The 68,157-nt window shown below is 54.3% G+C and overlaps 4 protein-coding genes across 5 annotated transcripts; 3 read left to right on the forward strand and 1 right to left on the reverse strand.

Moving 5' to 3' along the window:
* Window positions 1-5,993: 5,993 nt before the first annotated feature.
* CLDN2 (claudin 2) lies at window positions 5,994-7,267 on the reverse strand. Its single transcript, XM_030498393.1, has one exon. The coding sequence runs from the start codon at window positions 7,131-7,133 to the stop codon at window positions 6,438-6,440; it is 696 nt and encodes a 231-aa protein (XP_030354253.1). The 5' UTR covers window positions 7,134-7,267; the 3' UTR covers window positions 5,994-6,437.
* A 4,285-nt stretch (window positions 7,268-11,552) lies between these two features.
* On the forward strand, window positions 11,553-21,077 carry PRRG3 (proline rich and Gla domain 3). Of its 2 annotated transcripts, none has more exons than XM_030497765.1 (4): window positions 11,553-11,618; window positions 14,272-14,313; window positions 18,130-18,290; window positions 18,791-21,077. In XM_030497765.1, the coding sequence occupies exons 2-4, from the start codon at window positions 14,307-14,309 to the stop codon at window positions 19,325-19,327; spliced, it is 705 nt and encodes a 234-aa protein (XP_030353625.1). In that variant the 5' UTR covers window positions 11,553-11,618; window positions 14,272-14,306; the 3' UTR covers window positions 19,328-21,077. The 2 variants fall into 2 exon arrangements, with proteins under 2 accessions (XP_030353625.1, XP_030353626.1); XM_030497766.1 differs by lacking the exon at window positions 11,553-11,618 and adding an exon at window positions 12,466-13,934.
* A 4,036-nt stretch (window positions 21,078-25,113) lies between these two features.
* Window positions 25,114-30,277, forward strand: LOC115612900. The gene is made up of 5 exons (XM_030497767.1): window positions 25,114-25,465; window positions 26,012-26,166; window positions 26,918-27,006; window positions 27,938-28,099; window positions 30,209-30,277. The coding sequence occupies exons 1-5, from the start codon at window positions 25,270-25,272 to the stop codon at window positions 30,225-30,227; spliced, it is 621 nt and encodes a 206-aa protein (XP_030353627.1). The 5' UTR covers window positions 25,114-25,269; the 3' UTR covers window positions 30,228-30,277.
* Window positions 30,257-43,279, forward strand: CNGA2 (cyclic nucleotide gated channel subunit alpha 2). Its single transcript, XM_030497769.1, has 9 exons — window positions 30,257-30,349; window positions 30,659-30,737; window positions 31,190-31,538; window positions 35,841-35,984; window positions 36,166-36,273; window positions 37,530-37,700; window positions 39,997-40,104; window positions 40,549-40,655; window positions 41,352-43,279. Exons 4-9 carry the CDS (start codon window positions 35,884-35,886, stop codon window positions 42,773-42,775), a joined length of 2,019 nt encoding a protein of 672 aa, XP_030353629.1. The 5' UTR covers window positions 30,257-30,349; window positions 30,659-30,737; window positions 31,190-31,538; window positions 35,841-35,883; the 3' UTR covers window positions 42,776-43,279.
* The last annotated feature ends 24,878 nt before the right edge of the window (window positions 43,280-68,157 follow it).

The raw sequence follows: 68,157 nt of genomic DNA on the forward strand, positions 1-68,157 counted from the left end.
GACATCCCCGATGTTTGCCATGTCACATGCAGAGCCCTTGGGCCAGACCTGGTCTCCATGAGGAAGCTGTGGCACCACTCACACAACTCAGAGCTCCTCCTGGTTAATTCCTGCCACCTGAGCAAAGGAGAACGTGTTCGCATGATGTACAAGAAGCAGGCGTTAGCGATAGGAATGGGCTTTGGTGAATGAGGAGGTGGTGAGCAAAGGGCAGCTTTGATGCAAGCATCAATCAGCAGAGATCTGTGAGCCTGTGGAAGCTTGTGAACAGTTCATACTCTCACCTCTCTGTGTCTCGCATTACCAGCAAGGCAAAATATATGCTCTTTAGAGCAGTACGTGGGTCTTTTGACATTTCTTGAGCTGATTTGTTTTCCTTGGTGTAAAGAAATAACACACAAAGCAGTTCTGTGGTGGAACGTTTCCTAAATGGATGTAACTTGGCAAACAGTGCAGGTATTAATTTTCCTTCAATAAGCTGGTATCAAAGTACCTGGGTTTGAAACTTGGCACTTCCCTCCTGCATCTTTCAAAGCTTGCTTAACAGTGCCCATGCCAGAAGGTTGATGCCATAGTAGTTTGGGAGGGATTAAGCCGTGTAGTGAACATAAATACTTATTGCAGGTGGGCAGGTCAGAAAAGCATCTCAAAGATAAGGCTGTTTAGCAAAGTTTTCCCCTCCTCTCGTGTCCTCCCTGTCAGTGCCGTGCTGTGCACCATGAGGTGCTGGGGCTGCAGCTGTAGAAACCCAGCCCGCCCTGCCCTTGCTTCCCAGCACTGCGAGAGGCGTGAGGGAGCAGGCAGGCGGTGTGAGGAGTCAGGGAAGAGCAGTGCCGCGTTTCCCCCTGTACTCACACTGCCGTGGGTAGTGCAGCTCTCTTCATCCCACCGGTGAGCTGGGAGCTTTAGTGCTCCATTTTGTGGGCAGACTCCCTCTGCTTTGCAAAGATCTCCCATCAGACAGGGTAGCTGTGCTGAGGATAAACTTGTCTCTTTGTGCAAGTCCTGGCTGCCTTTACAGCGTGTTTTGCCCTGGTTATTAATTCTTTCCCCCCTAAGGCTTTTACTCAACCACTAGTACTGAAGATGGGTGGTTTAACTGCATCTGCTTGTGACGTGTGGTAAAAGCTACCTACTTTCAATTGCAGATTTACTAGCTAGAAATCAGCCCATGGGGCTTATGTGGGATGCTTGTCACCCTAGCACACCTGGAGAGGGGATGTTTTGGGAAGGAGGCCGTAACTCACAGCAAGACCCTTGTTTGTGAGCAAGCCCTGGGATGTCAGCTACAGGGACAGGTCTCCTGTGGGCTGGGAAGAGCAGAAGGCATGCTTCCAATGAGGAAGCGTTCAGTCATGGGGGATATCAGAGGTTAATTGCCCCCTCGCCTTCTCATGCTCTACAAGATGTGGTGCCTGTGGCCTCCATGCAGCCAGAGGCAAAGAGCAGCACCCTTGTTGCTGAAAGAGTACTGGAGTAGCTCAAAGGGCACAGCAGCAGCATCACGGTCAAGGAGCCAGCAATAGCTGTGGGCTGCCCTTAGCTCTGTGCTGCCTGCAGATTCCCTGGGTTTCACTATGCCTTGGAAAACACTGGAGGCTGGAATTGCTCTCACCTTCCACAAAAAGAAAGGGCTAAAAATTCGGGTAATAAAAATGCATCTATTGGAGCAATCCTGAGAGCAGCTGCCCAGTATAGCCAGTGGTGTGGGACTTCGCTCCAGTGACCCGAGAAACCCAGAGACACAGCTTTTCTAGGAAAGCGAGTTCAAGGCAATCATGCTGTTTGTGACATGGGACTTGTCTTGCTCTGAGCCTTTTTTAGCAGGCTGGACACCCCAGAAATAGAGGGTGTTGTGAGTTCTGTGAACAAAGGCACCTGCCTCGAGGAGAGATTAGATCTCCGGTGTGGGAAAAGCTTCATCAAAGCACAGCCTTCCTCTGCAATCCTGAGCGGAGATAAGGGGCGAGCTCAGAGCTGGTGAAACCTTCCCAGTTTCTCTGCTTACAGAGTGACTTGTTGCTTCTTCCAGGCTCCTGGCACGCAGCAGAGAGCTTGGAGGGGCTGTGGGTATGAGTGTATTCTAGGTAAGCAGCTGCTGAAATGTTGGTGCCCTCAAGTGTACCCTGGGCATGGAGAACACAGCCTGGTGGACCAGATTCCTTGGGATGATTCTGCGGACTGGCTAATGTGGCTGCAGCTCAGTTTGTCCATGTGAAGGTGTTTGGGATCCTCTGGTCTTCATCAGTTCTGTACAGCACGGTGCTGTTTAACCATCAATTGGCAGTGGAGCTGCTGAGGGTGCAGGACAATTTCTCTTCAATTCTCCAGGCCAGTTCTCCAGGGCTAGAGATAGAGTCTGTTTTCACGAATATCTCCGTAAAATTCCTGGAAGAGTTTATGTTTACACCACTATAAAAGCGTGTCTTGCTGATAAAGCTGGTTTTACTTGCTGAATCACTGTAGGTTCTACTGATAAAGCCTGCTCTCACTGCTACAGATTGCATGTGTGCTAGTTTGCTGAGGTTGCTAACCTGGAGCTCCTCTATGATATATTAGACTCAAAGTACAGAGAAATCTGGCTGTGATGTCAATGTGATGCCTGGAACTTCTGTCCCCTCTTCACAGATGTCACCATTTTCCAAGAGAAATACTTTTTGTAAGTCTTCTGATAGATTCCCAAGCTGTTGATCAAACCCATGCAGGAAGGTGCTTTCTAGCAATCTCATCTGGTGAACTGAAAGGTCTCTGCCTGATGCAGTGCCATGGAGTTCATTCTGCCTTGTTCCCCTCATCTTTCTTTAAAGACCAAAAGACCCTTTAAAGTGCCTTTAAGCAGGTCTCTCCCAGGAGGCTATGGCAAGCCATGAGTTTGTGCATAGGCTTTTCCTACAACTGAAGCAGTTTTCCGAAGGGGAGCTGGTTTCTCACTACCCCTCACCTCCATTGCAATGTCTCCCATTAAAACCAGATGAGCCAAGCACTGTCTCATGGCAGTGTCCAGTCTGTGTGGCTGCAGATGGGCCATCCCCAAGGCTTTGGGAGGGCAGGAAGCCTTTGGAGGTAAAACGTGAGTGCAAGTGCCCTGAAGCGAAACCATAAGGCTGTTTCCTGAGCTAGAGCATGGTCACCAGCCGAGACATCAGGTGGGGCCTGGGGCATGTCTGGGATGGGTAATGCATCTCCCATTCCCACCAGCACAGTCCATGACTGTTGCTTAGCCCAGCCTGGGAGTCAAGATTTGCAGTGCCTGGGAGCAGCCCTTCTCCACAGCACATCCTCTGCTGCTCCCGAAAAGGCTGCTGTAACATCCTGGGTAGGAAGAGTTTGTCCTTTTCCACACCAGCCCTGGCTTGCCGAGGGGCTGGGAGGCTCTGGCGCAGGAAAACGCTGTGAGCGTGCTGCGGATGGGAGGAGGTTGGAGGAATGTGAAAGCCCTTCCAAGTGCCTCAGCCCATCAGGAACTTGGCCCGAATTTTCTTCTCCCTCCTGCCTCTCCTATCTGAGCCCTTCCTGGGGCCTGCGGGCAGAGACGGGCTCTCCCAGCACCCGGCCTGATACTCCCCTGCAGGGACTGTTTGCTGCTGCTTCAGATGAGCTGTGCTAGGCGGGGACAAGAGGCAGGTCAGGGATGCCAGAAGCAGATAAACTCTGCTTGCCAGGAGGGCTCCAGGGAGAAGATAAGGGCATGTTCGTGTTTTATTGCTCTCCTTCCGTCATCTGAGGCACCATCCAGAGCAAGAAGAAGAGACAGGAAGGACTCATTTCCTTATGATGAGGATTGAGTCACTGCATCCTGACCTTCCAGTGCAGGACTGCAAGGCTGCCTGCACCACCATGCTGTCCTGTGGCGTGAGGGGAGCTCATCATTCCCCACCCAGGCTCTGGCTGCCCATTCCCTTGCATCCCACTCCTGTCCTGAGCTTTCCTGCAGGAAAACCTGGAGCACTCTCGGCTTTTCCCACTGAGCTGGTGAGGGACAAGAGGTGATGAGGAGCTGGCTCTGTGCACAGTGGCTGTCTTGGCTCCATTGCTCTGCTTATGCTCGCTGCCTGGGTTCCTGCCCTCTCTGGCGTTGGGCTGGGCCACATCCAGCCTGCCCTTGAGGACCCAGCTTATCAATAACTGGGAACGTGGCTATTGCCCAAGGCAGAGATAACCACCACCACCGCACTCGTGCACCCAGTGTCCTTCCCTTCCCATCCTCTGCTCCTGCATCTTTGGATGTGTTCAAGTTAAAGGCCAGGAAAGCTGAAGGGTGGAAACCTTCCCCTCCCTGAGCTCAGCCATGCTTAATGCAGGGGGTGCCCTTGGCAAGGCTCGGGTGAGCTGGGGAAAGGTTCATCCCCATCATAGTGTGATGCTCATCGGCTTCTCTCTGGCTGAAGCTGGTGTGCTGCACCCATGGAACAGGGGTCTGGTGTTGCACAGGTGAGAAAGAAACCTGAGGGGCTGTTTGGGGCATTGGGGCCTCTTTCCTGTCTGTCCAAACCATGGGTGTTTCTGTACCCAGGCACCTCGCTCTGCCTCTGCTTGCCTGTACCTGTAAGGGTACAGGGGAGGAAGCCATGCAAAAGCTGACTCCTCTAAACCCATGCATCTTCCCTTCTGCTGTTTCAATTAAAGTGTTAACAAACCCAGCTGCAATCAAACTCTGACCCGAGCATCTCAAATGCCCCTTTGTTTAATTAGCAGAGCCCCTGCCCTCGGACACAGGCAGCGCTGTGCGGCCCCGCAGCCCGGGGTGGGAGGCGAGGGATGGGAACCTGGCGCCCAGGAATTCCTCCTCTTCGGAGGCGTGACCTCTTGTACCAACTATTTTCTCGCCTCCTCTCTGTGTCAGCTGTGCAGAAACAACAGATTAATGGCTGACGGACTCAAGTGAACTTGTGGCATCTCCCAGAGGACTGCAGCCCCTTTGCTTGCCTTCCATCCTCTGCACGCAGGGTCTCTCTTCCCCAGGGCAGCAATAAGTGACTTTGCTGTGCCATGCAGCAGAGGTGGCTGGCCTTGGCCTTGAAATGCACCCTGGTTCCCTCTAGTGCATGGGGATGGGTACCTGGGTGGCCCCTAGCTTGGTGAGGAGGGGAGAAAGCATGACGTGACATAATCTGGGGCAGGTTAACCCCACAGTAAAGATGATTTCACTGGTGCAAAGGTAATGGTGGTGATGTCTGAGCGGGGAACACGGTCCCCTGCTCTCTGTGACCTAATCTAAATTGCTTTATGAGGGGCCAACAGGTAGACCAAAGCCTCCTGCTTCCTGGGGAACAGGGAGCCAGGGCAAGGGGGTCCCTGAGCGGCCCTGTGATGTGGAGTGGCAGCAGAGGGTTGTGCGGAGCAGTCTTGGCCCCTGCCTGCCCACGTCTTGTGGCTTACCAATGTCTCAGTTTTCCCCTCCAGAACAGCCCCTTGCAAGGAGCCCCGGTTTCAGGACCTGCCTGCGAGACCCATCTGCGCTGTGTTGAGGTGCTCAGCCTCTGTCCTGGCCAGCGGCTGCCTCGGACTGTGTTGTCTCCTGGGTGCCAGTGCTCACAGCATCCTGGGATGAAGACGCGGTGATGCCAGGGCTCTCCCCACCTGGGGATCTTGATGTGCCACATGTACCCCAGGGCAGCAAATCCCCCTGTGAGCACCCCACTCCCAATGATACCTGCACCCTTAGAAGCAGCAGGGCTGGCGGGGGGGCATTGCCTGCGATTAGCCCCCGAAGAGCTGCACTTGCCCCTGCTGGTATCCTCACAGTGATGACACACGGCAACCTCCCAGCATGATGCCTAGGTACAAACCATGCAGGGGAGGGATCCCCCCCACCCCAACAGCATTCGCACCTGCCTGGGCTCCTGGGTGGCAAAGCCATGGGATTGGGGGGTGACACAACAGACCAGAGCAAGGGGTCCCCTCTACACTATAGGATGTGGCCCCCACCAGCGCCCACCCTGCGGGGGGAGCTGGCAGGGCTGCTCAGTGCTGCAGGAAAGCTCAGCCACAGCCTGGCTAGAAACACAGGTTTATTGCGACATTGGTTTGCAACCAGCACTCAACCCCCACAGCATCGACTCCAGAGCCATGCATACACCCTGGCCCTGCTGTGATGCCTCTGCAGCCCATGCGCTGGTCCCTGAGGGCACAAGTCCACCCATCCCCATCCAGGCAGGCTCAGCGGGGCTGCAGGCTGGGGTCCCGCTATGCCAGGGGCTGCTGGGGGCTGGCAGCATGGAGAAGGGAACAGAAGCTGGGTTCAGGGTCCTTCACCAATGTAAGCCACCAGTGAGGAGCTCTGAGCAGTCACAAGGCTCCGGGATGCCCAGGGTCAAACCCCACAAGCACTGGAGATGCTGCTGTATCCTCTCCTCTTACCACGCTCCCTTGATGCCAGCGCAGATGCTTTGAAGAGCCAGGAGAGGTGCCAGCCCGGTTCCCCCCTGCAACCCCCACTACACATATCCCGTCAGGTTGTAGGAGCTGAGCTCACTCTTGGTCTTCTGTGTGTGGCTGGCAGAGGGCCGGCAGCTCTTGCCCGCCAGCAGCCGGGGCTGGTAGGTGTTTGCATAGGTGGCCGTTGTGTCCCGGGTAGGGCAGGAGGTGCAGAGGATGAAGCCACCGACGAGGGAGAGGAGGGAGGAGATGATGCCCAGGTAAAGCGCCTCCCCGAGCTCAAACTTCATGCTGTCGGGGATGACGGGGTTGCGGAAATCCCGCAGCACCACGTGGATGTTCCACACCAGCGGGATGAAGCAGAGCAGCCCCCCGAGCACAAAGACCACGCCGCCCGCCACTGCCACACGGTCCTTGGCCGGCGAGCCCTGGCTGAAGACAGTGCACCTCATGCCCACGATGGTGAGGACGCAGGCGAGGGAGGACACGGCGCAGGAGCTCACCATCAAGGCTTGGGCTGCCTGGATGTCGGTGGGCAGGTTGAGCAGCGAGCTGTAGATGTCGCACTGGGTGATGCCCGTGCTGTACGTGGCACATTCCATCCACAGCCCCTTGGTGAAGCTCACGGCTGTCACGATGCTGGCACCGATGTAGGAGCTGGTCTTCCAGCTGGGCAGCAGCGTGGCCGTCAGCGTGCCGATATAGCCCAGGAAGGCCACGGTGTAGCCCAGCAGCTGAAGTCCCATGGAGACCATGGTGGGGGCTGGCTGTCACCTCCCCAGGCTTGCAGCTCCTCGCTCCGTGTGTGCTCACCTTCCCATGGTCCCGCTGCCTGTGCCGCAGCTCCAGGGGGTTCTCCTTTTGTGGGTGGGAGCCGGGGGGAGGTTACCTGCAGGAGTGGAGAGCAATCCCTCCCCGATTAACGATTGACCCAAGCTGCGGAGGAGCGCCAAGCGCCCTTTCATCTCCCCTATCTCCCAGCCAGACTTCAGAGGCAGGGCAGCGCTGCCTGGGAAGGACGCCAAAGCCCTCCCTTGCGCCGGGGCCGCGGGCAGGGATGGAGAACCGGGTGCTCGTGGGGAGAGAGTGCCCGCTGCCTCCCTGGGGGTGCCTTGTCCCCTGTGATGTCCTGAGCTGAGGAAGCCAAAAGCACTGTTTGTGCTGTCCCGTTTGGGACCTGTTGGAGCTGATTTCAGGTGGAGGCCCTGAGGCTTCCCCAGCCTCATCCCCATCTGCTTAAGGCACCTGCAGTCACCCACTACCCACCCTGAGGCTCGGTTGGGACAATGGGATGTGTCCACAATGGCTATCGCCCTTTCCATGCCACTGAGCACAGCAATGAGGAGGGATGCACGTGACAGTGACGCCACTGTCCCCAGGAGAGCGCAGAGGTCCCTGGAGGACAGAATTACATCAGGGCAAAGCATGCTGTGAGTGCCTCAGGGATGCTGCCCCTGGCCAAGCAGGGTGACCTGTCCCTCGGTGGGGTGATGACCATGAGCTCGTGCTCGCTGCCACCAGCGGGGTTTCTCTGCAGGTTCTGTCTCCTGCCCGCAGCGCTGGGTGTGGATGGGGGGCTTGGCAGAGGCAGTGGAGTGGGGTGGTTTGTTTTCCCTCTGCCTTCTTTCCAAATTCCCCCTCCCACAGCCTATTGCGAAACCGGACTGAGCCCAAAACACTCCAGTGAGTCAACACCGCCCTGGGAACGCTACCGGATGTGAGTGCCACCACCACCCAGTGCCCTGCTCCTGTCCCCGTGTCCCCCCCCCGGCACCTCAAATGCTTCATACCAGAGTTTCCCAACTTTCTGCCTTGTTTCCCATGTGCTAACCAAGACCTCCCGCCCCACATCAGGCGTGCTGTGGTACTTACAGAGGTGGCTGGAGACACGGAGCAGGAGCGAGGTGTCTGCTCAGGGCAGGTCAAGCACCCGGGGCCCCGTCCGCGGGATCAGGGGTTGTGAGTTGTTCAGTGACGGCTTTGCAAAATCCATCTGCAAATCTCCGCCTGCATCAGAGGCTTACTGCACCTCAGGATTAAACCCTTTCCACATCGGGAAGGGAGTTGGGACACCTTGTTTTTCTTGTTTATTAATTATCGGAGTAGGCTTGTCCAAGTGGGTCAGGTCTGTGGGTTACTGTCACCTTAGTGGCCATATGCTGCTGTCCATGTGTCCGCTTCAGGCTGTGTCAAAAGGGGCAGTGAAATGCCAACAGGTTGAGCTCCTTGTGCCCGCAGAGCGAGCTCCGGCTTTTGCTTTGCTTCTCCTGGCCCCGCTTGTCCTCCGCAGGGTTTGTTGTTGTAAGACTCCTGGCCCAAATGAGGAGCAAATGGGGACAGTAATGAGGCTGCGCTGCCCCGTGCCCCCTCCCTGTCACCGGCTGCCACAGATGGAGAGGGACAGGGAGGGCCCCTGGTGACAAATTGTGCTCGGAGCTGAGGGTCTGGCCGGTGTTTGGACAGGGCTGTTTGGATGCTGACAGCAGCTCTACAGCAGGGACCATTTGCTATTTTCTTTCCTTGTCCCATATTGAAACCCTCCCTTGAGCGCTGGGCAGGGGCAGCGGCGGGGACAGGACATGTGGTGGTGCTGAGGCGGAGGGGGCAAGCCTTGCACCCTTGTATCGAGAAGCTCCTGTACCTCCCAGCGTGGTCCACAGCTCAAAAAGCCAAAGGAGAGGGCAGGGAGCAGCGGAATGCACATGCTGGCAGTGTAGAAACAGAGCCTGGGAGCTCCCTGGGGCGATCTGAGCAGGAACCATGAGCAGGACCATTGTCCTGCCTGTGCCTGGGGTCCATCCTTGCCATCTGTCTTCCCCCCCTGTCCTCTCTTGAGCATCCCATCACTTGCCTCCCGGTTGCTCGCCGCCGCTGCAGCCGGTCACACTGTCCCCATCACATGCCCACCACCCTGTCCCAGAGCATGCCCATGACACGATCCTCATCATGCCCATTGCGCTGTCCCCATCCCATGCTCATCATGCTGCCGCAGCCCTCCACATCCCTTCCCCACGCCTACCCTGCTTTATGCAAATGGCTACAAACAGCACTTAATTATCCTGGTTAATTGTCTCTGCCCTCCCCTGTTCCCCCCTGGGGATTTTCTCACCAATGGTGTCTAACTTTTCCCTTCTGTGTTTTGATTTCCACCGGGGCTCGCAGCCCCTCCACCCCCAGCCTCCCCCCGATCCTCTGTTTACACAACTGGGACAAATTTCACACCCTGGGGATGCTGTTGCTGCACCCCCAGCCCCTCAACCCCTGCCCTGAACAATCTGTGACTCACCAGCCAGGGCAGGGCTATAAAGGTGTCCTCACCAAGGGGCTGCAGCGTCAGAGGGGACACCATTTCCTGCCACCATGGAAGCTGCTGCCTGCTGCTTGCCTCCCCACGGGCTCCGGGTGCCTGTGGCCAGTGCTCACGCAGCCCCGGGGCTGGAGCAAGGGGGAAGGTACTGGGGTACCACGGTCTGGGGGGGTCTGGGGAGGGTGGGGGAGGCAGGGGGTGTGCAGAAGGTGGGATGAGGAAGGCTTCAGATGAGGAGCCTTCTGATAGGGACTCCTGTGATCCAGGCCATGGGTGGAAGAGAGGGTGTAGAGGCTGGGGAGCAATGCTGGGGGCTCCCAGGGATGCTGGGTGCTGAAGCAGGGTGAGGAGCACTGAGGCCGAGGTAGCATGAGTGCACCCGCATGTGCCCCGTGCTCCATCCACACTCATGGGCATGGGCTGAGCTGGGCAGGGGAGGCTGTGGGGCTGGGGGTGTGTGGGGCAGTGAGGGGGCCACGGCAAGGGGAAGCGGGACAGGGTGGGTGGGTGTCATACTGACCCGGCCCTCTGCACCTAGACCCCTCTGGAGACCATGGCTGCCCCAAGCAGAGGAGGGAACTGGGCAGCGGAGGGAGCAGATGGACACTGTAAGTTTTATGCTCCCCCCAGTTTCCTGCTGTCAGGACTGGGATCCCTGTTTGGCAAAAAAACAGCCTCTCACCCCAAACTCCTTCACCCCCGGCACTGGAGCAGGGCAGTGCTGTGCCCACTTCCCCTGGTGCATCACCCCTCTGCCCCACAAGCTTCGTAGCCTCGCTGGGGCATGGCCAGGCACCCACAGCCCGGGGCTCAAAGGGCTGCCTGTTCCCAGCCGGGCAGGCATTCCTCAGGGGGTTAGCGGGACGCTTGGCCATGAGCACGGGGCAGGGAGATTATGCTGGCCAAAAGCCCGTCGGGGGTGGCGGTGGTGGGAATAGGTGCCAGCTTCCTTTGCGGGGGCATGAAGACCTAAACCCATGGCAGAGGAGGGGGGAGAAGCTGGCTCCAGGCCAGGCTGACCCGTCTGGTCTATGGAGAGAAGGGTCCTGCCCTCGCTGCCAGACGGTCCCCCCGTGCACCCCGCTGCTGCCGTGCCAGAGGACGGGCGGTAGGAGTGCCATGGCAGGTCCCACCACAACCGTGTCTCCTCAGGCTCGGACTCGGGGGGCAGCGGCAGACGGCGGCCCCGACAAAGCGCTGGCGTTTTTCCACCACCCGGTCAGGTAAGTGCGGTGCAGCCGGTGTCCCGGTGCGACAGGGGGCAGCGGGCGAGCGGGGCGGGGGTCTCACCCGCCTCACCCCGGGTCTCCCCGTAGGTTGCTGTGGCCCAAGTCCAAGTCCTTTGACTATCTGTATGCCGTGGGGGAGAAGCTGCTGGAGAACTTCCCAGTGCAGGCCACCCTTTGCCTCTACGAGGACTCAGGCAGCGAGGAGGAGGAAGAAGAGGGGGATGAAGAAGAGGATGAAGAAGAGGAGGAAGAGGCAGGGGACACGTCTGCAGCCCCGCCGCTGCACGCAGGCAGCGCTGTCAGGCCGGCGTGAGGGCGCGGTGCAGCAAGCGAGGGCGGGCCCGGCCGCACCGCGGAGGTGCGGGCGGCAGCGGGCACCGGCCCCGAGGGCATCGGCCCCCGGCGGTGACTCCGCCCTGGCACCGCGGCGCCGGGCAGGGGACTACAACTCCCAGCAGCCACTGCGGCAAGGCCCGGCAGCCATAGCCCTCTCTCATTGGCTACCAGTCGCGCCCGGGTTGGGGGCGGAGCGTATATCCCCGCTCATCGGCCCCTTTCCGCGCTCCTATTGCAGCAGCAGGCGGTGCGCGCTGGCTGCGGGGGATCTGATTGGTTAGGGGGCGGGACGAGGCGGGGGGAGGGCGGGGCTTTCCCGTCCGCTCGCGGTCGGCGGGAGGGAGCGGCTGCGGCGGGCCCGCCATGAGGTAGGGGCGGCGGGCGGCCAGGGGGGTGCTGGGGCCGGGGAGGTGGGAGCCGGGGGTCGTGGACCTGGCAAGGGGAGCAGAGGAGCTGCGGCGGTGGGGCGGGGGGTGTGATGGTGGCGGGGTTCGGCTGGTACGAGAGAGCCCCGGTCGGGTGGGCTGGGAGGAACCCGGGGCGGGGGCACACTGGAGGCTGGTGGAGGTGATGTGGAGTTGGGATCGGGCAAAGCCGGTGCTGGGGTGGAGGGGCCGGGGCGGGCCCGAAGGCTGTTCGGGGAGGACGAGGCTTGCTGGCAGCGCGCGGGGACCCCGCGGCCCCTTGGCAGGCATCCTGTGTGCATCTTGGCACGGAACCCCGCAGTACTGCTGGGATCCCGCCGGGCGGCTGGCAGCCATGGTGCCGGGAGAGCCAGCAGCCTCCCCGCATGCTGGCACTGGCGGCTGTGGGTCCCCCTGACTCGTCCCTGTGACCCCCAGCCTGGCGAGGAGGTGCCACGACCCGGTGTGTGTGTGTCGTGTCCCCCCCCCCCCCGCTGCCCGCCCGGGCTCAGCCGGGAGCCGGCATCACGCACACTCCATGTTTTAGCAGCACGATTCCCTCCTTTGGGATCAGTGACAGAATGGGGGGAGCCCGGGGGAGACACAAATGTGCGACTGCAGCATCCTCACTCTCATGGCTGCATCCCTCGCGCCTCCTCACGGTTGCCGTAGCAACCTCCATCGATGGGGTATTTATAGAGGCGGCGAACGCGTGTTGGGAAGCGGGGGGGGGGGGGAGGACCGGGACTAGGTGGGTGTCTGCTGGGTCAGCCTCCAGCTTTCGGCTGCTCCCGGCTTGCGTGGCTGTGCGGAGGCAGGAGGGATGCTGCCTGCCTTGGCTGGGAGTGCAGCTTTTCCTGCTCGCTGGAGCCGGGGGTGGTGGTGAGGGATTTGTGTGTGGAAATAAAAATAAGTGTCTGGGATGTCTGCCCTTCTCGCAGGCATCGCTCGTGCCCATAGGCTTGTGTGGACCTGCCTTATTGTGGCACTGGAATAAACCATCGCTGAGCTCTGATACTGAGTGCATTGACATGGATACTTGGGGGGGGAAAAGTTAAAAGATAAAAATCTTCCTGATGCATTAAATGTGTTGCCCGATGTATGGCGCGAGTTATGGAGCTCGAGGTCCTGACCATACCCTTATTTCTGCATCCTCTGTTCACCAGAGGGGGAGAATGCCTCTAACAACAAGTGATACACAGGTTTGGTGTGGGAACAGTGGCAAGTTTTCCACGCTGCGTGTTCTGGGTGGGTTTTTTGTCCTGTAGGTTTGGATCTCTTTGTAAAGACTGATGACAGCAAAAGCAGGTCGGGTGGTCCCTGCTCAGAGCTGTGGGGGGGACGCACAGATCCAGAGGCCTCTCAGCTGCTCTCACATACCCCAGGACAGCTCAGAAGCGGGGCTGGGTGCACAGTTCCTTGAGGAAAAGGCCTCCTGGCACTAGATTTACTGAGAAGGTGGCTGTGGGTGAGGAGCGGTGGTGCTCGCTGTGGTGCTGTGCATAAGCCCTGCTGTGTGTCTGCGTGCCTGCCTTCCATGTGCAATGAGAAATGTGTTCCTAGCCCCACTGACCCCCTGAAGGGCTCTGTGCCGTCGCTGACCTTGCTCCAGTTCAGTGGATTCAGGTGTTTTTGGGATAACTCTGAATATCTGAAGTCCTGAACCTAAAATCAGCACGTGGTTTAGTTCCTGCTGTTTCTAACTGCAATTGCTCCTTCATCCACAGTAAATCACTGCAGGAGCTGGTTAGTCCTGTCCCTTCTGTCTCCTGACAGAGTTATGGCTTTGCCATAGCAAGGCGTCACACAGGGTGAGAAGAGATAAGTTTGCCCCCCAGGTCTGATCAGTGGGGCATTGAGCACAGGGAGAAGACAAAGCATGAAAAACAAGTGAGTGAAACTCCTCTGCGAGCAGAGAGGGATATAGTCTGCTTCTGCAGGACTTTGTTGCACTCTTGTGGGGTTACCTTCAGTTTAGTTTTGCTTTTCTAGCTGAAGAGCTGCTGTCACGGGTGTGCAGGAGCTCTGCCACTCTTACTGCTGCCCTTAGCTTGGTCCAACAACCTTCAGGAGATACATGTCCTTTGCTTTCCTGCGGGGTAGTCAGTTTTATGGCAGTGGAGAAAATAGCATGGCCCTGTTTATTGCAGATTGTGGGTAGGAGTTGCAGAGGTGAGAACCGGCACGGCTGTGAAGTTGATGGAAACAGGATGGCTGCTTTACCTGTATCCATCAATCTCTTGTGGAAGGGAAGAGCACCAGGCTGCTTCTGACACGCAGGTCATCTCGTCTGCTGAGGAGATATGGGGACCCTGCTTCAGGCAGTTATCTTCCTACTTCTCTTGTCTGCAGCCCTCTGGGCTTCTTGGGCAGGGCCCCGGGCTGGTGCAGCACAAGGACAGCAGAGGCTGTCGGGGAGCTGAGTGTGCCCTGAGCCCCTCCAGCCATGCAATGAGTGGGGAGGCAGCGTGAGTCCTTGGCGCTCTGAGGAGGCACTGCCATGGGTCCCCCAGACAGCACCCTGCTTTCTGCATGAACTGACCCTGGGCAACGGAGGTCTTGGGCTTCAGGGGTGACATTTAAGCTGTCAGTGACTCTCCTGTTTTCTTCCCTGCAGGTAGGCAGGAGCCCCCTGGAGCCGAGTGAGGCAGCATGGCAAGTAAGTGTTCCCCAGTCCAGCCGGAGAGGTGGTGGTGGTGCTGGAGGAGAGAAGGGGGATGATTGGCAGCCACCTCTTGAGGAGGGGGTGCCTGTGCTTTTGGGGGTGCTGTTCTCTGTGGGGAGCACATGCCATCGGCTGTTATCCCTGGATGATTCCTGAGGTCCGGCCTGACTTGTGCTTCTCTCTCCGCTGTGCAAGGTGGGAGCTGAGAGGAGGTGCTGAAGGGCTGACCTCTCCAGGACTCCCTGCACGCTGCAGCATGTCTCTGTGTGCGTGATGCTTGCTGTGCAAGGCTGGCCTCCCTGGGGCTCTTTGGGCTGACTGGCCCCTCTGCAGGGGCTGCTGGTCTGCTCTGACGTCTTCTAGCAACAATGCTCCTCGTGGCCCGTGACTGGCACCCCACACGCTGCCCATCACGGGGGCCACACTGCCTTGTAGCCTGTGTGGCACTGGGGCTCTGCATTCCCGGTGCCTCACCGGGAGCTCGCTGTGTCTTGGCGTCGGAAGGAGTCGGATGGGGCCAGCGGCTAAAGCTGGGCTGAGGCTGGCGAGGGTGCAGGGTGGAGGATGGCATGTGGTGTGTAAGGAGCTGGGCTCAACCCTCCCTCCTCGCTCTTCTGAGCAGCCTGCGCAGAGGCTGCGTGCAGCGGTGTCATGGGAGCGCAAGGAGGCCAGCAGTTGTGAACGGGGACATGGAGAGATCCAGCTGGGATCTCAGGACGCGCTCGGGGTGTCACCAGAGCCAGCTATGAAGGTGGAGCCAGCAGCCAACGCTGGGCAGGAGGAGGACCCCAGGGATGACAGGTATGCCATCCTTTGTTATCTGTGCTGTGCTAGGTGGGGAAGGGAGCAGAGATCTTCAGGCAGTGGATTTTAAAAGGCAGTTTTAATCTTCTGCTAATGAGGAGGGCACCCAGCTGAGTCCCTGCCTTCCCCCACTGCTGCCTTTTCTCCCTCTCAGAGCTCAGGTGCTGGCTCACCGGTAAATACTTGTGGGAGGTGTCACCCTCGTGGTGAGGGGGATGTGGTGGTCAGCGTGTTCCCCATGCGCTCTCCAGCAGCGTGCAGCCCTGCTGTTCCTCTGCAGACACAGCCCCAGGTCGTTCTGCAGAGGGGGGACCCCACTGTGGGTTGTGGCGTGGCCAAGCCCGCCTGCCACCAGGGGCCAGCAGCACCTCGGCAAACGCAGCAGGGACGCAGGGATGTTCTGAAGCCAGCCCTCGCTCCTGCTCCCCCTGCTGAAAGCTCTGGTCTTTCCTGAGCACCGGTTCTGGTGCCCAGAGAGTGGGAGAGGCACAAGGGGTCAGTGCTGAGGCTGCTCCTCTGCCCTGCGGTTTGGGGTCTGTACCTGCCCAGCTGCCTGCTCTCCCTATCACATGGGGATCCAGGCCGGAGATGAGGGTTGGCAAGGCTTTTGTTTCCCAAAGGCCATTCGTTTTCCTGCTCTGGTCCCCAGGCACATGGGAGCTCTTTGCATTTTCTATGTAAAAGAGGGGAGGGAGCAGTGGCTTAGTTTCTGCTCTTCTGCCATTTCTGGGTCCCTAAGGGAAATTGGCTGTGGGGAGAGGCACACACCTCCATCGCAGCATGCTTTCAGTTGGGACATTGCTTGTGATACCTGCCTGCCTGTGTGTCTTGTTTTTATTTCCCCCCATAGCGGCCAGTTCAGCGCGACAAAGCAGGGAAGGGGTCAAGTGACTGGTGCCTGCAGGGATGGAAACCTGCCAGTGAGATCTGCGGCCAGGCTCGCTGCTCAAGGTGTGCTCAGGAGTTTGAGAAGAGGCTCAGACTCAAGTGCTGAGGAGGGGAGAGTTGATACCACAGCCTGATCAAGGCGAGAGGCAGAGGAGGTGAGGCCAGACTCCTCTAGCAGAGGATGGGACGTTTGCAGAATGGATGTCAAACCTCACCTTGTTCTGGAAAGGCTCAAGAGGAGGCCGGCCAGCCAGTGTGCTCCCTCTCCTCAGCTGCGAAAGCCAAGGCGAGCTGATCCCTGCCCTCCTGCCACGTGCCTTCTGTGCCTCCTGAAAACGCTTTTTCAGTTGTCCTTGTAAAAACAAAAATAGAAGAAAGTTTGCATAATAAAGTTGGTTCCGAGGGAAGGTCTGTGACTCACATCATTCATGCTGCTCTTCATTCACACCTCAGCGGTGCAGCCCTCTGCAGGCTCACTCACTGAAGCAAGCCATTAATAAATCATGGTGGGGGGAAATGCACCTACACAGCACAAAAAGAGCACAGTGCTTCCAGGCATGGGATGGTGTAGCACAGTAGGAGTTGCTTACACCATGGTCTTGTCCCTGCCTTGAAGCAGTATGAGAGTGTTTCTTGCTGTATTGTTTTAGGAGCAGGACACATGGAAGGTAAAGCAGAAGGAAACCTGCTGGTCTCTTTGGTACAAAGGCTCCTAATGAAAGAAGTTGGTAGCTTTTCACTAACTGTCACATCTGGTCTTCACCAAGCTCCTTCTTGAAGGAGTATGTCTGTATTACAGCCGATCTGATCTAATGGGAAACTCCCGCTGTCCCCTTGCCTCCTTGGTGATGGTGCTGCAGTGAGAGTTTGTTCGTCTGGTTGATCCAGTGAAAGGCAGCCTGAGGGTGAAGGATATAAATGGGTTTCTGTGGGTCAGCCAGCTGAACCGATTCATCTTCCTCGAGGGAAGCACCACAGTTATGTGGCTTGGTGGGAAGAGATGGGGCCAGCCTACAGCTGAGTGTGTTGGGCTGCATTATGGAAACACTCTTATGAAATGCACGCATGGGATGTTTGGATCCTTGAAGGATCGTGGTTTGTGTGGACTTTCTGCTTTCTGGGCAACAACTCGTTTGCCTTTCTTGTGCTGCTGCGGGTCCTGGTAGGTGCTTGCTCCCTGTGCCCCATGGAGGTCTCCCTCCATAGAGGCTTTGAAAGGGCTGTGTTTCTCATAGATGGGATGTCTGGCTTCATGACTGCATGTTCTTTGGGAAGACCTGATGTGGGCAACATTGAGTCTCCCAGGCTTTGGGAGCAGAGGAAGGTTTGGTTTTCAGGTCACTGCACCAAATGCAGCAGTGATGAGAATGTGCTGCCATGTGAGGAGAGGTTGCTCAGGCCCCTTTCAGTATCTGATTCATGACCCCTTGTGCTGTCCCCATGTGTTGGGGATGTTTGCCCTTGCTGGGCCTGGGAGAAGACAGAGTGGTTTCTTTGGGTCCAGAACAGAGTCCCTGAAGCTACCTAACTAAGCTTGCATGACTCCGCAGCAGCTGGCTGCCCTTCTGGGGAGCTCTGAAGCAGGAGAGGAGGCTTTGGGGTGATGCACGACTGTGGAATGATGCACAATGCACTGTGTGTTGTGAGTCTGTCTTGTTGCTGGCCCCATGCCTTGGCAGAGAGGCCTGGTGCTGCGTCCCAGCCATGCAGGGTCTTGCTGGCCTGGTGGGATCTCCTTTGCTCTGCAGCAAAGTGAAATCCCATCAAGGGCAGGAGGTTGAAAACAAGTCTTTTTGGACCCTTCTGTCTCTTCCTCAGCTGCCCTGTGTGATCTGCAGCTGCCACTTCTAATGTCTCTAGTATCTCATCCCTGCTGGAAGGATGCTCCTGGTGCTGTACGTCTCCAGGCAGACCCTAAGAGCCCCGCATGACTCTGGGTGGTCTCTCCCTCAGTGGGTACTCTGCTGTGCTAACTACAGCTCTGTAGCCCTGGGCTTTTGGTGTTTGGGATGCCTGTATCACCAGAATCCTACGGGAAGCCAGGCGGGAAAACCTGCGTGAGCAGAGGTCAAGTGTGGGGTTGTCCTGCTCAGCATCTCTTTGCCTTGTATGTTGCAGTGTTCTTGGGGGCCAGGAATGCCCACTCGGTCCTGAAGCGCTTTCCCCGAGCCAACGGCTTCCTGGAGGAGATCCGGCAGGGCACCATCGAGCGGGAGTGCATTGAGGAGATCTGCAGCTATGAGGAGGTCAAGGAAGTGTTCGAGAACAAGGAGAAGACGGTGCGTTTGTCCTGCCCTGCTCCCCAGTGGATGTGTGAGGGTTTGCACCTTAGCAAGCTGGAGGCAAAGGAAGAAAGCACAAGGGGGAACAGCCTCTCCTCTTCCCTTTGTCCTCTTCTATCTGCAGGCTGGGGCCTCGGTTTCCAGCATGACTTCCCCTCTCCAGACAGTGCCCTCACCTTGGTATTCCAGGACACCCGCTGGGACCTGGCACTCCCATGACATGTGCAGGGAATTTGTGCTGTTGTCCCTGATTCTCCAGGATTGGATTTAGCCAAATTTCTCCCTGCTTGGGGGCTGTTGGCTGCTGTTGAGGGATGTTCCCAGGATCTTTTGTGTTGGTTCCCACAGCCCCTCAGATGCTGGTAGGGTGGTGGGGTACGGCCAAAAACCTGCCTCTCCTGTTAGCTGAGGGAAGGCAGTGATTATTGCTGGTGGTAGTCAAGGGGTGCTTTTCCCACCTGCAGCACATGATGGTTACTTCTCTGTTCCTGCCACAGATGGAGTTTTGGAAGGGCTACTCCAACGCTGTCTTCTCTGTCAAGGACCCAGGGCACAGCACGGAGCGCTCAGACGCGATGTACGTGGTGGTGCCCCTCTTGGGAGTGGCTCTTCTGATAGTCATCGCCCTCTTCATCATCTGGAGATGCCAGCTTCAAAAGGCCACCCGCCACCGCCCTTCCTATGCCCAGAACCGTTACCTGGCCAGCCGAACGGGACGCAGCCTCCCCAGGGTCATGGTGTACCGGGAGCGGTCGCAGAGCCAAGGGGAAACCCAGTACCAGCGAGAGGCCAGCAACAGGGTGGCTGGAGATGGCAGAGCTGGGGGCACCCCCCAGCAAGACAGCACCCTCTACCCACCAGAGCATTCGGTCTCTGTCCTCTCCAGACTGTCCAGTGCCACCCCTCCGCCTTCCTATGAGGAGGTGACGGGCCACCCAGAGAGCAGCAGTGGTGAAGAGACCAGCGTCTCCTACAATGACCCACCACCCAAGTATGAAGAGATCGTGGCCACTGCCCCTGCTGCAGGCACATAGTGGGGTCTGCCTCTCTCCTGCCTCTTCACATACTCGCACTCACCCACCCACCCTCCCTTGGCCGTGCCTGGGGCCCCCATTTAGGTGCCACTTGGCACTCCATCTCACCTGTACAAGCTGGTGAAATCACAATAGCCTTACCCTCCTAACCATAAATAGTTGTCCCCAAGTGGTGAGGCTGGGCTGCAGGGATGGCTCTGGAACCAGCCACCTCCTGCGTTTCACTCCCCTCTCACGTAAGTGCTGTAGCAGCCAGAGCAGAGCAGCAGCTCGTTCCTGGCTCAACACAGGGGTCTCCCCATGGTGCATTTGATTTCCTCACTCTCCTCCCTCGAATAGACATAACATTTCCCATGTTTGAAACAGCCTCGCTGCCTCCCTGGGGCGCTGCTCAGCCTTACCCCATGGCCTCGCTGCGCCCTGTTTTGCTGCTTGGGGCTCAGATGAGGAGCTGGGGATGCAGGAGTGAGTTTCTGTCCATCCCCACAGGCAGTGTCCACACTCTCCCTGGAGAGAAAGTGCCTCCCTTGTGTGGATTTGCTGCCAGGTGGATTGGGGAGCCCGGTCCATCCTGTGGTGCCTGTAGCAATATTTGCTGTCCAGAGATGAGGGAGGAGCAGTCAGGGGGTGCTCTCATCTCCTAGAGCTTCTTGGGAATGGGGAAAGGCTTGTGGTGGTCCTGTATGGGAGATAATTGACTTCAGAGTAGCAGCTTCTCTTCCTGATGCTCTCTGCTTTTCCCCAGGGTACCAGGCAGCTGCAGGTCTGGCTGTGGTGGAGCTGGCTGGAGGGGTCATCTCTGACTTCAAGCCAAAGCTGGTCCCATGGGGATGTGCCTCTTTCCTGGCGTGTGGCCTGTCTGCTGTCTGCCCCAGAGGTGCGGTGCAGGCACAGGGAGCCTGTGGACAGGCCAAACCTCCCCTCTCCCTACCCCAGACCTCCCCGTCCTGCCTGGCCCTTCTTTTTTGGGGCTCTTTGTCCTCCAGAGTAGGTAAAGGGGAACACGAGACCGTATTCTCTTGGCTCTTGGTGGCTGTGGCCATGGCCGTGGTGTGAAGGGCCTGCTGATAGAGGCAGCTGCAGGGCTGGGAGCTGGCTGATCATGCCCCAACCCGCTGATGCCAGTGGGTCAGGAGCAGGGCCAGACCCTGGCCGGATGGTTGTGCTTAGGGCAGAGCCAGGTGCTTTGCTGTGGGATCAGTGTCCCCTTTTCCTGGGCAGCTGCTTTTGGGGTCCAAGCAACGGGGCTGGCCTTTCCCAGTCATGTCTGATGGGTTAAAAAGGGGGTGGTGCCCACTAACCCCCAGGAATAGCCCACAAACTGCCACCACTTGGTGTTCACCCCAGCACCAGCCTCTCCACCAGCACCGAAAGGCTATTGTGCATCCATCGGCTGCCTGCGCCCTGCTCGGCCCCAGCAATGCTCTCGCAGCCGGTGCCCTCAGCCCAGCGCTGAGGCTTGCCCAGCTCCTGGGCAGGATATGTGGGGTCTGCAGCTGCTGGCACCTTGTCTGTCCCCTCCCAGGCCTTTACTCTGCCTTTCAGCCTCAGCAAACCGGGGTGATGGGAAGACCTGACAGTAAGCGTTGGGGTCAGAGCCTGGGAAAGACCAGAGGGAGACAGAAGGGCGCTTTGCATCCTCTGTCTTTGATGCTTGGTTGTTATCCCTGCAGTTTGTATTCTGTAAAACCTGGTATATTTCTGTGCAAAAAAGGAAAAAAAAGGTATTTATTAAAAAACCCTCACGGTCTGAGTGGCGCAGGGTGGCGTTTTTCCACAGGGGATGTCGTGGTTTAACACCAACCGGCAGCTCAGCCCCTGCTGCTCACTTGCTCCCCTCTGGTGGGATGGGGGAGAGAATCAGAAAAGTGGCTTTAAAGACAGTTTAACAGGTAAAGCGAAAGCTGCGCACACAAGCAAAGCGGAACATGGAATTCCTTCAGCACTTCCCATGGGCAGGCAGGGAAGCCATCCCCAGGACAGCAGGGCTCTGTATCATGTAATGGTTACTTGGGAAGACAAATGCCATCACTCTGAACATCCCCCCTTCATTCTTCTTCCCCCAGCACAGGGGGGATGGCTTAGAGGGGGATGTCTCACTAGGCACAGCTGGATTTCCATCTTGTGGGGTGCTGGGGCTCAGCTCTGGGGGGCGATGGAGGCAATGTGGGACAATGGCACCAATTCCCCCCCCTCGGCACAGTCCCCAGCGAGGAGGGGATCGGGTCCGTGCTGCTGTGGGGCTGGGAACACCCCCCCCCCCCAATAGGAGCCTTTGACTTCCCTGGGCATGTGGTGCAACCCTGGTTGAGAGCTGGACGGTGTCCTGTGAGCCCTGACCAGTCGGTAGGTGAAGTGTGGAGGGATTTCCTAAGGTCTTTGCGGGGATTTAGGTGCACAAGTTGTCCTGCTGTTCCTCTGTGTGCTCCTAAACCTCTTAGATAATCCCCTTTAAATAGCAGGACTGGGGCAGCGTGGGATTTATTTTAAGCCCTTTCAAAACCAGATTTTACGGTCAGGTCTTGGACTCTGTCCCCATTCAGAAGTGTTTAAAACTGTCGTTCATCCCAAACAGATCATTTTATCGCTGCAGACTCCACTGAGCGGCAGGAGAGATTAGCTCTGGCACAGCTCCCCGCTCGCACGGCCGCTGTCTCCGCGGCTCCCGCGGCGGGCTGGGGACGTGCCGTGCCTGCGCTGGGACACCAGGAGGAGGCGGGCTGAGCCCTCCCCTGGACGCGTTTGGGCTGCCTGGGGACGGGAGGGAGGGAACGAACCTGCTCAACCTCTGGGTTTGCTTCTATGCCGGGTGTTTTCTCGTGGCAGGAGCATCCCTCCGCTCCTGCAGCCCTTCGTGAGCCGTGCTGCGGGACGAGACCCGCTGCCCCCGGGCAGGCTCCGCCCTGATGAGCCGCAATTACCGGCGGCGGCGGCTTTAAGCGCGGCGGGAGGGCGGGTTGTTGGCTGCCCCGGTGACACCGGCCCCGGCTCCGCCCCGGCTGGCGGCGCCGCTGTGGCTGTTTACAGGGCCCAAAGTTGCTTTGGACTGCAAGGGAAGAGTAAAAGTAAGTGTGTCCCCTCTCCTCCCCGTGCGAACCGCACCGCCGGGGCCGCGACGGGCTCTGCTGGCGCGTCCCCGGCGCCACGGTCCGTGTCCCCCGCAGGGGGCCCATGGAGCGCTCCAGCCCCGCTCCCATCCCGCGGCGCTCAGAGCCGTGGTGTCGTGTTCGGATCCCCCCAACCCTTCACCCCATGGCACATCCCTAAGTCGAGGCCCGGCGGTGCTGAGGAGTCACCCCGGCTCTGCGTGGCCGGACCCGAGCGGGTGACAAAAGCCATTCCCGTGCCTGTCACTGCTCTCTGTCGTGACAAGGTACAGCCCCAAGGCGAAGGGCAGACCTGCGGGCGATATCGGCTCCTTTAGCAGGGAGCTGCGCACCCCAGCGCCCCATTCTGAGAGGTGCGGGAGGTGCTGGACCAGGCTGGGTCCCCCGCCTGCCCCGCATGGAGCATCCCGGGCTGCGGAGGGATGGAGAGAGGGCGGTTGTGGGGTTTCCCCTCCCCGGGGCAGGTTTTTCTGACTTGCAGGGCTTAAACCTACTCACAGGCTTAGTGAGCCGGAAATTCCCTGTCGCTGCGAATACAAGTGCCAAAGCAGAGCCTGAGAAGGAGTCTGCTATTGGCAAGGGAAGGGAGGTTGCTTGGCAATAGCTAGGAAAAGCCCTAAAGAAAGTTAAAGGAGGAAATCCAGCCACTTAAGCATTTTGTTCTTATGGGTTTTGACAGCTGATCTCTTTTTTTCCTTAATAGCTTAGTCTCTCAGAACCTGCTTCTCACTCCCCTCCCACTGCTCTTTGGGAGCTGCAGCAGTTTCATAGGTGATTAGAACATGAACCGATCTGCCCTCTCCAGATTTATTGTTATTAATATATGCTGGTTTCCCAGAGAGCAGGCTGAGAAAGCAGCACAGAGCGTTCCCTCCTATAAAGCACCAGAACTGTGAAGGAGGAACCCTGTGGTCTCCACAGCTGCGGGACTGGGTGTCTGATACAGGTTTCTCCTGTGGGACCGACACCGCTTCGGGACCATCCCAGGACTTATTGCCCTGCTCCTGAGTGAAGATTTCCTGCAAAACCCCATTTTATTTGAGGTTTTGGGGAGAAGGAGGGTGCGTGTGTGTTGTGACACCCATGGGTTGGTGTCAGCCGTGCCAGTGTTGGGTCTGGGCAGGGTGGTGGAGGAGCTGTGGGGCAGCCAGGGGCTGCTGTGCCCCTGCACACCCTGCTTCCAGCAGCACCTCTGGGTCAGAGCTGCTCAGATGAGGATCTGATCTTGTCTCTGTGTGGCTGGAAGCAGGAAATTGCCGCAGCTAATTTCTGTCTCTTCAATGAGAAGGTTTTTAATGACAGAGGAGGAGAGAGCAGGGTGAAGCAGGTGCTGGTTACTGCAGATGTGGAGCTGGTTCTGCCACCCTCATGTACCTGGAGTTACAGGAGCCAGGATCATGGCTCGGGTACTGTGTCTGCCGTGGTCCTTTGGGCTTTGGTGCTGCGACCCAGGGATTTCCCTCTGCTCCTCTCCCCTGGGTGATATCTTGGGGCAGGAAAGAGGGTCCAGAGCACCCCGAGAAGCAGCAGTGAGGGTGGCAGTGGGCAGCCCTGGCTGGTGTGCTGTGAGTAGCCTGGTGGGCTGGAAACGCAGCATCGGAGACCTGGCTGCTAAATATAGTCCGTGGATCATGATCAGAGACTGCAGGGACCCCGCTTGCTCACCTCCTCCCATTTCACTTCCTTGACAAAAGGAGAACTCCTTTCTATGTCTGGAGCCAGCCCCTCTTATGGTGGAGGTTCTGACCTGGAAGCAGAGGGAGCCCTTTTTGGGCACGGTGAGCTCAAAGGGCAGCAGCAATGAGGGCGCAGGGGTCTCTGCATGCAAGCGGCACATCTGGGGCAGCGCTGGGGTCTGGCTGCCTCAGCAGCCCTCACTTGTTGGGGTTTTCTCCTCGGCTGCAGCTTGTTGAGGAAGAATAGAGTGCATGTGCTGGGAGCCCGGAAGGTGCTTTTTGAGGGATGTTCTACCAAAACGTTCATTGATTGTCTGCTGCTTGCATCGCTCAGTGAAAGCATCGGGACATTGTGGCACTTCTCAAAGCTCCACATGGTGTCCGTGTCCCAGCGCAGTGGGAGCTGGGGACTGTGTCCCTCCGCGGTGCCGGTCCCCTCCTAGAAGAGAGTGGAGTTGGCGCTGGCCTGGGGGAGCTGGTGTGTGCCTCTCCTTCCGCTCTGGGAGGATGGTTCAGCATCTGGAAGCTCTGCTTGGGGCCAAGTCCATCTTGTTCAGCGTGGTGTGGGTCACTCAAGGAGACGGGTGGGGAATGGGGCATGGCCCTGGGGACACTGCAGCCAGTGTGTGTGTGGAGGAGTTCGAATGCTCAAGTTTTCCTGGGGTAACCTGGAATCTTGCCACCAAAAAGTGTTTTGTTTATAGAAAACCTCATTTTTTCCTTGCAGGTGTATGAACACAAAAATGTGCTCCCAGCCCTCCAAAAAACTTTAGTTCTGGGTGGATGTCTTTTCCCCACTAGTTTTCAGGGTATACGGAACTCTTTTCAGGTGTGCTGAAATATTGCCCTTTCCTCGCTATCAATTGAGGCAATAGGTGCTAAGCTCATGCTTTGCTCCCCCTTCTCACCCTGCCAGGCAGGAATTCCACCTGCAGCAGCAGCCCTGCGTCCTTGCTCCCACCAGCGGGGCTTTGTGGGACACACTGTTCTTTGGGGTAGCTCTGACAGTGTCTGTCTTAGGGGTTGTTTCTGCCTGTATTTATAGCACATGTGTTACCCGTGTGCAGGTGCCAATTTGGAAGAGCTCTTGCCAGCACTTCTGCTCAGCTCTCTCTTCCTCTGTGTGAAACCCCAGGGTGCTCAAGCAAGCTGAGAACAGATGTGGCTGTTTTGGGGACCGGACCTGAACCGAATCCGCTGTGATGTGCCCTTCACAGAAGCCATCAACCAAAGGATGCAGGTTCCCAGGAGACTGAGGGTAGCAGACAGCTTCAGCCCTGTGGATGAGGAGCTGGTGACAGAGGATGTCCCTCCTTCCCTTCGGATGTACATCCCTGATAGGATTTCTCTTGCAGGTGATGTCCTGGGTTGTTTTTTGGGGTGGTTGAAGGTTGGTGGGGCACTACAGCATTCTAGGGTGTAGGATCCCTTTATAAAGCCCCCAGTGGTTTGCTTTTCAAGAGGAGAGGACAGGGGTGGATATTGCAGTCAGCTTTCTTCTGGAAGGAAGGACAGGATGGTGGAGAGATGCTTGGGCAGAGGTGGGCAAGGTGACCAACAGGAGGCAGGAGGGGTCTTAGTTCCAAAAGAGGAGGAGCAAAATGCGGGGGCATCTCCTTCCACATCTCTTCCTCAGTTCTCTACCCTCTTGGCCTTTGGTAGGCTCCCTGCTTTGGGATGCAGGGACACGTGGCCCTGTCTCATTGAAAAACAGCTCCAAGCCCTCACTTTCCTGGAGCAGTGTGTCTGGTGGCTTTGCAGTCCCTGCCTCTCCAGGCTGTCCTGCTGCTCACATCTGCAGGGCATGTTTTTTGATGTACTCCTGCACGAGTGGATCCCTCTTCTCCTCTGTCCTGAGGGCATTCGGGTTGGTTTAATCCTTCCCTTTCTCCTCTCTGTAGATACACCAGATGCCAGTTTGAGGCCCATGCTGCTGACCCAGGAAAGGGGGGTTCCCTCTGTCACGTCCCTGGACGCTGCACAGCCCACCTGCCGCGGGGATGCCGCTTACCTGCACATCACCAGCAGATCAAGCTCCCAGAAGCGCAAGCGATTGGTACCGCATTGAGGGTGGATGGGCTTGCCTGTGGTGGGAAGGGGCAGCAATCCCAGCGCTGGGTTTCTCCAGAGGTCTGTTATTAGCCCAAGCCAGAATTCATCTTCCAGAGCGCAACCTCTTCCTCAGAGGCCCTAGGGGTGAGGGTGTAAGGGTGGTGGGATCTCTTTCTGTGCCATCACCAGCACACACCTGCATGGTGGGACATTGGTTCAGCCACATCTCCTACTGCATTTTGTGAGCAGGAGGTAGGCTGAGGTAAGTGCAGTCCCCCCACAACCTCCTCCTGCTACTTTTAAAGTCCCTTTTCAACTGCTGTTTCTCCTGGGTGAAGTACAAGAGGGAGATATTTCATCATTGCAGCGTAAAGGGTTCTGGTGTAAGAGCTGAAAGCAGATCTTGACCTTGTGCGAAACCAAGGAGAGGCCCTTGACATGGGCAGGCAGAGGCTTGGTTTGGCAGCTGGAGCTGCTGATCTGCCTTTTTCAAGTGCTTTCACCTCCCTGAGATTCAAAAGCTGTTGCTGGATACATTAGGCTCAGGAGCTTTGATCTCAGAGATCAGATCAGCGGACTCCTTGCTGGTGACCCTCGCTCTGCACTGAGCACATCTCCCCACCGCCAGGTTTGGGGCTCATGTAATGGTCCCCACACCGAGTGCTCCCCTGTGCTGCTGGGCGCTGCAGGGCACGCAGGGCTGGGCTCACCCTGTGCAGTCTCTGTGCTAACACAGGTGTGTTTCATGCCAACAGGGCCACCACAACAGCAAGTCGCGGCGGGAGAAGACTCCAAGTGACAGTGCCCTGCTGGCCACGCACAGCCCAGGCCAGCACCATCAGCGGTGAGCATGAACCCGGCGCCGTCTGGGGCGGGTGGGATCAGCGTCTCCTGTCACCAGTGCTGTTTTGATGCTGCCTGGTGTCGGTGCCCTGAGGTGGGGGGTATCCAGATTGGGGCAAGGCAATGCCTCGCAGGTCCTACTCTTGCACGAGAGGAACGTGGCTTCTGGTGTCAGAGAGGTTTATAGCAGGCAGTGTTAAGGCAGCTGTGTGGGTCTCCAGGGTGATGAGCTCTCTGCTGAGGTGCACACAGGAGAGCTGTCGGTCCTTGCCTGGCCATTGCAAGAGGAGCTGCCCGTTCTTGCTTGTCCTCGTCTCTCTGGCTCTGCCCATCTTCCTCTCAGTGCTTTGCAGTGTGTTCTCTTGTGCCAGCACCAGCATGGCAGAGTGCTGGGGGCTATGACCTCTGGGAAACGAGGCACTAGGGCTTACAGGCTTCCACAAGAGTTGTTGGAACTCGTGGTGCCGTGCAGATGGAGTGGGCCAGAAGCACACTTGCTTTTCAGCTCTTTGAGTGTAGTTTGTGAGAAGTAGCACAGTGACAGTGATCCTCCGCTCATGGCCTTGGGTTCCAGAGGCTGTCTAGTGGAGAAATTGTCTCCAATTAATCCCAGAGCAGAGCTACCCTTCCCCCTGCAAGTCCAGGGTTGTCCTGGGTGGCAGGAATGCTGCTTTCTGTGATCCCTGTGAGAGCAGCTGGTGAAAGTCTGGTTATCACACAGCCATGGTTGGCTTCGGAGGAGTCAGGCGCCTGCCTCTGAGCATGGGGGCTACTGGAGGGGCTTCTCCTATTGGTTATAGGGGGGTCAGGGTGCTGATGGTATTGCCCAGAGATGCTTGGAGGTGCTGAAGGGATGAAGGGCACTGCCAAATGCCAGGCTGTGCCTGTGCTGGACAAAGCCAGTCAATAACATGATTCTGTGTGCACCCCAGGCTGGACCCATGCCCCCTGCCCGTGTGCAGTGCCCCATTCCCCCTCCTCACGGGGACAGGCAGGATCTACTCCATGCAGAACATCTTCCAGACCATGTACCTCCTGGGCCAGATGCTCTTCCACCAGGTCCAGAGCTCCCTGCAAGACCCAGTGCCATCCAGGTGACTGGCTCCTCTTGAGCCACCTCGCCGCATTCTAAGGGCTCGCCTTTGCCTCGCTAAGCTAAGTTACAGGCTCTGTAAACCCCAGGCTGCTCGGCGCAGGAGCAGGATGGTCCTGCGTGGCTGCTCCTTCTTGCCTGTCCTGTCTGCCAGCTCTGCGTGCCTGGCCCATGAGCGTTGCGTGCAGCCAGCCACTGCTAACCCAGCCCAGCCTGTGCCTCCTGCTTAGCTTATTAACACCAGCGCCTTGAGTGACCAAACGCTGCCTGGGACGGACACTGTTGGGATTTCAGCTGCTCTGCACTGCCAGGCAGGTGCTAATTTTCCTGCATGCCTTGATGGAGAGAAATGTGTGAAGGGGATTGAAATCCAGAATGGCTGGATTTAGGTCCTGCCCCGAGACACCCTCTCCTGAAGGCTGCCAGCACCCTTGGCTGTACCTTGGTCACTCTTCATTACCCTTTTCCACTAACTGGTTGCACTGAGTTACTCATCCCATAGCTGGTGCCTCTGGCTGGGTGCAGTATGCCTGTGTGCTCACTGGAGCAGGTATGCAGTGACCTCGATCTCTCTGGATGTGCTGGAGCAACTGTCTCCACGACACTTATACCTGTGCAAGAGCAGTACATTTTAACATGTTCAGAGATGTCATTGCAGCCTTAAGGTGTCCCCACTGCTCTGAGGCTGCTCAGCACCTGGAGGAACATCGACCTGCTTCTAATTCTCCTTGAGCAAAGCGTCTGGGCAGAAGGGGAGGAGAGTGAGCATCCATCATCAGTGGCACACCAGCCTTCCCTCCCCAGCTGCTGTGGAGGTGCAGGCAGAGAGCTGGCACCTGCCTGTGGGTGCTGCTTCATGCTGTCCCTGATTTAACCACAGCAGGCTGACTGTCTTCAAATGCCACTTTTGTTTGAAATGAAGTCAGAGCATGCCAACAGATCTGGTTAGTGGCTATGTAAGACCTTCTCCTTCCTCTCATCAGCAGTAGAGGAGGTTTAGACCATAGTACCATGGTAGTGGTAGGTTGCGGAGCTGCTGCAATGCAGTTGGGTGAGTCCCAGGCCTCTCCCCAGGTCTCCCATTCCCTTTGAAGCTAGCCACCTTGAAATGCCCCTTCTTGGTCCTTCGCATCATTTCAGAGGCACGTGGTATCTCTTTGGTTCAACAACTTTATACCTCTATGCAACAATAAGAATAAAAAATGACTGAGGTGACTTGTTTATCCTGAGATTTTAGTAAAGAAAAGTCTGGTCTTGGGCAGAGAATGGAGCATTTACCTGACAGTGACCTCTTGAAGGGGATAAGTCACTAGAAGGTAATTTCTAGCCTCCACTCCAAAGGTTGTTCACCTGTATCAACAGGACTTTCAGTCAAAAGCTGCAGTAAGTGTCCTTTTTTAATGGCTCTGTGCTGGGGGAAATTGGATTTCCTTTCTGTTGTGACTTTCATTTTGCACTGCAGCTACATTACATGGACGTATTATCTCACAAATGTATTTTCAGACAGAGATTCACTGAATCTCCACACGCTGTCCTGGCCTGTCTTCAGCGAGATCAACATCATGTTGCAAACAGGAATAAATACCTTCTCTTCCCTGAGGAGCTGTGTTAGATGCTCAGTAACCTGTATGGTACCAGCAAGTGCCTGTGCCCATTGGTGTGCAGAAGGGAGTTTTGATTGCAGAAGAGCTGATGTAGGGCTACCCTCTGAGGATAGGGACAACAGACTGAACATGGAAATCTTAATTTTTCTCACTGTGGATCTGCTTCATTTAGTGGCTGGGTCTCCAGGGGATGCCCTGGAGATCTGTAGTCTGCATTGCTTCTGCCAGTGCAGCAGCTAATGCCAGTGGTGGCCTCTGTTTCCAGGAATGGAAGGAAGTGGTGCGTGCTTGGGTTGCTCATTTATGTTTCAAGCTGCAGGTAAAATTTGCTATAGGAGCAAAAAGTGACGCTTTATTTTTGTCAGGGGAGTGGAGAAAGTGAGTTTGTGGTATCTGGAGATACTAGAGAGGAACAAATCCTTGTCTTGGCAAATACAGGACCATTTTCTGCCGGTTGATGCACTTGCACAGATAGTTGCCTCCAGTTGATGGCTGCTTCCCACCAGTGGGATCCTCACCTGCTGATGTATATGAGATCATCCTTCCCTTTCAGCATTGGCCCTGTGATACGTATTTACCTGACTGGCTCTAAAGACGGTTTATACAGCCCTCAGTGAATTCCTCTGACTGCAGAGGATGGATGCTTGGTAAATATGTTTTCTGTCTATTGAACCTCTAAGGAAATACAAGCATGTGTTTTCCCTGTTGCGTGGCATGTTTTGTTGTGATCACTACGGGGGTGCATGGTGGAGGGATATAAACATGCATGATGGGGGCTCAGAAGAGGTGAGGAGGTGCTGTGCAGGTGCTGTTTCCTCTCTCCTGAGGCTGCATCCAGACAGCACATCCCAGGCATGCTGCCTGCATGGCTCGGCTCCCCGCAGCAGTGCCGTGCATTGGGGAAGGCACCTCTGGAGCAGTGTTTGTCCCTCTGCATCTCTGCTTTTCTTCCCCAGCTCCCAGGAGGCTGGTCCAGCCCCAGAGAGTGCCTTGGAGGAGGCTGGAATGACTGAGATGGCAGCAATGAGGAAGCAGGTGAGCTGGGGGTGAAGGGCTGGAAAGGTTTCCTGGGAAAGCCATCAGAGGGTGGATGAGGAGGCTCCGGGGGTCCATTGCTCAGTCCTGATGGGCTGGTGTTGCCTGTTAATCCCAGCTGATGCTGCTAATGGAGAAGCAGGGGAGGACTTACATGTGTGCTGCCCCATCAGGCTCTGGCCGTGAGGGGCTGTAAGGCTGCAGGAGACAGCAAGACCCCTCTGAACGCTGATAGTAAAGGGTTCAGATACTCTTCTGATGGGAAGGATCTTTGCTCAGGAGCTGAGGATCTCTGCTAGTTCTCACACACAAAGATGGCTGGTGCTCTAGCAAAGGAGGACCTGAAGGAGATGGCAGTTCCCACCCCTCCATCCCTTGCTTTCCCACACCTCTGGGGTGCTCCAGTGTCCTGCGCGGGTCTGACAGCAGCATCCCCACTGCTTCCCTTGCAGCTGACAAGGATCTCAAGCCGGCTGCGGGTGCTGGAGGAGCAGTGCAACGCCTGGCGGCAGAAGGAGACCCTGGTCTACTCCGTGCTGGTCTCTGCCTGCCTCATCAACACGTGGCTCTGGCTGAGGAGATGATGCCCTGTGCCCCGACCTCTCCTGCCCAGCACTGGCAGGGTGGCTGAGGGCAGAGCAAGGGTCCCTGCTCGCGTGCTTGCAAACAGTAAACCCATGAACCCATGTGTTTCTTCTGACCTTGACCTGCTTTTTTCGCTGTAGGCCCTTGAGGATCTGTGTCCTTTAGGCCCTGATGACAATGAAGGTGGCATCCCTCTCCCATGCTCTAGCATCAGAGGTGGGCGAGGGAAGCGATGAAGCTGGACCTTGTGCCACAGCAGCTGGAGATGGGTGTCAGGGAGAGGTGGGGTGCTATGGCCCGACAGGCATAGTCCCAGGGCTGGGCTGTGGCTGCAGATGCTCTGTGTACACTAGCAACCACCTTGTATGTTTGATGGGGTCAGTGCTTGTGTAGGAAGCTGCTGTGAAGAGCCCACGTCTTGTGGCTGATACAGGAGGTGTCTGTCCTGCCCAAAGCAATGGAAGACCCTCTTGCCACAGGGCTGTCTGCCAGAGGAGATGCAAACCCAAGGCATTGAGTGTTTGTGGACATAGGGTCCTGTAACAGTCCTAGAAGCCGGTGGGCCCAGTCCCCTGATTAGGTCCCAGCTTGGATAACCCAGTTCTGACCCATTAAAAGTCCTCAGCCAACTGCTGAGGGGTCTGTTCCTCCTCTTTCACTCCAAAACCTGTGGAGTGCTGGAGTGTCTTTAAACTGCTGGTGGGTTTTCTTCCCTTCCTTCTGCAACTGCTCTTTGGTGGAGGGGGTACTGCCAGCATAGCCCCTGCCATAGCCCCTGCTCTAGGAGGTATGGAGCTGGAGGAGCCAGCAGTTCCCATCCCTGCTGCTGTGCAACCATCTCGGCTTCTGTACTGCTGGAAGCAGTTCAGCAGCGTGTTTGCAAACATTCAAATCCAAAGTGACTGTAAGAGCATTGCTGAGGTCTGGGCTTATCCTGCAGCTTGGCTCTTTCCCAGGGAGATTTAAATGGGAAACCTCCCCATGGTGACTCTGTGGATTATAAGACCTCGTACCAACAGTGATAGCACCAGACAGGCTGTGGAAAATTGCCCATTTGGGCAGCAGTAGATATTTGTTAGGTTGCCAATGCCAGAGGGCAGGATTGCTCCAGGTCTGCTGCCAAGCTGTAACTTCAGCGATGGTGCAAGAACACAGGTGAGGGGAATCCTTGGCCTGGGTGCTCTTTAGCTAAAAACAAGCCGAGTTCAGCAGCTTTGCCATTTCCTTCCTTCTGTGGAGTTTAGTAACACTTGGATCTGAGGCGAATTTGAGATGCTTTTGGTGATTCACCCAGCACATGTGCTGGGTGAACCACATCACCTGCAGGCTCTGGGTGCAGGCTTTGGGACCTTTCTGTTCCACCTGTAAGTAATTGTAGCTGCACCTGCAGGTCACCCAGATGTCCCAATAGCTTATTCACAGACATGAATGCTTGGGTGTTTTCTGCCTGCATCCATGACTGTAAATCTGGTGGTTGGACACTGACTAATAAATAGCTGTCCTACATGTAACTGCAGGTCTGAACCTGTGGCTGAGAGCTGAGGACTGAGATATATTGCAGATGAGAGCCAGGATAGTGTGGTGTGGTTCCAATGGCTTGTGGCTCAGGGATGTGGTCAGCGTGACCAGGGGACCCTACACAGAGGGTCTGTACAAGGGGCTGCTGCTGTGTGACTTGTGCCATGAAAGTAGGTGAATGGTTTGGCTGGTTTCTCTTCTCTGAGAGGTGCAAACATATTTTGGAAGAAGCTTGTGTTGGGTTTTCTTTAAGCTGTATTTTAGGGTGAGAAGGGCTGACCCTTTGGGAGACACACCACCTTCAAAGTGAGGATTGAAGGTGTTTGGAGGAGAGATGATCAAACTGTGTGTGTTCTCAAAGGCAGGTTAGAGGGGCTACAATATGACTTTTATGTAAGGTTTAAATCTGGAAACACTGACCCATAAAATGCACATTTTAATAAAGACCGTGTGTTCTGGATGTGTTGGGGTGTGATGACTTTATGTATTTCCTTTCTCTCTTCCCTGCCTTCTCCTCCCAGCTCTGGCTTGTCCCAGGGCAGCACACGTGGCAGAGCTGGGTGTCTCCTGGGGTCTCTGCCACAGTGATGTGTATGGCAAATAATGTGTCTTGTGCACTATGGTGCTCGAGGGAGCTGTGAGAGAGCAGCTCCTGGAGCTGCTTTTGAAGGCAGCAGCAGGTAGGGAGCAAAAGCAGAGGTGGAAAGGGGACATGTGCCACTGCCAGTGCTCCTGGTCTGTGGTCCCCAGTGCTGAGGACAGGAGCAGGGTGATGTGCCCCTTGCTGCTGGGTGCTCACCCAGACAAGGCTGCAGAACATCCCTTTCCTCCTTCAGGCTCCCTGCTGCCTGGGTTTTCAGTGGTATCAGAACAAGTGGAATTAAAGGCTTTGAAAGAAAACAAAAGGTAAAACTTTGATAGCAAAGGGACTCCCCATGCTGGTGCTCTCAGATCAGCCTTGCACAGGGTGCAGGACTCCGTGCACACAGCAGGGGCTGATTAGGCAAGAGGCAGGTAAAAATTAACCTCTTCCTTATTGCCTCGAGGATGCAATTTTTTTGCTAACTGGTTATGATATTAGAATGGCTTTGTGAACAAAATACAAGAGCAGAAACTGGTGAAAGATGTGTTGCATGATCACCTTCAAACACTGCAGCTCTCTTCGCTGTGACTCCGGAGCAGCACATTTGGTCCCTGAGCGTAAGAAGAGGTAAATGGATGGGAGGGTGTTAAAATGTGGCTACTTGCGGAGATCTTCCATCAGAGCAGTAGCTGTGGCACAGCCCGTGAAGCAGGGAAATAGAATCACAGGATTTTTAGGGTTGGATGGGGCCTCTTGAGATCACCTCGTCCACTTCTTCCCTAGGAAGCAGAAGTAGGCAGCCCAGGAGACAATCCTGGTGCACTCCTTTGTGTGCACGACTTTGGGGTCTGCTGGCTCTGCCTGTCCCTGGGTGGGCAGTGATGCTTCCCCAAGGTTTGCTGGAGACTCAGGAGCCACTGGACCCAGACCCACTCAGGATGGCTGCAATCTCCTGCTGGGCTCTGCCCTGAGAGACGTATAGGGTCCCTCCAGTCACTGAGGAAGTGACAGGGGCAGAAAGGGATACATGGGCAGGGAAATGAAGCATCTCTGAGCAGCACATTTCCCTCCTCCCCTTTCATCCCCCAGACACAAAGGCTGGCTGCTATTAACAACTCTGAAGTGTGCCTTGCTGCTCAGGATGTCGAGGATGCTCAGGGGATGGGTGTGCTGTAGTGACGATCACATGCATGTGCATCCTCCTCTGCATGCACCACGGAGGCCCCTCTGCTGCCGCCACAGAGCAGTGCTGCTCCTCTGCTTGGCCAGGGAGAAGGGCAGGATTGCAGCAGCTCTGCTTTGCTGGCTTGGCTTTGCAGCTCAACACGTGTTTGTGGAAGGCTTCGGGGGACACCAGGCTGGTAAGTGCACAGTGGTGGCTTCTCAGCAGAGGCTCCACTGTGCCGAGGGGTGCGTGACTGTGCCTGTGTGTGTGGTGTGGATGGAGTATTTGTGCGTGTTGGTAGAGGTGTACAAGGCATCGCCTTCCTCGAGCAGAACCTCTGTGTGAGCATGAGTGTGTGGCCCCCAGGAACCTGCCTTATCCATGCAATGGAGGTATAAAGGGTGTACTGTGTGCCCAGGAAGGAGCAGGCAGGGTGGGAATAAATGGTCTAGGTAGGACTGGGCAATGCCTGTGTGCCTTTGTGTTCGTGTATGTGCAAGTCTGTGTTTCTGTGAGGTGTGTGGTCTACAGTAGGGCACAACACAGCAGCGAGGGCTGTGTGTGGTGCTGGCGCTGAGCAAGCCCCGTGGGCACCTCTCGCTTATTAGAGAAACAAACCCTGGTGAAATCCCTCTGCTCCACAGCAGCCTCTGTGTGTTAATGTGGGGCCTTCTCTGCTGCTCTCTGAAACCCGGCGGTAGCTCCTGCCACCAAGAACCTCACCAAGATGCTCTTTAAATCACAAACCTTAATGTCCAATGCAGGGCAGATTTAAGTGGTGATGAGAGGTGGGGGTCTCTGGGCAGACCACCAGCAAGTTCCAGTGCCCTGGGGAAGAAGAGCAGTCGCTTGGGTGCAAACACCCTTGTACACAAAGTCATGCATGACAGCATCTCCCTGCCAGGGCTGGCTTTGTGCTTGCACCCCTTATGAGCCTATTTTCTCGTCCTTGGGCAGGCAGTGGGGCTGAGAGCCGTGGGCTTGTTGTTATGCCCTGACTCACTGGGGATGCTGTTGCCCCAGCAATGGCTGAGGAGCCTGCAGCAGCTTTGGTGGGCCACGGGCAGATGTGAGATCTCTTAGGGAGGGTGAAATGCTCTGCAAGACTTAACAAAGCATCAGCGACGGCTGGTGGTGGAAAACACCCCATGGGGTTTGACCCTCTCTTCACGTGCTGTGCAGTTTCTCTATGTTCAAACCACACAATGTGTCCCGCATGACTGCTCTTGTGGCTGTCTTCTGCTCTATGCAGGTCTCTGGGCAGGTTTTGTGCCTGTGGTCTCTTCACATGGAGGATGATGGCCAAGAATAATGGTCTGCAGAGCTCACGGGCCAACCACCACCCCTGCCCACCTGGCCAAGCCCAAGTGGAGGGGACAGGGCTCACCACGAGGAGGTCAGGCTGGTCCCTGGTGGGGTTGGGGGAGGCAGGGTTGGGGAGGGTGAGCTCTGCGTGTGGCTGCAACCTGGCACGGGCAGGGCTGTGATGCCCAACCTGCTTCCTCCCATTCATCTGGCTGTGGGTGGGTGCCACGATGGCACAGTGTGGCTGAGATCCCCTTCTTTCCCCGCTACAGGACCTGCTCAACCCAGGATGACACCTCAGAGCTGCAGAGAGGAACTCCCTCGAATGGAGCGGAGCAGCCGGCTGCCTCTGCTTTCCAAGGCAGGAGAACCTTGGCCAGGTACCTGAGTGTGAGCCTGAGCCTTTTGTACCTGGCTTTGACACTGGGGTCAGCATCCCCTCCTGCTATATGGTATTCAGTGGCTGCAGGGACCAGCATCTGTGAATGGTGCTCTTTGTGCCGTGGAGACGGATGGAGGAAGGGATGGCTTCATCACCTCTGGGGGCTTGGGGGCTCCTTTCCGTTGCAGGCAGCCTCCCTCTATCCCATCACTCATGCTTTCCTCATGTCCCTGTGGGAATGGCAGCAGGATTGGGGAAGGAGCCATGGGACTCTGCCAGGGTGAGCTCTCTTGCTCATCTATTCTTGGTCCTACACCATAGAATCATAGAATACGGTTGGAAAGGACCTTAAGATCATTTAGTTCCAACCCCTTTGCCATGTTAGCTCCCTGCAGAGCTGTGAAGTGATTCAGGGAGGGGACATCAGGAAACCCCTTGCTTTTAATTGTCCTCTTCCTCCTTTTTTTGTTGGTTTTTTGTTGTTACTAGCTCCCAGCTCCTGTGTTACTGCCCTCCTCCTTTTCTGTATGTGCTCTGATGGACGCTTGTGGCCCTGCACAGTTGGGCCTGGAAGAAGCCGTCCAGCTCCCTCTCAGCTTCCCTGACAGCTTTCAGCCTCCTGACAGTGTCTCGCAGCTCAGCCCCTGCTGCAGGAGGGCCTCCACCAGGGCACCGAGTGCAGCCCTGTCCATTGTGCACCCTCGCCTCAAGAGACCAGTCGAGGCACTTTCTGCACCCCGAGCTCTGCGCCGCAGCCTCCCTCCCACCGGCTCTGTCTGGTGCCGCCGCTGCCTCCGCCTGGGCAGCCGGAGCAGAGCTCCCACAGCGGGCCCTGCGGCGGGCGCTCCCCATGCGCCTGCCCGCCCTGGCTGAGCGCCGCGCCCGGGCTGCCCTCCCTGCCCGCCGCGCCTCTGGGGCGGGTTTCACCCACACGGGCTGCCCGCCCCAGCGGGGCTGCGGCTCCTGGGCCAGGCCTGGCGGGGGCTCCAGGCTGCCTCGGGGGCTCTTGCCGCTCAGAACGGAGGCTCCTAGACACTGCGTTTCCCCTCGCTCTGGTGTTGAAGTGTCCTCTCTGGAGCTGCTCACCTCGGGAAAGGACCAAATGAGCATCACTGCAAGGGAGGAGGAAGGAAATGTTGGGGCTTAAGAGGGAACTGTGAGAGTTTTCTTCTCAGGTGCAGCCACCCTGCTGGTTCTGAAGCTTTCTCCTTGCTCTGCAGACACCTCCTGACTCTTCCTCTTTCTCCTACCCAGGATAGTCCGACTGGTGCTCGTGCTGAGAGACTGGGCAAGCAAGAGCCTGCATGAGGAGCAGCAGAAGCCAGACCCCTTCCTTGAGCGCTTCCAGGGCACCGAGTTCCAGGCAGTGGCTGCCAGGATTGCCAGTGATCTACAGGATGAGGAGGCTGAGGAGGGAGACAAAAAGTAGGGTCACTTTCCTGCGGCCACAGCCATCCTTGGCTTGAGATAGCCGTGCACGGGGCGTGGGGGCTCCCAGCAGTGATGGCTGATGGAGGTGGATGGGGACGGGAAAGGGAGAGGTAGGATGCAGTGGTGGGAAGGGTCCTCCCTGCACTCTCCAGCCAGCCTGGCACATAGGACCTGGTAGTCTGTCCCTGTGGAAAAGACCTGGACTGTCCCTTACCCATGTGGCCTTTTCTCCTCTGGTCCATGCCCTGGTAGGAAGCACACATTGCATAGCTTGTGACAGCTAGCAGACCTCACCATTTTCAAAGCAGTTCAACACTAGGGTTGGTGTTCAGAGCCAGCCCTGGGTCTGTAAAGAGATGTACCTTTAGCTTTTGTGTGCATGAGGAGCTGGGGACAAGCCAATGGATATGGTATCTCCACACAGGAGACCACAGCAAGCAAAAGCACATGGGGTTTGCTAGTCTCATTCATCATCTGCAGGATGAAGGGAGATGAAGGGAGTGTGTTTGCTGCCCAGGCCTCCCCAGGAGCAGACACTGTGACGGCAGCTTTCTGAAAAGACTCTTTCAAATCCAGCCCTTTCATCTCCTCAGCTCACACTCCTGGTGAAAAGCAATAACCTGGCTTTTCTTCTGCTGGCTAATTAAAGGGGAAAGCTCATGCACTCCTCTGTACCTTGCCATTATACATGGTAATTAAAACACCAAGAAATAATTGTTTTCTGTAGGAGAAAAAGATCTGAGCCTTGTATCTATGTCTTTACGAGTCATGGAAAGAACTGTTCTGCCCTGTGAGGTTGAGGGGAGCTTGTTAATTATCAGAGGGAGATGAAGCATGCCCTGAAAGGGCTCTTGGTGCCAGTGGATTCATGGGGTCAGGGTGGTAACTTCTGCCGTTTTCTGGTCCTCAGCTCCACAGGTAAGTAACATAGGTAAGTAACCACAGGTAATGGTAACTCTGAATGTGAGCTGCTGTGCACAGCCGTGGGAGACGCTGTGGTTGCAAAGCCTTCAGGAAGAGCCAGATTCCTTCTTCCTGGGCTAACCCAGAGCCCTGGTTTCCACCTGCCATGGGCAGCACTGGTGATTTAGAGCTGAAATTACCATAACCAACACTGTTATTGAGGTTATTAGTGCTTGTGGGTGTCACAACAGAACTGGCTGGCTGCGGGTGTCAGTGCTTCCCGTGTGCTGGTGCTGTGTGTCCCAGGGACTAGAAAGTCCCTTTCTCAAAAAACATTAAAGTTGCACTTTCTGAGCAAAAGATAAGCACTTCTACTGGGGAAGCTGGACCACCTGCGTGTCTGTGCTGTATGCAGAGGGAACGTGAAGGACTGCTGCTGGGTTTGTGCTGAGTGCTGGTCCGCGCGTTCCGGGCACCACGGATGCTGCTGCCTGTGCCGCTGGGGAAGGAGACTTCAATGCAGAGGTTTTGCTTTTGAAGCTGTCAGAAGCAGTGGGGTGGGCATGGGGAATCTGTTGGCAAGTGGGTTGGTTTTGTTCCTGTCGCTGGAGGGAGTTTTCCATGTTCAAAAGCAGGAAAGGAGGGAGGGGAAAGAGGAGTTTTGCCCTACCACGCTGCAGCCACTGAGCTTATCTGCCCAGCTGCAGAGTTTCTCTTCCCTCCAGCTTCTCCAGTGAGATCTGGCGACTGGAGCACACACATCTAATCTCAGAGTCCCAAGATGACCAGGATCAAACACTTGGGAGCAGTTCAAAGGCTGGACCGGGACTGAGCAGGCTGCAGGCAGGCAGCTACAAGCAGCACGGTGATGGCAGCATTGCAATGCCAGCTGCCCTGGGTTGCTGCTGTGGGGCTTGGGCATCTCCTGGTGCTCTCACTGGTCTGCAGAACACTTTCCTTCCTGCTCTAATTGGTCTTTTCTTAAGATCTGTCTGGCATGGATCCATGCCTCATCTGGGAGAAGTAATGTCATGTAACAAGAACTTTTCTGATCACTCTCTTCCGTACATCTGTTTCTGGCTCTGCCACTGGGGTGCTGTGTGTATGTAGGCCGCTTGCTTTGCCTTACTGTCCTACAATTTCCTGTTCTGGTACATTACTGGGCCCAGTTTTAGGGATAAAGAAGTTTAAACAGTGCTGGACATTTTTGCTCAGCACTGCTGGGATTGGTTTTATCTTACAGACTGTCACTCAAGCTGCAGCTATGTTTTAAGTCAGTCCAGTGCAAGGGTTAAAGGATGTGGCTTGGATGGTTTCTTCCAACCCTAATTTCTATATTTAGCCCTTTATTTATACATTGCCAGCTCTGGTTTCTCTCTGGTTCCAGGAAGAAATGGCAAATCTTCGTGGTGGACCCTGCAGGGGACTGGTATTACTGCTGGCTGGCTGTCATTGCAGTTCCTGTCCTCTATAACTGGTGCTTGCTTGTAGCCAGGTGAGTTGGGAGGTTGTAGGCTCCCTGTCTGCTCTAATCCTCCTGTTCACCTGGTTGTCATGGCTCAGATGGTATCAGACAAATGACACTGGTGGTGCTGGGGCTGGTATGAACCTAACGGAAAGGGATCCCCCGCTATCTCTGTGACTTATATGGTGCAAAGGCAGAGCATCCATCCTCTGGCCCCAGTTGGAAAGGACCATGATTTTGGGGTAAACCTGTAAGGTACATTTGGGAGGTGGTTTCAAGACATTGCTTTACCTGGGTCAAGGGAGGACAGATTTTTCAGAGAAGGGGGATTTAATTTCTAGTGGAAGAGGGGCAAATGGCCAAGCTCTGCTGCAGAGTTAGGAGCCTCAGAATCAGCCTATATCCAGCTGTAATAATTGGAGATGATATGGAGATTTGTTGGTCTCACCACCCTATTTTATGACCTTCCTCCAGGGCTTGCTTCAATGACCTCCAAGAGACCTATGTTGTCCTCTGGATGGTGTTAGACTATGTCTCGGACTCTGTCTACCTTGGGGACATAGTGATCCGCCTGCGCACAGGTACGCAGAAACAGAACCCTGGCTTGTGAGTGCTTTGCTTTAATCCCCTAGAAGTGCAGAAGATCTGCAAGGGAGAGACCTAATCTACAGCTCCATTAGAAGGAGGATTTTGTTTACCTTGGCACTCGCTAATAGGAAGCAGGCTCCACAGAAAGAATTTAATGAAAAAAATCTGAGAAACAGAGTAAGTTTCAGAGTGAAAGATTAATCATCCCAGCTTCCAACTTCACCTTTGAATAATTGTACAAGATTACCTGCATTGCCATTAGTGTTCAGGCATAGTTGAAGGTCTGTATCTCTGATTTTGCATCAGTTCAGCTAATGCATTATCTACATGAAAATACAGTAGAATTTAGTGTTCTCAGAACGTGGCAGGTAGCTGTACATTTCTGTTAGAACTGCAATAATTCATGATCTGGAGGATGCAAACCTTTGTGTCCCCATTTCTTTGTGGCAACAAACTAAATCCCTAAGTGGTATCTTTAGGTGGCTTTTTCCAGATGAAGGGCTTGAGTGGTAACAAAAGCTTGTAAATGGAGTAGGTCAGGAGTAGGTGAGGTGGAACTGGTAGTATTTGGATGACCCTGTGCATACATGTGCACGTCATCCCATAAAATGTTTCTCAAAAGCGCTTACGAACCCTGCAGTAGAGTTGAACTTAAGGCAAGATAATTCTATCATATGCTTGTCCATTAGGTTTCTTGGAACAGGGGCTCCTCGTTAAGGACACGAAGAAGTTACGAGATAACTACATCCACACCTTACAGTTCAAGCTGGATGTTCTCTCCATCCTGCCCACAGACATGGCGTACTTTGTGGTGGGATCGCACTGCCCTGAATTGCGTTTCAACAGGCTGCTGCACTTCTCCCGCATGTTTGAGTTCTTCGATAGGACCGAGACCAGAACCAGCCACCCCAACATCTTTCGCATCAGCAACTTGGTTCTTTACATCCTGATCATCATCCACTGGAACGCATGCATATATTATGCCATCTCCAAGGCCATAGGGCTTGGAAAGGACAGCTGGGTCTATCCGAACATCACAGACCCTGAATATAGTAATCTGACTCTGGGCTATGTCTACTGTCTCTACTGGTCTACGTTGACTTTGACTACCATTGGAGAGACCCCTGCCCCTGTGACTGATGAAGAATACCTGTTTGTGATCTTTGATTTCCTCATCGGTGTGCTCATCTTTGCCACTATTGTGGGGAATGTGGGCTCCATGATATCCAACATGAATGCCACTAGGGCAGAGTTCCAGGCAAAAGTTGATGCTATCAAACACTACATGCAGTTCCATAAGGTGAGCAAAGACATGGAAACCAAAGTCATCAAGTGGTTTGACTATGTGTGGACCAACAAGAAAGCAGTAGATGAACGGGAAGTCCTCAAGAATCTCCCTGATAAGTTAAGGGCAGAGATTGCCATCAACGTTCACCTGGAGACACTGAAGAAGGTGAGGATATTCCAGAACTGTGAGGCGGACCTACTGGTGGAGCTGGTGCTGAAGCTTCGCCCTCAGGTGTTCAGCCCAGGGGATTACATTTGCCGGAAAGGAGACATTGGGAAAGAGATGTACATCATCAAGGAGGGGAAGCTGGCCGTGGTGGGAGATGACGGAACGACACAGTATGCTTTGCTCACTGCAGGAAGCTGCTTTGGTGAGATCAGCATCCTCAACATTAAAGGCAGCAAAATGGGCAACAGGCGCACAGCCAACATCCGTAGCTTGGGCTACTCTGATCTCTTCTGCTTGTCAAAGGAAGATCTTATGGAAGCAGTCACAGAATATCCTGATGCCAAAAAGATCTTGGAGGAGCGTGGCCGGGAGATACTGATCAAGGAAGGGCTGCTGGATGAGTCAGCTACAGAGGAAAGCACGGAAGGGAAGAGCATGGAGGAGAGGCTGGACAGTCTGGCCGTGAACTTGGAGACACTGCACACCCGCTTTGGCCGGGTCCTGACAGAGTACAATGATGCCCAGAAGAAGCTCAAGCAGCGCATCACTGTTCTGGAGTCCAAGATGAGGCAGGAGGATCTGGAGGACTTCTTCTCTAATAGCTCAGTCAGCCTGCTTGAGGATGAGGAGAAAGCTTTACTTGGTGGGACACAATGAGGGGGTGCAGAGGTCAGCTAGATGATGTCAGCCTTCTCTCTCTCAGCCTTCTGCTGAGACAGTGTTTGCTATTTCACAATGCACATCCCGCGGCTGCCTTGCCAGGGACTTCTCTCGGGTCCTTAAGTGTTGCTGCTGCCACTGCTTTGATGGCAGCTCCTGAGATGGCCCCAAATCAGGTGATTGTCCTAGCTCCTCCTCTGGCCTGTCCCTTTTCTTGTTGCCTTCATCTGAGGCCTGGGACTTTGAGCACTAAAAAGAGGAGATTGGCTAATGCCACTGCTAATATTTCCTTCCAGCTTCTGCAGGAGGTCTGTGCCCATCGCATCTCCTTCCTCCTATTTGCGTTCATAGAAGGTGGGACATGAACGTTGCATGGAGGGGTACCTGGACATGTTGACCTCCCATGTACGTTGAGGTGGTGAAGGTCAAATTACCCTGAAATTAGAATTTCGGGTAAGATAAAAAGTTTTTTGTCATCTCTAAATTAAATTGTAGGGTTTCTGTTGGGTTGTTTTTGTTTGTTGGTTTGTTTTAGTTACTGAGATGATTTTGGTTGAAGACGAGGTACTTTCTGTTTTGCTTTTTCTCACAACACCAAGAGCTCTGGCTCCCAGCAGTCCCTTTTCCTGTGATTTATCGACCCCGATCTTGCCGCTCGTTCTTTGCCTGGGGAGGAAGGAGCATTCCCCCCACTACATCCCCCGGGGAGCAGAGCCGGGCGGGCGCCCCGCTCGGCCGCTGTCGCGCTGCAGGTGCGGCGCGGCCGCCAGCAGGGGGTGCTGTGAGCCGCCGAACGGCCGCGCCTGCAGCCGCGGAGCCCGGAGCCGCAGGGGCTGGCGGCGGCCGCCGCAGCCGGACCCTCGCTGCAGCCCGTGGGTTCGCGTCCCCCCGCGGTGCCGAGCGCCGGGCAGCGCAACCCGGAGGGATTCCCGATGGAGCCGGAGCTCCTTGAGGGGGGGGGTTGGAGCTTCTTCCGTAACTCGGGCGCTTCTGCTTCGTGCACTTGGATCACAACAACCCCGTTTAAAGCTGAGGCTCGGGGCAGAGTGGCTGGAAAGCTGCTCAGCAGAAAAGAACCTGGGGGTGTTTGTCAGCCACCAGCTGAACGTGAGCCAGCTTGTGCCCAGGTGGCCGGGGTGGCCAACAGTATTCTGGCTTGTATCAGCAATAGTGTGGCAGCAGGGCCAGGGCAGTGATCATCCCCTGTACTGGGCACTGGTGAGGTTGCACCTTGAATCTTGTGTTCAGTTCTGGGCCCCTCACTACAAGAGAGACATTGAGGTGCTGGGGCGGGTCTAGAGAAGGGCAGCAGAGCTGGTGAAGGGCCTGGAGGAACGGCTGAGGGAACTGGCAGGGTTTAGTCTGGAGAAGAGAAGGCTCAGGGGGGACCTTATCGCTCTCTACAACTGCCTGACAGGAAGACGGAGAGAGGAAGTGGCTGGTCTTTTTTCCAAAGTAACAAGTGACAGGACCAGAGGCAACGGCCAGGAAAAGGTTTAGACTGGTTATTAGGAACAATTTCTTCACCAAAAGGGTGCTCAGGCACTGGAACAGGCTGCCCAGGGCAGTGCTGGAGTCACCATCCCTGGAAGTGTTCACAAACCGTGTAGATGAGGCCCTCAGTGACATGGTTTATTGGTGGCCTTGGTAGTCCTGGGGTAACGGTTGGACTTGATGATTTTAAAGATCTTTTCCAAGGTTGTTTCTATGGTTCCCAGCTTCCTTTTGGCTGCCCCATGCACCTAATCCATGCCCCTAATCCATGCCCCTCTCTTGAGAGCCTGGAGGCTTTGCTGCTTTGCTGCTGTGGAGCGGGGCTGGCCAGGGCATGCCGCCAGCCTGGGGCAGTGGGTGCCTGTGCTCCTGCCTGGCCCTGGGACAGGGAAACTCCTGCCTCCCGGCTGGGAAACTGGCAGTTTAGGGGATATTCAGGCTTATTCCAGGGGATAAAAACCAAAAGGAAGCAAACCCACTCCCTCCCCCACGTCTAATCCCAGATAATAATCCACACGGGAAATTTTAAGCCTTCAGACAAATTACCCCAGGGGCTGGCTTTGTGAATGCGGAGCAGATCTCGCCTGTTTCCTCGCGGCGTCAAGCCAGGAAATCAGAGATTGATGAACCGCTTGACAGGCCTGCTAATGAAATTAGCAGCAGCTCTGTGGCTCTTTTGGTGCGCAGGACAGGCAGATGTTGGAGCAGAGCACACAGCTGCCCTTGCAGCCTGCCTCAATTCCCAGCAGGGCGGACATGGGGCACATCAGATACAGCTTTGGCTGCTGCCCATTTTACAGATGGTTTCAGTAGGTACCTATCCCCCTCTAAGGCTCTCCTGGAGATGGGGAGCAGAGGGCTGCTTAAGGCTGCTCCTCAGGGCTGGCAACCAGGAGGAAAAGCTGAGGGTGCCCACTGTAGGGGTCTGCTCAGCACCCTGCAGGGACTTGCCAATGTGCCGTGACACATTAAACTGCTTTATCTGTGTAGTATCAGTCATTTCCTTCTTTTAGATCTCTCTCATTGCAAAAAATAATGCCATATGCCACAGAAACTTTCTCAACTGCATGATGTGGGTGGGAGACATTGAATATGGAGCAAATATATTGAGGTCGGACCAGGGGGAAATGTTTGTGCCTCAGCAGGCAGCCCCCCATACCAGTGCCATCAAACCAGAGCTGCCGGAAAAAGGCTGGGATTCTCAGGTGTACCAACCATGAATGTGTTATGTGGAACGGGGTTTCCCTCCCCTCTGAGCACCGCTTCTAGGAATGAAATCAGCATTGCTGGATGATACCCAGAAAAAGCTCTCATCCACCTATGGGAAATGTAAGTACTCAGTTCACAGCTGGGGGGAATGGGGAGAAAGTGCCAGGGCACAGCGGTGATAACCCCTGCTTCCCTCCTGACTGCTGCTTGCTTTTCTGAAGAGGTTCATGAAGAGGCCACTTTGGTGATTGTGAGCAAGCCCCTCTTCTCCTTAGGCAGAGGGCAGCAGGGCTGAGACCACAGCACAGGAGAGCATCTGCCTTTGCCCCTTCTCCAGAGGTAAGTTAGGTCAGCAGGCTGCAAGCAGGGTTCATATGTTCTGGATTGCAGAGTGGGCCTGGTTTTGAGCCCAGGGTTTGGCCTGGAGCGTGCAGCTTCTGAGTCTTGCACCACAGCCCTAGTGAGAGGGCCTGTTGTGCATGCAGTGCCGGGGAAAGGTGTGGAGCACAGAGGTGTGGGGATGGTTGGCTCACGGCTCACCGGAATACCTCATGGCTGTGGTTCTGGTGTGTGGTGTGACAGAGGCAGCAGTGCAGCTGCTCTTGGTGCTGCTGAACTTGGTGATGGTCTTCTCCATAATGCTGCGCCACTGCAAGTCTGCACTGTGGAGATGGGGTCTGGCTGCCCAGCCAGGACCTCAGTGGTGTGAAGCAGTGGGCAGGCTCCAGTCTTTCTGCTCCTGACTGCCTTGTGTCTCTCCTATGGGCTCAGCTTGAAAATCAGCAAAGTTTGGAGGCAGCTCTCCAGCATGGGCCCCTCTCAGCACTCCTTAAATAGTTTTCCCTCCTCCAGCTCCTGCCGCCTCTGTGCCGGAGGGAACCAGGACCGCCTGTCTGCTGCTGGTACTGCCTTCCCAGTAGTGAGGTACTGCATGCAGAGAGCTGCTGTGAGCAAGATTTCCTCCTGTTCTCTGGGGGCTGGGATGTGGAGGTGGTGTAGAAGGTCACTGGACTGCCATGCAGCTCTTCCCTGGAGCGGGGATGGCTTGCTTATGCTCATTTTTATTCAAGAGCTCTGAAATCAAAGCACTGCCTGCATCCCCTGCGGGTATGAGTGAGGTTTCAAAGGAAAGGCTCTATGCTCAGCAGTTTCTCATGGCTCATGGGTGATGCTGCTAGGCAATGACTGGAGAGGACAGCCAACACTCACCAGAATAGGAGCTACTGTCAAAGGGGTTCTGGTGGTGCTGGGCAGCCTGTGTTTGCAGCCCCTGGTGCATATCTGAGGACCTTCCTGAGGTGTTTCAGTGAGTCTTGACTCTCTGAGGTGCGGTCTGCCCTTTGGAGGAGGGGTTGGTGCTGAGCACTCAGCATGTCGTACAAATGGTGGGTGCTCAGTCTCAGCTTCATCCTGTGGAGGTCAAGCCCTCTATCATGTGGGGTCTTGGTGTGGTGTGGGGCAGTATCCCCATCCCCATGAGCACGTTTCCCAGCCATAGGAGTGGAGCCAAAGTGGCTGACCATTGCACCCCTCTTGAAGGTGGCATCGTGCAGGTCCAGGTCAGCCTCTGTGAGCTCCCATGCCGACTGTCTCACTTGCTCCCTCCTCTTTCCCTGTTCAAAATAGGAGGGTGCACCTCCTCCTTGGTTAAACCAGCAGAAACACCCATTCCTTCCTGCATCAGAGCATGTGTTGCTATGACAGCAGCTCAGGGTGATGGGTGAGCAGGAGGTGAAGCCACCTCAGCCATCTCCCTTGGAGGGATGGAGGGAAAACCCTGGCATGCCTTCCCAACACCCCTTCTCCCCTCGACCCTCTGGCTTGAGGCTCCTGAGGGGGAAGGCTTCCTTACCGCATCATGGGGCTCTCCCTGATGCCCTCCTCAACCCAGCCTTAGCAGGGTTGCAGTGGTAGGGTCTGAGTTGGGTCTGGAAGCCAGGATCCAGGCTGGGCTCCAATGACACTGGCACAGGACTGGTTGCCTGTAAGCTTGCCACCTCCTGTGGGGACATCTGCCTTGGCTGGTTCTGCCAACCTCTGGGATGGGAGACATGTCTCTTGCACATGGTTTATTTAGGGCAAGAGCCTGCAGAGCCAGGATCTGCAAGAAGAGATGCTTGTAGACTGCAGATCTCCTTCTCTTCCCTTTCTCTGAAACTTAGATCGTCCCTGTCCCCTTCCTTCTGCAAGCAACATGTTCTTCCTGGACGTGTGCCTAAACATTGCCTATTGGTCTTGGCCACATGTCACATCACATCTTCTGGACTAGAGAGTGGAGGGGAGGGAGGGGAAATACAGCAGAGGATTTAGGCTTATCCTTCTTGGAGACAAATGAAGTCTGTGACGGAGAGTGAATCCCTCTGCCTGCCTGGCTGGATTACCTGCAGTTGTAGCAGAACCTTTGATCTCCTCCAGCGCTGTGATCCCTGCGTGTGGTGTGGGATGGGTGGGCACCAGAGGGGTGGCCACTGTGCTCTAGGAAGAGCTGTCTGAGTACTTCACTAGGTGGGATGATCTGTAATAGCTTGGGTAGAGCAGGGACAACAAGATAGGCTGGAGGAAGTGGAGAAGAAGGAGCCTAAGGGTATGCCTGCAATCCCTCATGGTTTTCCCTGGAGCTCAGAGGAAGCCTGATAACACACCAGTCAGAGGGTGAAGATCCTCCCATGCCCATGGTGTGGTTGCAAACCTTGCTGCGGAGGCTGCCAGGGTAGTTCTGAGGGTAAGAAGTTTTGGAGGCACTCTGACACTTTTCTGGGAGGCTTTTGGAACGTATCCAGAGCAAAAGTCCTTGCCTATAGGAGCATCCTTGCTTCTGAGCCCTCAGATGGTGATGCTGCAGTTGGGTACCCTGCTGCCTTTGTAATCTAGGCCATGGTGGCATCTGCTTGGTGTGTGTGATCAGAGGGATGGGGAACAAGCTTCCAGTCCCAGTTTCTGGCACTTTTTCGGACCCCAGGAGGACAGCTGTCGGAAGCTACACAAGACAGAGGGGTGGGGAAATGGTGACATGGTAATGCAGAGCAAGAAAGCAGCAGTTTCTCGCCTCATGGGTGGCTGTGGGTGCTTCTGAGTCTATTCATAGCTCTGTCACTGACAGAGTGCTGTCTAGATGCTCTTCACTTGTCTCCTGAGACACAAAGTTTCTGCTCTTGTTGAGAAGTGAGGATTCAGCAGCCACCTTCCTCTCCAGACAGACCCACACTGGCCAGGCACAGGCAGCCTCAGCTCCCACCTCATCATAACCACCTTCCTCATCTCATGAGCTGCACGTTTCTACTGAAAGAAACCCGGCTGCGGCAGAGACCCGAGTCCCTGGTGATGGTCTCCATCTTCCCTGCTCCCATTCCTGTGCAAGCTATAGGCTCTGACTTCGGTGCTAAAAACCATCTTCTTGTAGCAGAGCGGATGAGCTGTGGATTAGAAGTTGTCTGTATTTGCTGGCCCCAAGCACCCTCCTAGTTCTGCATGTTACCTGAGTCACAAAGACAATATCTGCTGTGTGTTTGCATACGGCTTCGAGATGTGAAGGTCAGAAGGGACTGCAAGTGATGAGCTTTGAGCGTGCTGCAGAAACACATCCCAACTGCGCTTCTCCCTCATTTCAGGGGGTTTACCGTCAGCTAGGCTTAAAAATTCATGGGGAATTCCAAGCTTCAGCAAGGGTTCACATGGAGCTGGTGTAATGGGAATCTCGGAGACTTCTTTGGTGAAGAAAAGACCCAGTGTCTTGGGGACAGTGCATTGTAAGAGCGCTGTTAGTGCAAAAGATTCTTCCCCATGGTAAGAAATCACAGGGAGCAAAGATACACCCGTCTGGAGCATTGCAATCCTGCTATCCCCTTTTCTCCCAGGCTCCTCATCCCTCTTTCCCCCTGGCTTGTTCTGAAGAGTTTTGAATGCCACATGAATCAATACTTTTAATTAGCTGCCATTTCTCATTTCTGCTTTATTGCCTGGGTAAGCAAATTGAAAGCGAGCATGTTGTGGTGGGCTGTAAGCACAGGATGTTTCCTGCCCCTGGGAGGCCGCCAGGCACCGGGACAGGGGCTGAGAGGAGGGGTGGGGGGACATGCAAAGGAGAAATGCCTGTCCTGTTTGGGGTGCTGGGGGGGAGCTGAGCAAAGTGCCCCTGTTGAGATGAGGGACATGGGGCCACCTGGCTCTGGGCCAAGCACCTCTTTGTATCTTCACCTGGTTTTCCTGGTGGGAAAAGGGACTGAGAAGGGGAAGCTGACATGGGAACACAGAGGGGTCTTGCAGCTCCACACAATGTCAAGTTTTAGCATTGCACAGTGAGGCAGAATGTGGGGAGCTGAGGCCCATGCCAGCCTTCAGGACAGTACCTGTCACATCTGTCCCCAGAAGTATCCTGTGGGAAGCTGCAGGAGATGGAGCAAAGAGGGATGGACCCTGCTTGGCGTTGGTATGGAGCTGAGCTCTTATTTGTGGGCAGATACCCTGAACTCAGCCCTTTCTCAGCCCTTCAGCATCCTTCCAGCCCTGCTCAGAGACAGGTTAATGCTGTGGTCAGATCCTGCAGGTGGGAAGCCCCAGCAGCCACAGGAGGATGTCATCTGCCCCAAAGAGGGATCCTACTGATCCCTGTGGGTGGGAGCAAAGGGCTCCCTGCTGCTACAGGTGTAATACTCTCAGGAGCTTACACAAACTGGTAACACGCTGCTGTCTGCATGGGTATAGAGGTACTTTCCTATGGGCAGACTTGTCCTTTGCAGAGGTTTAAAGCCTCTCCCTTTCCTGCTTCTGAGCTGGGCTGCTCCTGGGAATGTGGCATGGCTGATGTGAGCTGTCGCTGCTGTCTGCTTAACTTGCCTCTGCAGCGGTATCAGCAACAGGCTGAGATTAAAGCTCCACGCTTTTCTGCTGTGCCTTCGTGTGCCAAGGCCTTTAATGAAGGTGAGGACTGGCTGCTGAAGGGGCTTTCAGAAGTCACAACGGCTGTGCTGGGCAGCTCTGCAAGGTGGAAGTGGTGAGTTAGTCTGTGCCCTGACCCACACATTGCTTTACAGGGGGGAGAGCTGAGAAGAGTCTTTGTGAATGGGGTGGTGTTGAGCTCCCTGCATTCCATCCATCCCAGGAGGCAGGGCAGGACAGAGATGGATTGATTGAGCTGGAGGATGTTATCAACCAAAAGCCGAACACGCTTTCTTATGCCAAACCAAGGATTTATTGTTAGTCTAATTAAAACTTTTAACAGTATAAGCAAAAATGCAATGACGAGTTGTTATTGTTAGTCCAGTTAAAATGATACTAACGCTGACAGCTATTGATCCTACAATCAATACTTAACAAATACCATCAGCAGTGCTGGAGTTACAAGCTGCTGTGCAAGCAAACGCTGGTATTTCCCCCATGCCCCTGGCACTGGGCTCCCCATGGGTGCCTTGGGAGCAGACAATAAGGGCAATGAGCCATTACCCTCCTCAGGTCTTGGCCAGGGTGACATTCATCATGTAGGTTTCTTCCTCATCTCACTTGTGTCCACTTGAGGCTGGTTTTGTTTTCCAACAGGCCTCATGCTCGGCTCTTTCTTCACTGGGCTGTGAGTTCATGTAGCATATGTGACTTGACTAGATCTGGTCCCTTGCACACACCTGAGACATCGGCTCTCTGATGTTCCTGTTCCCCTGGGAGGATTTTGCTCAACTCCCAGGTTTGCATTGCCAACCCTGAGATTTGTGGCCTTTGCATCCTCTGTGCCCACATCTTCGAGGCTTGGGCTCATAATGCTGCCACTGCAGCTTATTCTGGGACCTTAGGTAGTTCACCCTACCTCAACCTAGGACTTTGTAATCATCTATTTATATCACACTTACGAACAACAAGTGGTCTACTCCACAATGAGCCTTCCCTGCTTCCCTTCTGCCTTCTTCCTCTTTCCAGGTCTCCAGTCCCCAGCTGATGGCTGGGTCAAACAAGGGTCTCTGGGCCACCTCTCACATCCTCAGTGAACTCATTCAGTGAGTCTTATTCCTATTCAACCCCTTTGATTCCTGCAAATTTCACTATTATCTAGATGGATATAAATTTGGGACTGTTCTGTTTCCTGCTATCTGGATAACGTATGCCTTGAGTCCTCCTACTGCAGCATCTCTCTGGCGGTAAATTGAATGGTAAGACTTCTCTTGTGCGAAGTTCTGCCTTGTGCTGCTGCTCTCGGGATTCTGACAGTGTGCTGGTCTTGAAGGGAAAGCTCCATTAGGAAAAGAAAAAACATTGAATGCCAAACCTTGAATGTAGCCAGGAGGCACAATGTGGTCTGACAGTTCCTTTGGCTTGTCAGAGCCACTGAATGATGGGTGCCAGTGGGCTGCTGTCTTTAAAAATGACCTTTTCTCAAAGACAAATCAAGGGAAAATGTCTCATGATAAAAACAACAACCACCAAAGTTTATGGAGATCTTTCTACTGCAAAGCAATGGCAAAGGTTCCCTGTAAGTTGTCCTTGGCTTGACTGCATTCTGCCAGACACGAAGGGCATAGCTTGTGCTTTTTGTGAGAACTCAGACTTATGGACCTGCTTGCATGGAGTAGTTGGCTGTTATTCTTTTTCCCTTCCCCAACCTTGGTCTTGGACCAGGAGGATGGCAAAGCTGCACTGCTGGTACCCCTCAGGGTGACACGTTTCCTCATTAGCACAGGTCATGTTATCTCCGGAGCCAAGCAACAGCCCAGAAAGTTCCAGCAGCCAACCCAAGGTGGCTGTCATGTGTTTTCATGTACTGACCCGCTCAACTCGCCAAACTTGATGACAGTTGGACATCCCAGTGCTTTTGGGTGTCACTCTCCATGTGCTACATGCATACTAAACATGTGCTTTGGTGGTGTCCAGAGGTGGGGGCCTCTGGAGTGCTTGGTCTCACAGAAAAGCATGAAAACACGGAGCAGACCCTTTGCGATGTCTTCAGCCCTGCCAAGCCCTGGGCAGAGACGGCCACGCAAGCTGGGCACCCATCAGCTGAAGCCCTCTGGAAAGTGGCTGTCTGCTGAGTAAGGAGAGACCTTATACACCCGCTCTGGACAGAAAATCCTTGTCCTTCACTTTGTGCTGTTTGCCACAGCATGGCCTGCATTAACCGTCATGAGTTAACAAGCCAGGGTAAGTGATGGGGCTTTGTTCTTGGCCTCTCTTTTTCCCAGTTCACCTTCAAAGGCATGAAAGGTGAAAATAAACCAGGAGCAGCTCTGAGGGCATGCTTCCATCCTCCCCCTTTTCTCAGTCTTTCTTATTTCATTTCATCTGCCTTTCCCTGTGCCCTGCTTTGCCCTGCTACACCCTGCTACGGAGCTGACACTGCTGTCAAAGATGCCCTTATCTCCAAGGGTATGCCGGTGTTTTGGATTCAGAGATGGCATTAGGATCGAGGTTCTGACTAATCTCCTCTGATAAGGTGCAGTCACAGGGCAGAGGGTCTGACATTGCAGCTTGGGTGGCTGCTGCCTGGTTTATATTTATCCCTTTCCTAGGTGCAGCCAAGGGGATGCTCCAGCCCTGCCAAAGGATGGGGGGTATTCTTTTGGACATTGCAGGCTGCCACACAGCTCCCTGTTTGGTGTCACTCCTCACTGGGGAAGGGAAAATGTGAGAAAGGAGTCTGACATGAGCTACACATTGTAAATCAGGAGAGGCGTGCTGCAGTAAATCGAGTGACAGGCAGAAATCAGCACAAAAGAATTAGATGGATAGATAGGAATGAGAGATCAATAAACCGAGACTAAAGATAGCAAGAGACATGCACTGAAGGCTGTTGACAGAGAAATAGATGTTGCAGCCACAAAGATCCTCGAATAAGAGAAACATCAAATGGGAGAGACAAAGCTTAGAGCAGGGTCATTTTAAGTGTGCTTCACTGCTGGGCCAGGATTAGCCCAGACAATGTATGTTTCATGCTTCCTTTTTTCTCTCCTTGTTTTAAATCCCCTGAGTGGTGGGATGGGAGCAGCTCCACTAGCCCCAGTCTCAGCTACTGGATTTAGACCTCCGTGTTAGAGCCAGGATATCGCATGTCTTGAATTAAACCTTTCTCAGTCCCCAGCTTAGCAGGTGAAAAGCTGCTTGGAGCAATCTCATGGAGCCGGGCTGTGTAACTGCTGCTCTTACAGCCTCCTGATCCAATCTGTGTGTGCTGTACAGCCATATCCCAGGTTTAACTCAAACTCAGCCAGAATTGAAACCTGCCTTTCTCTGGAGCCTGCTGCTGCTAACTAGAAGGGGTGGCAGTTTTGGAAAAGCAGGAAGGTGCAGAACGAGCAGCCTTGGGGTGCTCAGGTACAGGGTGACCTGATGGTTACAGCCTGCCAGAGGGGTGGTAACGGAGGGGATTTTGGTGGGATAGGGACTAAAGGCTTTCCAGGTGTTGATCCCTGGCAGGTTGATTTGTTTCGGTTTTAAGCCTGGATTTGCGTGGGTTGGTTTGTTTTTCACCAATCTAATGACCAGGGAGCTTGTTAGGGAGACCTTAAGGCATCCTATAATACCTGTTCTTATGGGATCCTGTTCCTCAGGTATTCCCAGCATGGCTCTCTGCCTAAAAGCCGATTGAGTTTGAGGAAGCCTCATACTCTGGAATTGCTTTATTTCTTCAGGGCTGGTCTGAGAAAGGATCAAAAGAGTTGAGCAGCTTCAGAGCAGCTGTTAATTTCTTCTTGTTTTTATTAATTAGCTGAGCTACTCCCCATCTCCCTCCTCTCTGGGCATTTGCTTAAACCCTATGAAACCACCGAAATCCACTCCATCTCTTCATGCATCCTGGGAGGATCAGCCAGAGCAGGAATCCCCCTCTGCGGGCTGTGATGGAGGCATCTTCTCTGGCTCTGCAGGCTCCTTTCTCAACCATCTCCTCCGCAGCAGAAGACCCAGAACCTCCAGCTCTGTTGGCCCACAGTCTGCCTCCTAGACAGAAGAGAATGGGGATGGGTACAAGTGATGGTGTGTCATGCTCTGCAGAGATGGGCAGAGCATGCTGCTGTTTCATGGTCACTGTCCCTGGAGCCCTGCACCTTGGCTGGTTTCTCTGCAAACCTAACAGGGCTGAAAACCAAGGAGGGCTCAGAGAGATTCATCGGCTCCAAACCTGACCTGACAAGGGTGAGGACAGACACAAAGAGCCTGAGGGAACTGAGTTATCAGAGGTTGGCTCAGATACCATCTCGAGGAAGGTGTCTCTGCTCAGTGGCAGGAGCAGGGGATGGGATGGGCTGTGAGAAGGTGCCTTCCTCCATGGCACAGCCCTTCCCGAGGGAGGTGTCGATGCTCTGAGCGCTTTGTTCAACAGGCTCGTGGTGATCAGCGTGCCGGAGCCATTTATCAGCCCTGGTGCATCTTTAGTGCAGAGGCGGTGAGCAGAAGTGGAGCAGTGTTTACACGTGGGTGAGCTGGGGAGCTGTGCTGTGGCTGTTAACCCTTGTGCATCAATTATGAGATAATTAATAATTCACAGGGCTAATAACAAAGGCTTGTTTTTAATGGTTATGGAAATCCCAGCTTGCTCCTGGAAGGGGAGGGTGAGGAAGCAATGTCTGGCTCTGTTTCTGAGCCGAGCAGACAGCAGAGCACATGGGATGCGCCACGGATGCTGTGCTGGCTCATGACATCTTGGAGGATATGTACCCCTGTGCCCGAGCACAGCCCAGGAGCATGAGCCTCGGGGGTGAGGGCAGAGGCATCATCTTGTCCTGTGGGCTCAGGCCCACTTGTTTTCCTACTGCTCATGTTGGCACCAGCTTGTTCCCCAGTGTTCCCTGCACACCCCACTTGGGTCCTGCACTGAGCATCTCTGCCGCGATGCGTCCATGACCCTGCGCTCCCTGCTCCTTCTCTTACTGGTGCCAAAGATTGTCTAATCTTGCCTCTCTGTTTAACCTTGACAGGTGGGAAGTGTGTGGACCTCGAGCTCTGCAAGGGCATTGATCCATGGGAATCCTCCCCATTGGCCCCTGCCTGACAGCATCTCTGTGGTTTGTCCCCTCTGTCTTTCCTTCAGGCCATTTCTTCCTCCCTTCCTTCTCCCCATAACCTGCTCTTTTACTTCTTCAACCATTAATATGGATGTTTTCTTGTGCCACGATTGTCCTTCGGCTTAAATAGCTTTTCCCTCCCTGTTTACCCTCCAGATGTATTTATAGAGAAAAAAATCATATCACTGCCCGTTTGTTTTACCAAGGCCGACCAAGCTATGTTCTTCTATACCTCTTTTATACCATGTGCCCTTCATTCTCCAGCTCACTCAGGAGCCCTTCTCTGCTCCTTTTTAACCTTCTTTAATATGAGTGACCCTGGGCAAATCATTTCACTTTTCCTGCCTCAGTTCCCCATCTGTAGAGAGGACAGAGTGACTCCATCCTGTGGCATGGAGTGGGTTATCATAGAATCATAGAATGGTTTATGTGCTATAGGAGGTATAGGAGCTTTCTCCTTTCCAGCCCTGGGGGCTCATTTTAATACTCTGTGAATTAACATCTCAACAGAAACACAAACTGAAGTGATATGCAATCCTTGTTCCCCCTCCTGGTGGGCTCCAAGCTGTCTTCTGCTGGGTGATGGGCTGTGTACCCTCCATCTGCTCCTGCTGCCTCCTGGCTTTGTGCTAGCGTCAAACATCTTCAGCATGAGGTAGTGAATGAAAGGAACTGGTATGGGTCACAAACGCACCCTGCAGGGAGCTCTGCTGGTACGTTCCCTCCAGCCTCATTCTTCCCATTCCAGGACTTTTGGCTGGTTTTGGGTTCTCCCACTCCCCACGCATTCCTGCTTTGGTCACCATCTCCCACAGAGCACCAGCACTAAGAGCAGAGAGGTGGCACTGCCTATTCCCTTTGCCTTTCTCTTTCAAAACAGTTATCACATTAGTCTGTGAGGATAAACCCACTATGTGTTGTAACCCCTTTTTCTTTTGTGTGTATACTGTTCGTCATCCTTTTCTTCCTACTCCTGCTTTGCAGCCCCATCTGCTGAGATGGCACAAGGAACAGAGCGCACCTAAAAGCAAGGGATGCATTTACATGGGTAAATAGCCACCCTTGAACTGTTCCCATCCAAGACAAGAGATGTTTCAGAGGAGACTGTGACAGCCTTAAGCACCGATTCTGTTGACACAGGAGAATGCAGCAGATTTCACCTAGAAAGTGGCTGTTTCAAGAGAGGAGTGCAGCACAGCTTAGAAGTGCTTATGTCTGGAGCGTGGATGTTTACACAGGGGAATAGCGTGCTCATCTTGCTATTAGAGCACAAAACAAATGTTTGCCGAGGTAAGTGCAGATCCCAAGCTCAGGTTTTGTGTTGGATGTGCAGCTTTGGAGCGTACACGCAGGGAGGCGCTGCATGAGCGAGTTCCAGGTTAAATGTCCTGCTCTGGAAGTCTGAAGACAAACCAGGGGCTGGAAGAGCTGCTCAGGCTCTCTGCTTGGGAGCCTGCTGCGCAGAGGAGCAGGGTGAAGGGCTGGGCCTGGTTGGCTGCATTCACAACCAAAGTAGAACTGGGGGAGACAGGACCCAATCTCATTTCTCAAGCATTAAAAGCCATAAAGTGTGCGCTGGTGAAAAAACGGCTTTTAATATTATTCTCATCATGCAAATTCTCTCTCCCTCTCTTTTTCTCGTCCAAGAAGACTTGGTGAAGAAAACCCCTGATGGATTTCCTCTCCTCTCCATTTTAATATCAAAGGAATACTTTCTTACACCACCAAATTCCCATCACATTTACCTGAGGCTTTGGAGGAAGTTTCGGGGCTGGCAGCTAGGATTAACCACCGTGCACCCCTGGGAGGTGGAAGCTCGTGCCTCTCTGCATCCGGCAATGGTAAGACATGGCCATAGATTCTCTGATAGTTAAAGGAGGTACATCCTGTCTTCCCCACACTGCTGGCACATCACTCTGTGGATGCTGTTCCTGATGTGACGGAAAGTGGCTCTGGTGGCTGAGTGCTTCTTCCACGGCACAGAGAGGAGGATAAGAGGAAGAGACTGGAAATTGGGGTGGCTTCTGGCTGGGAGTGGGCTAGTGGGTGTGTTGTATGGGGTAAGGGTAGGACCTGCCGCAGTGAGGGCACATCCTGGGGACATGCTGTGCTGCTGATGGGAAGGGCTCGTGTTGGCAGTGCTGCGGGGTGGCATGGCTGGCAGGGCAAAGTCCCCATTGCACTGCAGCCATTGATTTGATTTCAGAGCAAGCACCAGTTTTCAGGCTGTAAGCAGGAAAGGGAATGGACTCTGCTCCCGCCTGCCATGGGGGATAACAGGAACAAAGAGTACCAAACAGCTCCATGAGGGCCAGGTGGTGTGGCAAGGCAGCCTGCCATCTCCTTGGGTCTAACTGTGGTCCTTGGGAGGAGCTGCACCTTCTAGGAGCTGAAAGCCCCCTCCACTGTGCCAGGACCCCGTCTCCTTCATGGCAGTGCCCTGGAGGCATAAGGGCCTTTGCAGGGGTCACACACAGGTTTGGAGGTTCCTGCCCCAGTGAGGTGTGTTTGTGTAGGCTTTGTGGCAGCAAACATAGGTTACTGTGGGGATCAGAGGGAGCTGGTTGCCAGAAAGGCTGTGAATAAGGGCTGCTGTTGTGGTTTCCGTGCTGGAGCCTGTGGGCTGGAGAGGAGGAGGCAAACCAAAATATTTATACCATCAAATGTGTACTTTTTTTTGAGCTGAAGCTTGAGCAGCATCCCAGCCCCTCCATATGGGCTTGTAGACATTGCTTACCTGATTTCCTTCTCTCTTAGGGAGAGCATGACGTGGCTTGCAGGGGGGGAGGCAGGCAGCTCCCATTCCTGGACTCTGGGGACACAAGGGCTGCAGTAGCTGTGGCTGCTCTTCCCCTGTCCCTTCATGCCCCAGTGTCCCTGGCTGGAGCCTGGGGCTTCCTCCCTTGCTGTCAGTGCTGGTCCATGGGAGATGGAAGTGGCCCATCTCATGTGGACTCCAGACTTGAGGGGGGGCTCGTCAGTTTATCCTGTTGCTGTGTCTGCTTTCCTGTGGCTGGGATGAGGTGCACTGCAGTGGCTGGGCTGGAAATGCATCATCATTAATCAAGGCTGTGGGAGCAAGGATGCTTGGGGCTGCTGGTGTGTGCCGCTGGATGAGACCAGTGTGATGCCCTCACTAGCTGAGTTTGTTGAGCCTTTGAAGTCTTTTGGCTGAGCTTTGGTACATCCTGCGTTGAGGCTGCAGCAGGCTGGTGGCTTCCTGACCTTCGCTGCTCTTTGGGAGAGATGCTGAGGCTCTCTGCAGTGACTCGTGTGTTATTTAACCTCCCTCCCCTTGTGGCTGGCTCGGAGCTGGCCTCTGACTGGTGTGGCTCAGCCCTAACCAGCTCTTAAAGCACGGGCAGGAGCATGAGCCCCTTCGACGGAGCCCAGCCAGCATGAGGGGGGGGCTCATTTTGTGATTACACTGCAGAACGGCGGCATTAAATCTTCCAACCCGCGCACCGGATACAGCCCCTCTCATCCTCTCACTGCCAAGATCTAAGATGGTCATGGGTAACTGCCTTTCACCATCACTATGCTCATAAATCTTCTGTTACCCTCTTTCAGGCAGGCTCCTGCCATCATCCACAGAGGTGGCCACTCTCTATCTCCAGCAGTGGGTAACGTCCCCCTACTGCCCTCATCCCGTGGTCCCTGCGCATTCCTGCTGCCCCCACTTCCATTGGCTGTTTTACACGTGTTATCTTGTCTCTCCTACACGTTTCTTCTGCAAAAGGGACAAACCCTCTGCAGGTGCAACAGTGCTGGCTGGGCAAGTTTCCCTGTTGTTGCTCATATCCTTTCCCATTGCTCTTCCACCCTTGCATCTAATGCCTGACACCAATGAATTCCCCTCTCCCAGGCACTGGTCTCACAGCTCTCATCCTGCTCAGCCAGGCAGGCCATGATTCGGCCCTTCATCACGCCTTCAGGTTTTGAATGACATCTGTTACTTTCTTCCAATTCCCAACTCCGTTTTGACATGTTTCTGGTTCTGTCTGCCCAGTGATATTGATTAGACTTTTTATGGAGTGAGTGCTCTTCCTGTATTTAGTTATCATGCTAGGCGCATTTCTGTGCTACAAGAGCTAGATGATTAAAACAAACTGGAAAAGAAAGAAATAAAAGCCTCCACATAAATCCAGACCTTATGTCCTTCTCCTCTAATTGCCTGTAAGTAGAGATGGCATATAAAAATTCTTCGAGGCTTCTTATTTAATTTTTAAGAGCATTGCTTTCTGCAGACCTCTGGCCCTAAACCCAGGTTGATAAATGTTTCTTTTGCATATATAGAGAAGACTATAATGGTTTCCTCATTCCCTGAGAGCATGGTAACCCCATTCCTGTCTTTTCTCTAGGAAGGGGAGCAGCATGAACTAGTGATGGGAGTTTTACTGTCACAAGGACTGGCTGTGTACAAAGCATATTACAGGTTTGTGTAGGAGAAGGCTCTGATTTCAGTGTCTAGACATCGGGATTTAAAGGTGGCAGTAAAACCCCTGCGGCCCCTCCAAGAGCCACTGTGGCAGAGCAGCACTGACCTCAGGGCTGCTGCTTGACCTTGTAGTGGGATGGGAGAGTACATGGGGGGGCTCCCATCTCGGGACACAGAGGAGAGGACATAAGGTGGTGGGACTCCTCACCTCCGATACTTGTGGTGAAGCAAAACACCACACAGAGCACCTGGGTCACCAGTTTTCAGCCAGTCTTAAGGGTTATCTCTGGTGATGGGATGGGATGTGCCTTGCCATGGGCTGACCTTGTGGATGCTTCTCCATCCAAGGAGCTGTCAGATTTAAAAGAGGGGGTGAAGGAGGCACTGAAGGGGTCAAATTGAAAGGCAGCATGGCAGAAAAAGCCGGAAAACACCAAGAGCTTTATGAATGGCAGCCAGGAGTTGATTAGCACTGACTGCCAACTATGGACCGTAGTGAGACCCTGGAGCTTAGGGGTCACTGGGGAAGAAGATAAGGTGAGCCATGAATCAAGGAGAATGGTTTCAGAGATAGAGGAAATGCAGAGAGCCATGGCCAATGCTTTGGGATGCTGCCCTGGAAAAGCAGGGCCAGCCCTGGCAGAAAGTGTGGGGCCACCAGTGCCTGAAATGCAACTGAGGATGTGAGCCAGCGGAGGGAAGAGCTGCTGAGCATCAGATTTGATTCATCCAAGTGAGGAGATCCCAGGAGCTGTTGTGGGGCAGATCCCTCTCCCTGGCTTCCATGGGGAATGCAGAGACTCATCCACTCTGCTCACAGCCACTCCTGCCAAAATGTTTGCATTTGGGGTATGGACACCTGCCAGCCAAATTTGGGTTGGCCTGAACGGCAATCTGAGTGGCCAAGCAGCCACAGGAGATGGAGCCGGGCTTGCTCACCATCTGTCTGAGCTAGTGGCAGGGCTGAGGCACCAGCTCCAAAGGGAGATGATCCTTGCACTTGTGCTCAGGCAAAGCCCCTGGGTAGGGGTGTCCCCCCCGGCCAGGAGGCATCAGGGAGGCACCATCCCACCACCAATGGCACAGGGAGAGGCAACTGCATCTGGCACTGCTGCTCTGCTGGAGCAGGGGGCTGGTGGGGATGCCAGGCTGGAAACGGAGAGCAGTCCTGGATTCTGTGGGTGCCAGAATGGAAGGAAAGCACTGATCCTGGGCCAGTTTTCCAGTCCATTTGGTTTCTCTGTGGCTTGATGGGGACATTAAATGGCAGGCGTTATGTACCAAGCTTGGGCATCCCATCCCTGTGTCGAGAGGCCAATGATGAGTTGTCAGGCACAGACACAGTGATAATCACTAGCAAAGCTGACTGTAGTTGCAGAGAGGAGTCTATCCGCAGTGACAGAGCCAGCATCCACTGCAGGAGCTCACTGTCCAGTCCTTCCCCAGCCCTGGCCCAGGTTGTTTGGGCTTGAGACAAAGGATTTGCTTTGTGGACTGCAGCAATGATGGGAGACAACGCTTCTGCAAAGGGGCTCTGCCTTGCTGAGCTGCAAGTGGGCTGTCACCTTTGGCTGCACATCTCCTGCGTGACGGAGAGTAACCCAGAGACAGCAGAGGAAGGACTGCACATCTCTGGTCTGCCCCAATCCAGCCCCCGGTGCTCCCTGCTCCCAGCAGATAAACTTTAAACAAGGTATGTTTTTCCCTTGTACTTGCCTGCTCGCTGACTGGATTTCCAATAAGATCACTGCAGGTTTTAAGTGAAGTTTTCTAATTTAATCCCCGTGAACATAATCATCAGAGAAAGCCTTGTTTTTGCAAGGCTATGCCTTACACTTGTTAGGAGGTGAGTGGCAGCAGCTCTCACTGAATAATCGTTCTCATTAACTCATGTTTGTACCTTTCCTTTGCTCTCTCCAAAGCGCAGCCTTGAGGGCTGCTCAAAACCAAAGCAGACAGACCAAATGAGCTAACAAAGTGGATAAGGAGAGACAGGACCAGGGGGGTAGAAGCTCTTCTACCTCTTTGTTCCACAGAGGGAGAATGTGCCTTAATTCCTGCTCCCTGCTGGGTCTGAGAATACAGACTGAGCCAGCTGCACAAGCTCCAGGGACATGGCCAAGGTCACCATCTCTCCCATCCCTTCATCCCTCCATCAGAGACCTCAATACCACTGCCCCAACGCTGTCCTGCTTCTGTTCCCTCATGGAACACTGCCCATGTCACCTGGGGCTGGGTTTATTGTTAAGAAAACTCTCTTAAGTTGAATGTGAGCTTTGTTTTCAGGATGTTTTGTGATACTCTTTGCAGAACCCAAAGCCACTGGAAGGGTGCTCTTAGACTATGGTCTCAGCTGTGGGTCAGCAGGTCAGGGTTGTAGTCCTGGTTCTGCTGCTGGTTTCAGTGGCATAAATGATGTGTGATGCCAAGGACCACTGGCTCCTGCAAATTACAGAGATGAGTTCCTTGACCATCCTTAGAGATGCTACCAAGTGCGAAGCCAAGACAAAATAACTTTAGGTCAAGGGTTTCAAGCTCAGACCACAAAGTTAGTTCCTAAATCCAGGTTTTAGCATGCTCAGTGTGGCACCGGGTTCTGTCAGGCATCTGGAGCTCTCACCTCTCTCCTGCCTCTGTGTCTCCACTTCTTAACAGCCCTTCTTTGCCTTCTGCCATGCCCAAGACCCAGCCTCTCCTGAGCTGCTCCAGCATTCAAAGGAGGGAATTGCATGTGGTGTAATGCTGCCTTTGACTGCAAGCAGGGAAATACTCCAAAGAACAGATGCAGAGGGAGACAAGTAGTTCTTCCTTTGAGGAAGCCTCCAGGAGCTGTGGACAGAGAAGATAACAAAGATAATAGGGTTCCAGGCAGGACAGGGAAGGTGGGGCAGCGGGCTGTATTCCCGTCTGTGAGCCAGTGATGCACCATAAGGAGATGTGGTCATATGAGAGTGATGGAGAGAGCAAAGGGACTTGGGTGATAGAGGGATCCTTGTGAGATCTGTGGGAGCTGCGATGATAGAAGCTGTGAGGTGTCAGGGTTGTTCTGTGGCATGGCTGGAAGGCCCCTCTCCTGTTCCCACACTACGAACTGCTCCTTGGTGTTTATATCCTGCTGGGGACTTCCTCCACTGCCAGTCCTCAGCCTTTCAGAGAAGCAGGATCCCTGGGAGCCCATTGTGAGGTGAAGGATCTGCCTCCTGTTCTTCTCGCTGCATATCTCTGGGATCCTGAGCGGTTCTGACTTGTATGTGACCAATGGTCTCCTGCTGACAAGGAGCATACGGCCAGGGAGGGTGCAGAGGAGAAGCAATAGATTATTCTTAATTGACTGGAACAGATGAAGCTGACCCTCAGAGAACTGAGCCATGAATCTTCAGACAATGGAGTGAGTGCCATGTGGATTTACTGTCCTCTGGCTTTAAAGGCCTGACCTCCACCACCCTGTCCTGCTCTTGTTAGAGAATAGGGACTAGGAGGATCTGCTGGGCAAAGCCCTGATTTACAGGTGTCTCCCAGCTACAAGTCATGGGCACACATGAGTTTTCAGGCATGTTTTCCCTGCAAGCTGCTCACAGCTAATGGGCAAAAGGGAGAGCAGACAGACAGATAGACATGGGACAGCAATACATGGGAGGGACACAGTCTCCACCAAGGTTTTCTCTAGCCTTTTCTGAAGAAAGAAAATCTTTCTCTAAGACCAGTCATGGAAGAGCTCTAGAGGAACCTGATTTTTTTTCTGTTGGTGCCTTGATAGTTCAGCTTGGGGATACACAGAACACATTCCTTTTTTAAGAGTGAGAATTTGAACAGGAAGAGTTGTTAAGCCTTGGGTTGTTGAGGCCAAATTACCCTACAATCCTTGTAGACCTCCATCACTGACACAGCAGGGACCAGTTCAGCTGGAGGTAAGTGCCACCTCCAGAGTGACCTGAAGGATTCCAAATCTCTTGGTGTCTGAAACAGGGTACTGTGCTCCTGCCAGGGCAGAAGGAGATGGAACAGCATCTGCCTTTTCCTGTGCTTGATCAAACCTGCTTAATGTGGCTGGGAGTGGTGGGCATAGTTGCCTATTGCTGCGGCTCCAGGGCTTGAGCTGATGAGGAGGGATCAGAAGTTGTGTGTGATGGGAGGGTATTTCTGTGTGGTTTCCACTTCTGGAAAGCTGTTGATGTGTGAGGATTCCTATCAGATGCTCAGTCACTCTGAATCAACAAGGCTGTGTTGATGTGCAGCCTTGCCCCTCCTTCAGGCTCTTGGTTGTGCTCAGTACCAGCTGAGAACCAAGAGAAGAAGTAGAAAAGAGGAAAGAAACAAACAAAAGCTTTGCTGCCTGTGACTGTCAATCAGTTTCTCTGTGGGCAAAGCCAGAAGCACAGCCAGGGTTTGTTTTTCCAGGCCTCAGCATTTTCAGGGAAAAGCCAGGGGTTTGTATCTCTTAGGACCTGGAAAAGGCATGTCCAGGCCCCAAGCATCTCACAGGGACTGCCAGAGCCAGGAAAGCAAGTGGCAAGAGGGGACAGTGTGTCCACAAGGGACTCAGTATCTTAACTGCAGTCTGAGCATGGTGGTCTCCCCGGGACCTGTGTGTGCTTGTGGTTTCCTCACTCCTGTAGCGCTGTGCCTTGGTGTTCATCTCTCCTCTCTGCTCTTCCTTGGGGCAGGAATTGATTCCATAGAATAAAGGAGAGAAACTCCCACCACGCTGCTGGGTGTCAGTGCACTGACAAAACACATCTGCAGAAGGAAGGCAAGGTTTCCAGAGGGCGGCACTGCTGGCTTTGCTAGTAGGCAAGACAAGCTTCTGCCTGGGAGCTCCATCATTTGCCATCTGCACTGTGCTAGGGAGGAAGAGGAGATGGGGAGTGACAGGTTGACTCTCTGGGTGGTGAGTATCTCTGCACAGAGAAGGCACCAGGAGAGAGCCAAGGAAACCTTGGGGTGATCTGCAGTGCTGGAAGGTCATCTTATGGCAGTAGGTCCCCTCCCAACTCTCTCTCAGCTTGGCCTGCTCCATGAGATGCCTCAAGACACGTGGAAGTGATAGAGGGTGTTTTTAATGGCCACTCAAGCTGTGTTTCAACTGATGTTGAAACAGTGAGCCCATGAAACCTGCAGCTTGGTGGTGCCCGAAGCTTACCCCCGTTTGCAGGCTGAAAAGCCCCTTTTCCACCATCTTTGCTACAGCAGGCTCATTGCTGGGCTGCCCTCCTGCCCTTCCTCCTTGCAGATCCTCCTCCTTCCCTTGGCTTCCATCGTGGATCCATCCTGAGCGGTGGTGATGTGATTCTACACATGTGGGACTGTGGCTCCAGCCTTGGGGAGCAGCACTTCTCCCTTACCAAGCAAAGGGCTTCATCTGAATGATGGGTGTCTCTGAAGCATTTGATCATGGGAATACAGGGGTGTCCTCAAGTGTCATTCTCTCAGCGGGGCAAGATGGGCTTTGATCATAACTAATTTGGCTACAAAATCATCCTGAATGTGCCCAGGCTCAGGCTGTGCATCAGAGGTTAATTAAAAGCCAGAGCCTTTGATGTGGGGTGATGGGACAGAGCATGATTCCTGCTGATCCTGGGGATAGTGTGCTCTGAGGAGCTGCTCCCTGCAAGGCTGCCTGGGTTGGAATTGTGTCAGAGGGCTGCTTAGGAGAAGCAACACTGGCAATGGCTGGGCCAGGAAGGGCAAAGCGGTACAGTGCCTTGGGCAGCAGAATCTCTGCATTCCCCTAGCTGATGGGGTGCAAAGTGATTTTGGGTTTACTGTTCTGCTGATTCCTATTTGTTCTTTGTCCTTTCCAGGAAAAAAACCCTATGACCAAAACTCTATTGTGGATCTGGAGCAGCTGGGTTGAATGGATCCATCCAACAGCAGCTTCTGTCTTGTGGCTTCATCATAGAGATCAGTTTGGTACCATCAAGAGCTGAGTGCAGGGAACATCCCCTCCTAAAGTAGTAGTGTCTACACACAGGGATGTGTGCAGGGAAATGATTCATGTGCACTGTCAGTGTGGCCTGGATCACCTTCACGTGCAAAGTGGCAGAGGACAGTGGTGCTGTAGCTGGCAGAGGACAGTGTCTGTAGAAGGCACGTTGTCTGGCAGTGCAGAGATCAGAGAAAGCAATTTTGCAGGAGAGTGAACCCTGGATCCTGTGATTCCAGCTCTAGAGCCACCAGGGTTGCTGGGACTGGATGTGTGGGTACCTTTATATCACACCTTAGTGATCTTTATATTCCAGTCTTGCAACACCTCGTGCTCAGAGGGGCTGCTGACCCAAGCCGGCAGAGCTGCAGTGGTCAGCAGGGTGCTGCAAAGGCACACAGGGTCCAGGCTCAGGCACTAACTGGCTCATTTCTCCTGCTGTCGCACCTTTCTCGGGTTCTGCTTACGCTGCCAGGCACAGCTCTGTCTTTGCAAACTGATTTAGTGCTGCTGTACCTGGGGCTTATGCAAAGCACGGCTCTGGGAGGGGGAAAAAAGGCATCTAAATCACCTTGGAGGTGTTGGATTCCCAGGGTGGGAGCACCCAGGACTGCAGTGGAGGTGGGGGCAGGCTTGATTCCGACTGATGGAGCTGCTCTGCGGCAGACAGGCGGATATCAGCTCTGTGGCGTTTGCTCTTTATGTCTGTCCTGGGGACCTGGCATGGCCGCCTATACATGCACAAGTACAGCCTGCAAGCAGGACTAGCAAAGAGCATCTTCTCCAAAAGTCCTGGAGCAATGCTAGGGTGGTTGGGAGCACATGGGGATGGCAGGGAGCACCATGAGGGTGGTTGGGAACTGAGAATGGCAGGTGCTGTGGTCATGAGACCCATCATTGGAACTTGGACCCTGCTGCTCTGTTTGGAGAGCATTCCAGATCTTGCTGATCCTCAGGCGCCAGGCTTAATCTTCCTTGACAGCATGCTTTTGAAATCCAACTCTGAGTCACAGGGACCCCTTTCCCATCATCCCTGCTGTGTGCACATTGAATTGTGCACAGAAGATGATCACAAGGGCAAGTCTGTGTGAGAAGGAAGAGTGTCATCAAAAGGGATGTCCAAGAGAAACAAGTCTTCGATCCTTTTGCAAATTACTTGTCCTCCAGTAGCTCCATCAGCGGCTGCTGCTTATGTATTTTTCAAAGGCTTTCCACAGGTTTATACAAGTTTCATTTTGTAAATATGAATTAAATTGGGGACTTCTGGGTTAAATCCTCCAAGTGGTTGTTATTTTATTTCTTCCACTTGGGATTTCTGGAAGAATGCAGTCTTTACCACAAATTTAAATGATACGAAAGTGCAGGAAACATTGAAATCTTTTATATCTTTATTTCTGTCCTAGTTTAAGCCCAGCCAACAACTAAGTACCACACAGCCACTCACCCCCTCTTCACCCCCGTGTGGGATGGGGAGGAGAATCAGAAGAAGGTAAAACTTGTAGGTTGAGATAAGAACAGTTTAGTAATTGAAGTAAAGTGGAATATAATAATAATATAAACAATAACAACAACAATAATAGGAAAAGAGAGGAAGAGGAGTAAACCCCAAGACAGACAGTGATGCACAATACAATTGCTCACAACCCACTGAGCAGTGCCCAACTCATCCCTGAGCAGCGATCGGTGGCTTGCAGCCAGCAACCCCCAGTTTATATACTGGGCATGATGTGCTGTGGTATGGAATATCCCTTTGGCCAGTTCAGGTCAGGGGTCCTGTCTCTGCTCGCTCCTCACTTCTTTTGGCCCTCCTCGCTGGCAGAGCATGAGACTGAGAAGTCCTTGATTTACAGCAAACACTACTTACTTTTCCCTGAGGATTCTCCCTACTAAGTCAGCATGGCAAAGGAATGAGGTTGCAGCTTGCCTAAGTGAGGGTTTTATATTTTGGTGGGGGTGGAAGTTCACTGAGGATGATGAATGACTGGGAGTAATGCTGCATTCCCAATTATCTGCCATCTCTTCCAAAACATACGTATGAAAGAACGAGCTCACAGCAGTCTTAGCTGAAGCGATTGTTCTTGGAAGCAGTTATTAATTCTTAATCACGTAATAAGCCTCACGACTGCTTGCATTATTTGAGGTAGATGAGATAGCAGGCAGTGAGAGCATGAGAAGCATGCCCCCAACAACAGATACTGAGAGCTGCTGTGCCCTGCTGAATTTGGGAGGATAGAGCTTCACGGCAGAGTTAAAAGAGGAATACTGACAGAGAAATACCGATAAAGCTATTCTGGGAGCAGCAGAATGTGTGCAGCCCAGTGATACCAGGGCTCCTTGT

Source organism: Strigops habroptila, chromosome 9 (genome assembly GCF_004027225.2).
Source record: "Strigops habroptila isolate Jane chromosome 9, bStrHab1.2.pri, whole genome shotgun sequence".
Taxonomy (NCBI): domain Eukaryota; kingdom Metazoa; phylum Chordata; class Aves; order Psittaciformes; family Psittacidae; genus Strigops; species Strigops habroptila.

What these genes read in the sequence shown, in the direction of transcription:
- CLDN2 (XM_030498393.1), bottom strand. Translation starts at nt 7,133, where the DNA reads ATGGTCTCCATGGGACTTCAGCTGCTGGGCTACACCGTGGCCTTCCTG.
- PRRG3 (XM_030497765.1), top strand. An exon ending in TCGAGAACAAGGAGAAGACG is followed by an intron (nt 18,291 to 18,790) that starts GTGCGTTTGTCC and finishes TTCCTGCCACAG; the next exon opens with ATGGAGTTTTGGAAGGGCTA.
- LOC115612900 (XM_030497767.1), top strand. Translation starts at nt 25,270, where the DNA reads ATGTGGCTGTTTTGGGGACCGGACCTGAACCGAATCCGCTGTGATGTG. An exon ending in TGATAGGATTTCTCTTGCAG is followed by an intron (nt 25,466 to 26,011) that starts GTGATGTCCTGG and finishes TCCTCTCTGTAG; the next exon opens with ATACACCAGATGCCAGTTTG. An exon ending in CCCAGAAGCGCAAGCGATTG is followed by an intron (nt 26,167 to 26,917) that starts GTACCGCATTGA and finishes TCATGCCAACAG; the next exon opens with GGCCACCACAACAGCAAGTC.
- CNGA2 (XM_030497769.1), top strand. Translation starts at nt 35,884, where the DNA reads ATGATGGCCAAGAATAATGGTCTGCAGAGCTCACGGGCCAACCACCAC. An exon ending in GGCAGGAGAACCTTGGCCAG is followed by an intron (nt 36,274 to 37,529) that starts GTACCTGAGTGT and finishes TCTCCTACCCAG; the next exon opens with GATAGTCCGACTGGTGCTCG. An exon ending in TGGTGCTTGCTTGTAGCCAG is followed by an intron (nt 40,105 to 40,548) that starts GTGAGTTGGGAG and finishes ACCTTCCTCCAG; the next exon opens with GGCTTGCTTCAATGACCTCC.